Below are 72,089 nucleotides of genomic sequence, written 5' to 3'. Positions count from 1 at the left end.
TATTTAATTATTCTTTTTATATGACATATTATTTTTATATTTACTTATTGAATTATTCTTTTTATTGGATATATTATTTATTTACTGAATTATTCTTTTTATATGACATATTATTTTTTTATTTACTTATTTAATTATTCTTTTTATATGATATATTATTTTTTATTTATTTACTGAATTATTCTTTTTATATGATATATTATTTGTTTACTCCGGGTACATATACATCGCCATCGAGCTACGCAGCGCATCGCCTATATATTGTGCAGCCATATCAGTCCCCGCCCCCGAGGAGCGTACAATCTAAGGCCCCTAACCCACACACACATATTGGGGCCAGTTGAGACCGGAGACGATGATCCTACCAGCATGTCTGTTTTTTAGTGCGGGAGGAAAGCCGCTGAAGCACAGCAACAACATGCAAACTCCATGCAGATAGTGCCCTGGCCTGGATTCAGACCCCCGTGCTTCAAGGAAGGTGAACCCCAAATTAGACATAAAGTATAATAACATTTCTTCTTTCTGGGACACTCAGCAATCCCCTTCAATGTAAAATGAAATCCGATTTTGTTTTTCAAATCCTGGGAAAGACAAGATCCACGTGGAGTTTGCATGTTCTTCCTGGGAGCAACGCTGGGGTCCTTGGTTCAAATCCTGGGAAAGATCCGCGTGGAGTTTGCATGTTCTCCCTGGAAGAAGCGCTGGGGTCCTTGGTTTAAATCCTGGGACAGACAAGATCCACATGGAGTTTGCATGTTCTTCCTGGGAGCAGCACTGGGGTCCTTGGTTCAAATCCTGGGAAAAACAAGATCCGCATGTAGTTTGCATGTTCTTCCTGGAAGCAACATTGGGGTCCTTGCTTCCAATCCTGGGCAATACACAATCTGCATGGAGTTTGCATGTTTTCCCTGGAAGCAGAATTGGGGTCCTTGCTTCAAATCCTGGGCAAGACACGATCTGCATGGAGTTTGCATGCTCTCTGGAAGCAGCATTGTGGTCCTTGGTTCAAATCTCGGGAGAGACAATAACTGCATGGAGTTTGCTTGTTCTCCCTGGACGCAACACTGGGGTCCTTGGTTCAAATCCTGGGCAAGTGACGGAATACATGAAGTTTTCATTTTCTGATTAGAAGCAGCATGGGGATCCTTGGTTCAGTATCAGGGATGATGCAATGTGCATGGAGTTTGCATGCTCTTTCTGGAAATTACATTGGGGTCCCTGGTTCAAGCCTGAGCAAGACACAGTCTGCATGGAGTTTGCATGTTCTCCCTGGAAGCAGCATTGGAGTCCTTGGTTCAAATCCCGGGCAAGACACAATTCGCATGGAGTTTGTAAAGCAGCGTTGGGGTCCTTGGTTCAAATCCCAGGCAAGACAAGATCTGCATGGAGTTTGCAATTTCTCCCTGAAAGCAGCACCGAGGACCTTGGTTCAAATACCGGGCAAGACATGGTCGGCATGGAGTTTGCATGTTCCCTCCGGAAGCAGTATGGGGGTCCTTGGTGTAGGTCCAGGGCAAGTCGCGGTATACATGGAGTTTTCATTTTCCGATTAGGAGCAGCGCAGGGGACCTTGGTTCAATCCCACCTGGGACAAGATCTGCATGGAGTTTGCATTTTCCGATTAGGAGCAGTACAGGGGACCTTGGTTCAATCCCACCTGAGACAAGATCTGCATGGAGTTTGCATTTTCCGATTAGGAGCAGTACAGGGGACCTTGGTTCAATCCCACCTGAGACAAGATCTGCATGGAGTTTGCATTTTCTCCCCGTAAGCCGCATTGGACTCCTTGGTTCATATTAAAACAAGCTATGATCTGCATGGAGTTTGAAGAAATGCGTCGGCGTGCTCGGCGCGAAGATTGGAAGAAGTCTCTGACACCGCCGGAACGCGTGGATTGGTGGAAGGCCGCGGGGAACGCGGGGCGGGATTCTCCTCCCACCACCGATGATCAGATATCGCCGACAGAAATGTGACGGAACGCGTCGGGGAAGGAGAGAGAAGATTCGCAGAACGAAAACTCGCAATTGGGGTTCGCCGATCGCGGCCACACCCCTCCCCCCGGGAACGTTCCCATCGATCGATGCTTGGGGGGCGGAGCTTTCCTCGTCTTCCTTTTGGTGGGCGGATTGTAGGAAACGTTTAACGGTTGTTGCTGATGTCACTGCGTGCGGGGTGACTGGTCTTGTCTCCGCCCCCTCCTGTAGTTTTACTGCAGTGGGCGGAGCCTGATGTGTCCCACCCACAGCTCTGTCTCCTTGTGCGGGGTGACTGGTCTGGTCTCCGCCCCCTCCTGTAGGTTTGCTGCAGTGGGCGGAGCCTGATGGGCCCCGCCCACAACTCTGCTCTCTCTCCTTTGCAACCACCTACCATCTATATGCACCCCAGTGATGGCTCCGATGACATTTCTCAGGTTTCTTGATGGTGACAACAGTGGTCAATGTCTGTGTAATGTGTGATGAAACGGCCGCTTGTAGTCTGGACTGGAAACCTATGTGACAGGGTGACAACGCAGGAGAGCAATTGGGACAGAGTGTTGTCACCCTATAACAGGAAGTGCCTGAGGAAGGACCTTTATGGCGGGATCACCAGGCTGATGACTCCGGAGCCGCCCAATTGGGAGCCAGGGACAGAGCGTTGTCACCGTACAAAAGGAAGAGCCAGAAGAAAGACCTTTATGGCGGGATCACCAGGGTGACAACTCAGATCCCAATTGGGAGACAGGGACAGAGCGTTGTCACCCTACAACAGGAAGTGCCTGAGGAAGAACCTTTATGGTGGGATCACCAGGGTGACAGCTCAAGAGCCCAATTGGGAGCAAGGGACAGAGCGTTGTCACCCTATACCAGAGAGTGCCTGAACAACTCAGGAGCACAGTTGGGAGACAGGAACAGAGTGTTGTCACCCTATAACAGGAAGTTCCTTAGGAAGGACCTCCATGGCGGGATAACCAGGCTGATGACTCAAGAGCCCAATTGGGAGCCAGGGACAGAGTGTTGTCACTGTACAAAAGGAAGAGCCTGAACACAAATTTTCATGGTGGGATCACCAGGGTGACAACTCAGGAGCACAACTGGTAGCCAGGGACAGAGCGTTGTCACCCTATAACAGGAAGTGCCTCAGGAAGGACCTTTATGGCGGGATCACCAGGGTGACAACTCAGAAGCACAATTAGGAGCAAGGGACAGAGCGTTGTCACCGTACAAAAGAGCCTGAAGAAGGACCTTTATGGTGGGATCACCAAGGTGACAACTCAGGAGCCCAATTGGGAGCAAGGGACAGAGCGTTGTCACCCCATAACACGAAGTGCCTGAGCACAGATCTTCATGGCGGGATCACCAGGGACAGAGCGTTGTCACCCTCTAACAGGAAGTGCCTCAGGAAGGACCTTTATGGCGGGATCACCAGGGTGACAACTCCGGAGCCCAGTTGGGATCCAGGGACAGAGTGTTGTCACCCTATAACAGGAAGTGCCTCAGGAAGGACCTCCATGGCGGGATCACCAGGTAATGACAGATGCAGCGGCTCTCACATGTCACAACTTGTCTGAGATTTCGGGAATCGTCTTCTCATCGATGAAGGCGGGGATGACCACGCCCACTTCTATCTGCGCTCTGCAAACTATAGAAAATCTGACATTCCTGGACAACCTGCCGGAGGAGAGCGGCCAATGGGAGGCGAGCGTTCACTGCGGGAAGATTCCCGATCTCCCAATCATTTCTATATACTAGAAGAATACAACCAATCCGACCCGAGGGAACAGCGACAACCCGGATTGTCAGCCAATCGTTGTCTGCCATGTATCTGCCCGCCATTCCTCCATTGGTTGTAGAAGAGACTCCTCCTCCTCCTTCTACAAAGTTACAATGTACAGTCTGATCACTGGGGGAGGGGAGACTGAGGAAATGACTCCTCCTCCTTCTACAAAGTTACAATGTACAGTCTGATCACTGGGGGAGGAGACTGAGGAAATGACTCCTCCTCCTTCTACAAAGTTACAATGTACAGTCTGATCACTGGGGGAGGGGAGACTGAGAAAATGACTCCTCCTCCTTCTTCAAAGGTACAATGTACAGTCTGATCACTGGGGGAGGAGACTGAGGAAATGACTCCTCCTCCTTCTACAAAGTTACAATGTACAGTCTGATCACTGGGGGAGGAGACTGAGGAAATGACTCCTCCTCCTTCTACAAAGTTACAATGTACAGTCTGATCACTGGGGGAGGAGACTGAGGAAATGACTCCTCCTCCTTCTACAAAGTTACAATGTACAGTCTGATCACTGGGGGAGGAGACTGAGGAAACGCCTCCTCCTCCTTCTACAAAGTTACAATGTACAGTCTGATCACTGGGGGAGGAGACTGAGGAAATGCCTCCTCCTCCTTCTACAAAGTTACAATGTACAGTCTGATCACTGGGGAGGAGACTGAGGAAATGACTCCTCCTCCTTCTACAAAGTTACAATGTGCAGTCTGATCACTGGGGGAGGGGAGACTGAGGAAATGACTCCTCCTCCTTCTACAAAGTTACCATGTATGGTCTGATCACTGGGGGAGGAGACTGAGGAAATGACTCCTCCTCCTTCTACAAAGTTACAATGTACAGTCTGATTACTGGGGGAGGGGAGACTGAGGAAACGCCTCCTCCTCCTTCTACAAAGTTACAATGTACAGTCTGATCACTGGGGGAGGAGACTGAGGAAACGCCTCCTCCTCCTTCTACAAAGTTACAATGTACAGTCTGATCACTGGGGGAGGAGACTGAGGAAATGACTCCTCCTCCTTCTACAAAGTTACAATGTACAGTCTGATCACTGGGGGAGGAGAGACTGAGGAAATGACTCCTCCTCCTTCTACAAAGTTACAATGTACAGTCTGATCACTGGGGGAGGGGAGACTGAGGAAATGACTCCTCCTCCTTCTACAAAGTTACAATGTACAGTCTGATCACTGGGGGAGAAGACTGAGGAAATGACTCCTCCTCCTTCTACAAAGTTACAATGTACGGTCTGATCACTGGGGGAGGGGAGACTGAGGAAATGACTCCTCCTCCTTCTACAAAGTTACAATGTACAGTCTGATCACTGGGGGAGGAGACTGAGGAAATGACTCCTCTTGCCTGCAGTAGATCAGTGACACCATCTCAGCCCAGGCAGTGCAGGACAGGATTTGCCACATCGGGTCAGTAACTGGTTCTCGTTTGTGGAATGATCTCAGTGGCTCTACTCTTGGCTATACTCTCAGGGCTTGCACAGGGGGCAGGTGGGGGGCGGTAATTGACCGCTCATGAAGTTTTGTCTGCGACTTCCAAGGTAATTCCCCCAATTAGGCACCCAGAGTGGACATGGTGTCACACACCTGACCTTTCAGCCCATGGTGTCACATACCTGACCTTTGAGCCCGTGGTGTCACACACCTGACCTTTGAGCCCGTGGTGTCACACACCTGACCTTTGAGCCCGTGGTGTCACACACCTGACCTTTGAGCCCGTGGTGTCACACACCTGACCTTTGAGCCCGTGGTGTCACATACCTGACCTTTGAGCCCATGGTGTCACACACCTGACCTTTGAGCCCATGGTGTCACACACCTGACATTTTGAGCCCATGGTGTCACACACCTGACCTTTGAGCCCATGGTGTCACACACCTGACCTTTGAGCCCGTGGTGTCACACACCTGACCTTTGAGCCCATGGTGTCACACACCTGACCTTTGAGCCCGGACATGGTGTCACACACCTGACCTTTGAGCCCGTGGTGTCACACACCTGACCTTTGAGCCCGTGGTGTCACACATCTGACCTTTGAGCCCATGGTGTCACACGCCTGACCTTTCAGCCCATGGTGTCACACACCTGACCTTTGAGGCCGGACATGGTGTCACACACCTGACCTTTAAGCCCATGGTGTCACACACCTGACCTTTGAGCCCGTGGTATCACACACCTGACCTTTGAGCCCGTGGTGTCACACACCTGACCTTTGAGCCCGTGGTGTCACACACCTGACCTTTGAGCCCATGGTGTCACACACCTGACCTTTGAGCCCGGACATGGTGTCATACGCCTGACCTTTGAGCCCGGACATGGTGTCACACACCTGTCCTTTGAGCCCGTGGTGTCACACACCTGACCTTTGAGCCCGTGGTGTCACACACCTGACCTTTGAGCCGGTGCAGCCAGAATAATCCGGGAGTGTTTTCGTTTCCTAGAGGCTGCACACCGCGTCCTGCCCCGTGCCAAATCCGGCCCTTCAATTCCAGAGTTTAATGACTTCCAGCTGCCTGCAGACGCAACGTGAAATCAAACTGGGGCCAGAACCGCACGGGGATCGCAGGCAACTGCAATGAAAACAGGCAGTGTAACCCCTGCACCACTGGTGGGGGGGAAGAGGGAGGCCGGAGCCTCGCATGAGTCCTTGCAGCGCCCTGAATCACGAGTCGGGTGAAAAGTCCTTGAGACCCCCTTCACATGATGGAGTTTAGACGTCATAATGGAGCCTCACATGGATGCGCCCCATACTGACCAGGAGAACCTAATTATGAGCGCCTGGCTTCTGAGGTCACGCTGAATCTGAGGGCACATCAAAGCTCACGATGGATGTAGGAGGACATGGAAGTCCAACACTTGGACAATGTGGCATCACGCTAGCCTAGAAGGGTGAAAAATCCTTGAGACCCCCTTCAAATGATGGAGTTTAGGTGTCATAATGGAGGCTCATTGGAGGGATTCGAGTGTCCTGCTCAGAGCCCTCACCTCATCTCTAATGGCCATGGTTTTGGAATCGGATATTTGACCAGTTTGGTGCGGAGGGACTCGAGCATCCTGCTCAGAGCCCTGATCTTCATCTCTAATGGTCATGGTTTTGGAATTGGATATTTGACCACTTTGGTGTGGAGGGACTCGAGTGTCCTGCTCAGAGCCCTGAGTTCATCTCTAATGGTCATGGTTTTGGAATGGAATATTTGACCACTTTGGTGTGGAGGGACTCGAGCGTCCTGCGCAGAGCCCTGATCTTCATCTCTAATGGTCACGGTTTTGGAATTGGATATTTGACCACTTTGGTGTGGAGGGACTCGAGCGTCCTGCGCAGAGCCCTGATCTTCATCTCTAATGGTCACGGTTTTGGAATTGGATGTTTGACCAGTTTGGTGTGGAGGGACTCAAGCGTCCTGCTCAGAGCCTTGATCTTCATCTCTAATGGCCATGGTTTTGGAATTGGATATTTGACCACTTTGGTGTGGAGGGACTCGAGCGTCCTGCTCAGAGCCCTCACCTCATCTCTAATGGCCATGGTTTTGGAATTGGATATTTGGCCGCTTTGGTGTGGAGGGACTCGAGCGTCCTGCACAGAGCCCTGATCTTCATCTCTAATGGCCATGGTTTTGGAATTGGATATTTGGCCACTTTGGTGTGGAGGGACTCAAGCGTCCTGCTCAGAGCCTTGATCTTCATCTCTAATGGGATACCCAAAAAGGTCATAGGTGTGATCTGTAGAAGAGCCCTGACCTCAACCCTACTGAACACCTTTGGCCTTAATTGGAATGCCAGTTGTGAGCCAGGTCTTCTCATCCAACATCACCACCTAATGCTGCAAATGCTCTTTTGGCTGAAGAGCCACAAGTTTCCATGAACACACTCCAAAACCTTGTGGAAAGGCTTCCTAGAAGAGTGGAGGCTGGTGTAATCGTAGTGGATGCCAAGTCCATATTAACAGTTTGGTGTGGAGGAACTCGAGCGTCCTGCACAGAGCCCTGACCTCAACCCTACTGAACACCTTTTGGATCAATCAGAAGGCTGATTATGAGCCAGGTCTTCTCATCCAACATCAGTACCCGACCTCACAAATGGGCACAAATTCCCACAGACGCACCAACATCTTGTGGAAGGCTTTCCCAGAAGAGTGGAGTATGTTATAGCCACATCATACAAAGACATTGGAGACAATTCTCTTCCAACCTTGTGGCAACAGTTTGGTGAAGACCCTTTTCTGTTCCACCATGACTGTGCCCTGTGTACAAAGCCAGCTCCATAAAGACATGGTTTGACCAGTTTGGTTTGGAGGAACTCGAATGTCCTGCACAGAGCCCTGACCTCAATCCTCCAGAACGCCGTTGGGATGAATTGGGGTGCCAGTTGTAAGCTAGCTCCATAAAGACATGGTTTGACCAGTTTGGTTTGGAGGAACTCGAATGTCCTTCACAGAGCCCTGACCTCAAAAATGGGCCCTAGATACCCACAGACACCCTCCACAATTGTGTGGAAAGCCTTCCCAAAAGAGCGGAGGATGTTATCGCCACCATATTAATGGACATGGTTTGACCAGTTTGGTTTGGAGGAACTCGAACGTCCTGCACAGAGCCCTGACCTCAATCCTCCAGAACGCCGTTGGGATGAATTGGGGTGCCAGTTGTAAGCTAGCTCTATAAAGACATGGTGTCACGTACCTGATGGGAGACTGAATTGACGAGGTCGGCCTCACTTGTGTCACCAGCCCTGACCCCGCTGAAGTTGGAACAGAGGGAGTCTAGGGACCAGGGGGACAAGAGCGCCAGTGGTTGTTGTTTGCAGCTCTTGTAGATGAAGACCTTGGAAGGCTGATGATCCTCTGGTTTTGGCACAGGAGTAGCGGGCAGAGCAGGTTTTGTAGATTGCCAGGTGTGCAGAAGAGCAAGGCAGGTGGTGAGGACAAGAGACAGGAGCAGTGTCATGGGAATAGCCAGGGTCATCAACAGAATCAGAAGGAAAAGCCAAGGTCAGGAGCAGAGCCGAAGTCAGGAGCCAGTAACAGCAGAGCAATCAGAGTCAGGTGAGGAACAAGCCGGGTCAGTAATGGAGGAATCGCACAGGAACAAGCAGGACACGGGGGGAGCTGAAGACCAGTCAGCACTGAACACGAGCAGAGGCACTCCTTAAATAGGCCGTCTGGCGCCAACCTTCGCCGTGCGTGTGCGCGATTCCTGCGGGAACTCCTATGCGCATTTCCGATCGCGATTCTTCTTGCCGGAAATCCCTTACACACGGTTTGACCAGTTTGTTGTGGAGGAACTCAACTGTCAGAATGCCGACTGTAAGCCGGGTTTTTTTTTATGGTGCCCAACATGGGATCCAGGTCCCTCAACATCAGTACCTGACCTCACAAATGGGCACCAATTCCAACAGACCCACCAATATGTTGTGGAAAGCCTTCCCAGAAGAGTGGAGGCTGCTAAAGCCACAAATGGTGGCCAAGCCCGTATTATTGGCCGCTGAGGGGAGAAGGACAACTCCACAGTTGTGGAACAGGATGTCCAATGGGTTCAAATATGGTCGGATGTTCACAAACGTAACCTAGTATAGCTATGAACCCAATCGCTAACTCTTAGTAACGAGCTCACAGAAGTCTTTTTCATACTTTTTTTTTTTTTTAGTTTTTCAGCTTTTATTAAAATAATCCTTGATGATCCTGCCACTAAGGTCCTTGTCAGGAATGGACTGGTGGTGGGACTCACCTGCCGTGTGGGCTGCAGTACCAGGGCTGGCCAGCGGGTGCTCTCAGCAGCCAGAAGCTCACTCCTGCAATCAGCCAACACCTGAGGCTGATTGCAGGAGGTGTATTTAAGGAATGGCCTGCAGTCAGGGCCTTGGTGTATGTTTCCCATGAGCCCCTGTACCTGCATCCTGTGTTCCTGCCTAGTTGCTGACCCTGCTTTGATCCTGACCTCTGCTGACCGTCCCCTGTTGAACCCCTGGCTTGCCTGACCATCCTTCTGCCTGATCCTCGATACCGCGCTGCCCGTGAGTTACTGAACCCGGCTTGTGACCCTGACTATTCTCTGCCTGCTCCTCCGGTACCTCACTGCCCGCACGTTGCTGACCTGGCCTGCCTGACTACGCCTTACGCTACCCAGACGATCCATCCATCCCGCACGGATCCAGTCTGTCCAAACCTGCCAGTCCCTTCACATCAGGCTTTCCCCCGGTACATACCCTCGGCGGACCCCTCTACCACAGTTGGGTGCACTCAGGGGTCGCGACCTGGTCTCAGTCCTGCGCCAAGTCCATCCCCACCATCAGGGGCTCTGGTGAAAAGGCAGACTGGGGCTTAGACTCCGCGCCCTGGGGAATCCTGTTCTGTGGGTCACTAGAGATCCCGCCGGGCGGTGCCTGACAGTACCTTACGGCCCGCCTGACCATTCCACCTCTCCAGCCCTGACTACGCCTGTGTTCCTGAAGCCTGCTACTTCCCTGTGTCAGTCCACACATCTCTGGTCATACCCGGATCCCTGACAGTCCTTGTTGCAAAGTGAACTGTGCTCCTGCGTTGCCACTCACATGTGGCCATTTTAATGCGCCTTACACACAGGGGCGGACTGACCATTTGGAAACTCGGGCACTGCCCGAGGGCCCGGGGTCAGTAGGGGGCCCCATGAGGTGCCCCTGGTACCTTTTTCATAGGCATTTTTGAGTTTGGGCAAGGACACAGGGGCCACATGATCCCCTATTGCCTGGGGGTCCCATGAGTTGTCAGTCCACCCCTGGCTTTGAGTGTGAGCAAGGACACAGGGGCCCCATGATCCCCTATTGCCCGGGGGCCCCATGAGTTGTCAGTCCACCCCTTTTTACACATACACTCCAATGTACTGGTCACATACTGGTCCACTGTTGTCACCATCAGGGACGGTTTGACAACTCATGGGGCCCCCCGGGCAATAGGGGATCATGTGGCCCCTGTGTCCTTGCTCAAACTCAAAGCCAGGGGCGGACTGACAACTCATGGGGCCCCCGGGCAATAGGGGATCATGGGGACCCTGTGCCCTTGCTCACACTCAAAGCCAGGGGTGGACTGACAACTCATGGGGCCCCCGGGCAATAGGGGATCATGGGGACCCTGTGCCCTTGCTCACACTCAAAGCCAGGGGCGGACTGACAACTCATGGGGCCCCCGGGCAATAGGGGATCATGGGGACCCTATGTCCTTGCCCACACTCAAAGCCAGGGGCGGACTGACAACTCATGGGGCCCCCGGGCAATAGGGGATCATGGGGACCCTGTGTCCTTGTCCAAACTCAAAAAAGCCTATGAAAAAGGTACCAGGGGCATCTCATGGGGCCCCCTACTGACCCCGGGCCCTCGGGCAGTGCCTGAGTTTCCAAATGGTCAGTCCGCCCCTGCTCAAAGCACACCCAAAAAAAGCCTATAAAAAAGGTAACAGGGGCACCTGTGGAATGGCCAGTCCACCCCTGGTCACCATCGGGAAACCCAACCTGAGAAACACAACGTGGCTGAAGTGCAGGTGGAAGTCAGAAGTATCAGCAAGGCGTCTGCAGGAAATCAGCATGACAAATGTTAATGATACCCAGTACCCAGAGCAAACTAAACGTCCTTCAGGTTGGGTTTACATCTACTTTACCTTCCGCTTTGACCAGCTGCTGGCCAGGAGAACGTGTTTATGGCCGTCTTGTAAAGTCATGCTTTTTGGAAGGTTGCATCAAGGATCTTGACAGATGTGTGATGATATGAATATATTGCATGAGACGTAAACCCTGATTAGTAATCGCGTACTACGTGACAGCCAGACATCCTTTGTTCACTCGTCAAGAGATCATTTCACCACGAACCCCCCCCAAAAAATTCCATGTGCTTTGAGCCCCAGGGGAAAGATGAGACCGAGGAGAACAAGGGAAGGCAGCTCCTGGAAACCAATCAAGAACATTGAAGTCTGAGGAAGCCGGGTACTGCCGACTACTTCTCCCACACTCTTGTCATCCTTGCTTCGTCTTCCAACATCTCTCACCTCCTCTGATCACTCTGGAATAGAATCAGACAGATAAACCGATAGACAGGTGTGTGACTCAACACCGATTCGCTCCTGTCTTTGTTCAGCCTTCGCTTCGGTTTTTTTTTTTTTGATCCAAACTGCCGGATTTAGGAATGCGTAGGAATCTGGAGGCTTCTGTCTGTTAATGTCATCACGGAGACGTCAACCCATCACTGAAATCTCATATCGGCGATAACATGCTGATGTCATTTCAAAACTTTTTAAATCCGCAGCTTTTGTTACTGTAATCCCCCCCCGTGCACCGAGCCAGCTGGACGTGGTTTGACCAGTTGGATTTGGAGGAACTCGAGTTTCCCTACTGAAAACCTTTGGGGTTAATTGGAATGACGGTTGTGAGACAGATACTGGTGCACACGGTTGACATCATACAACGTGTTTCTGAGTAGGAGTCAGATCCCTGACCTTAACCCTACTGATCACTATTGGGAGCCAGGTCTTTTTTTTGGGTGTCCAATGTGGGGCCAGGTCTACTCATCCAAAATCAGTACCTGACCTCACAAATGGGCACAAATTTCCACAGACACCCTTCAATGTCTTGTGGAAAGCTTTCCCAGAAGAGTGGAGGCTGTTAAAGCCATGAAAGGGTGGAAATGCGATACTAAAGACCATGATTTTGGAATGGGATATCCAACAAGCTCCCAGCCTCAACCCTACTGAACACCTTTGAGATGAATCTAGATGAACACCATTTGTAAGCCAGGTCTTCTAGTCCAACATCAGCACCTGGCTTCAGAGATGGACACAAATTCCCACAGACGCCCTCCTAAAATTTATCTTACACCTTCCCAAAAACGTGGAGCCAGCCCTAAAGGACATGGTTTGACCATTTTGGCCTGAAGGAACTTGAGTGTCCTACACAGATCACTGACCTCAATCCTATTGACCACCATTGGGTTGAGTTGGAAAATCTTGTGGAAAGCCTTCCCAGAAGAACGGAGGCTGTTATAGCTGTGAAAGGGTGGAAACGCGATACTAAAGACCATGGTTTTGGAGTAGGATATCCAACAAGCTCCAAGCCTCAACCCTACTGAACACCTTTGGGATGAATTTAGATGAACACCAATTGTAAGCCAGGTCTTCTCATCCAACATCAGCACCTGGCTTCAGAGATGGACACAAATTCCCACAGACGCCCTCCTAAAATGTATCTTACATCTTCCCAAAAAAGTGGAGCCAGCTCTAAAGGACATGGTTTGACCATTTTGGCGTAAAGGAACTTGAGTGTCCTACACAGATCACTGACCTAAATCCTATTGACCACCATTGGGGTGAGTTGGAAAATCTTGTGGAAAGGCTTCCCAGAAGAGTGGAGGCTGTTATAGCCGTGAAGGGTGGAAACGCGATACTAAAGACCATGGTTTTGGAATGGGATATCCAACAAGCTCCCAGCCTCAACCCTACTGAACACCTTTGGGATGAATTTAGATGAACACCAATTGTAAGCCAGGTCTTCTCATCCAACATCAGCACCTGGCTTCAGAGATGGACACAAATTCCCACAGACGCCCTCCTAAAATGTATCTTACATCTTCCCCCAAAAAATCTCATATCAGCAATAACATGCTGATGTCATTTCAAAAGTCCTTTTCAAAACTTTTTAAATCCGCAGGTTTTGTTAATGTAATCCCCCCCCCCGTGCACCGAGCCAGCTGGACGCGGTTTGACCAGTTTGATTTGGAGGAACTCAAGTTTCTCTACTTAAAACCTTTGGGGTTAATTGGAATGATGGTTGTGAGACAGATACTGGTGCGCACAGTTGACATCATGCAATGTGTTTCTGAGTAGGAGTCAGATCCCTGACCTTGACCCTACTGATTGCTATTGGGAGCCAGGTCTTTTTTTTGGGTGTCCAATGTGGGGCCAGGTCTACTCATCCAAAATCAGTACCTGACCTCACAAATGGGCACAAATTTCCACAGACACCCTTCAATGTCTTGTGGAAAGCTTTCCCAGAAGAGTGGAGGCTGTTATAGCCGTGAAAGGGTGGAAACGCGATACTAAAGACCATGGTTTTGGAGTGGGATATCCAACAAGCTCCAAGCCTCAACCCTAATGAACACCTTTGGGATGAATTTAGATGAACACCATTTGTAAGCCAGGTCTTCTAGCCCAACATCAGCACCTGGCTTCAGAGATGGACACAAATTCCCACAGACGCCCTCCTAAAATTTATCTTACACCTTCCCAAAAACGTGGAGCCAGCCCTAAAGGACATGGTTTGACCATTTTGGCCTGAAGGAACTTGAGTGTCCTACACAGATCACTGACCTCAATCCTATTGACCACCATTGGGTTGAGTTGGAAAATCTTGTGGAAAGCCTTCCCAGAAGAACGGAGGCTGTTATAGCTGTGAAAGGGTGGAAACGCGATACTAAAGACCATGGTTTTGGAGTAGGATATCCAACAAGCTCCAAGCCTCAACCCTACTGAACACCTCTGGGATGAATTTAGATGAACACCAATTGTAAGCCAGGTCTTCCCATCCAACATCAGCACCTGGCTTCAGAGATGGACACAAATTCCCACAGACGCCCTCCTAAAATTTATCTTACACCTTCCCAAAAACGTGGAGCCAGCTCTAAAGGACATGGTTTGACCATTTTGGCCTGAAGGAACTTGAGTGTCCTACACAGATCACTGACCTCAATCCTATTGACCACCATTGGGGTGAGTTGGAAAATCTTGTGGAAAGGCTTCCCAGAAGAGTGGAGGCTGTTATAGCTGTGAAGGGTGGAAACGCGATACTAAAGACCATGGTTTTGGAATGGGATATCCAACAAGCTCCAAGCCTCAACCCTACTGAACACCTTGGGATGAATTTAGATGAACATTTAGATGATCTCCATGTATAATACATAAGGGGGGGATATGATCTCCATGTATAATACATAAGGGGGATATGATCTCCATGTATAATACATAAGGGGGATATGATCTCCATGTATAATACATAAGGGGGGATATGATTTCTGTGTATAATACATAAGGGGGGATATGATCTCCATGTATAATACATAAGGGGGATATGATCTCCATGTATAATACATAAGGGGGATATGATCTCCATGTATAATACATAAGGGGGATATGATCTCCATGTATAATACATAAGGGGGGATATGATCTCCATGTATAATACATAAGGGGGGATATGATCTCCATGTATAATACATAAGGGGGGATATGATCTCCATGTATAATACATAAGGGGGGATATGATCTCCATGTATAATACATAAGGGGGGATATGATCTCCATGTATAATACATAAGGGGGGGGATATGATCTCCATGTATAATACATAAGGGGGGGATATGATCACCATGTATAATACATAAGGGGGGGATATGATCTCCATGTATAATACATAAGGGGGATATGATCTCCATGTATAATACATAAGGGGGGGATATGATCTCCTTGTATAATACATAAGGGGGGATATGATCTCCATGTATAATACATAAGGGGGGATGTGATGTCCATGTATAATACATAAGGGGGATATGATCTCCATGTATAATACATAAGGGGGATATGATCTCCATGTATAATACATAAGGGGGGGATATGATCTCCGTGTATAATACATAAGGGGGGATATGATCTCCATGTATAATACATAAGGGGGGATATGATTTCTGTGTATAATACATAAGGGGGGATATGATCTCCATGTATAATACATAAGGGGGGATATGATTTCTGTGTATAATACATAAGGGGGGATGTGATGTCCATGTATAATACATAAGGGGGATATGATCTCCATGTATAATACATAAGGGGGATATGATCTCCATGTATAATACATAAGGGGGATATGATCTCCATGTATAATACATAAGGGGGATATGATCTCCATGTATAATACATAAGGGGGATATGATCTCCATGTATAATACATAAGGGGGATATGATCTCCATGTATAATACATAAGGGGGGGGATATGATCTCCATGTATAATACATAAGGGGGGGATATGATCACCATGTATAATACATAAGGGGGGGATATGATCTCCATGTATAATACATAAGGGGGATATGATCTCCATGTATAATACATAAGGGGGATATGATCTCCATGTATAATACATAAGGGGGGGATATGATCTCCATGTATAATACATAAGGGGGGATATGATCTCCATGTATAATACATAAGGGGGGATATGATCTCCATGTATAATACATAAGGGGGATATGATCTCCATGTATAATACATAAGGGGGGATATGATCTCCATGTATAATACATAAGGGGGGGATATGATCTCCATGTATAATACATAAGGGGGGACATGATCTCCATGTATAATACATAAGGGGGGATATGATCTCCATGTATAATACATAAGGGGGGGATATGATCTCCATGTATAATACATAAGGGGGATATGATCTCCATGTATAATACATAAGGGGGGATATGATCTCCTTGTATAATACATAAGGGGGATATGATCTCCATGTATAATACATAAGGGGGGATATGATCTCCATGTATAATACATAAGGGGGGGATATGATCTCCATGTATAATACATAAGGGGGGATATGATCTCCATGTATAATACATAAGGGGGGGATATGATCTCCATGTATAATACATAAGGGGGGACATGATCTCCATGTATAATACATAAGGGGGGACATGATCTCCATGTATAATACATAAGGGGGGGATATGATCACCATGTATAATACATAAGGGGGGGATATGATCTCCATGTATAATACATAAGGGGGGACATGATCTCCATGTATAATACATAAGGGGGGGGGATATGATCTCCATGTATAAATACATCAGTGGTTCATATAGTGAACTCGGTGTAGTCATTCCCCCTGAGGTCATCACAGAGGACAAGGGGGCGCTCTTTACGTCTGGAGCAAAAGAAATGTAATCTCCAACCACGGAAAGGTTTCTTCACAGTAAGAGCTGTGAGAATGTGGAATAGACTCCCTCCAGAGTTGGTTGTGTCCAGCTCAGTGGATTGCTGTAGGAAAGTCCTGGATTCTCTTAGATACACAGAATATAACTGGATATAACATTTATAGGTAAAGTTGATCCAGGGAATATCTGATTGCCTCTCGGGGGATCAGGAAGGAATTTTTTTTCCCTGTAGGAGCAAATTGGATCGTGCTTTGCTGGTTTTTTGCCTTCCTCTGGATCAACTGTGGGTGTAGGATTATAACTTTTTTTTTCTATGGTTGAACTGGATGGACTTTTGTCTTTTTTGGGGGGTGACCATGAGAACTTGTGGTTCTTTAGACAAAAGAGCATTTGTAGGGTCAGGTACTGATGTTGGGTGAGAAGACCTGGCTCACAATCAGCATTCCAATTCATCACAAAAGTGTTCAGTAGGGTTTAGGTCAGGGCTCTGTGCAGGACACTTGACTTCCTTTATGACTTCAAACCTACTGAAAACCCCTTGGGATGAGAAGACCCGATCTCCAAGGTTTTCCGTAGGGCTGAGGGCAGGTACTGATCTTGGATGATAAGACCTGATCCCAAAGGTCTTCCAAAAGTAGGATTAAGGGGGTAGAGGTAAGGGCTCTGTGCAGGACACTTGAGTTGCCCCTAATGTGGCTATAACATCCTCCACTCTTCTGGGAAACCTTCCACAAGATATTGGTGTGTCTGCGGGAATTTGTGCCTATTTGTGAAATCAGGTACTGATGGGTGAAAAGACCTGGCTCACAATCAGCGTTCCAATTCATCCCACAGGTGTTCAGTAGGGTTTAGGTCAGGGCTCTGTGCAGGACACTTGACTTCCTTTATGACTTCAAACCTACTGAAAACCCCTTGGGATGAGAAGACCTGATCTCCAAGGTTTTCCGTAGGGCTGAGGGCAGGTACTGATCTTGGATGATAAGACCTGATCCCAAAGGTCTTCCAAAAGTAGGATTAAGAGGTTAGAGGTAAGGGCTCTGTGCAGGACACTTCAGTTGTTCCTGATGTGGCTATAACATCCTCCACTCTTCTGGGAAAGCCTTCCACAAGATATTGGTGTGTCTGTGGGAATTTGTGCCTATTTGTGAGATCAGGTACTGATGTTGGATGAGAAGACCTGGCTCACAATCAGCGTTCCAATTCATCCCAAAGGTGTTCAGTAGGGTGTAGGTCAGGGCTCTGTGCAGGACACTTGACTTCCTTTATGACTTCAAACCTACTGAAAACCCCTTGGGATGAGAAGACCCAATCTCCAAGACCTGGCTCACATTCAGCATTCTGATTGATCTCAAAGCTGTTCAGTAGGATTGAGGTCAGGGCTCTGTGCAAGACACTTGACTTCCTTTATGACTTCAAACCTACTGAAAACCCCTTGGGATGAGAAGACCCAATCTCCAAGACCTGGCTCACATTCAGCATTCTGATTGATCTCAAAGGTGTTCAGTAGGGTTGAGGTCAAGACTCAGGGTTGAATTCCTCCACACCAACCTGGTCAACCTGGTCAGCCAGACTAACTATGTAAAATCTTATGGAAAGTTTTCTTGGAAGAGTGGAAAGTTTTAGAGCCGGGGGGCAACCCCATAATGATGGTCACGGGGATGGGGTGGCAACTCCATATGGCGAGGGGATGCAGGGCTACCCCATAGGAATAGCCATGGTGTGTGTACGGGAGGGCAGGGGAGTGTGGCAATGCCATATTAATGGCTGGGGGCAGGGGAGGACTCCATATTGGTAGCCATGGGTTCGGAATGGGATGTCACATAGATGTGAAGATCACGCAGAACCATACAACGTATTTTATTTATCCTGCTTGAGTATTACCCAGAAATCAGCTCATACGGCTTTGTCTTTTAGAGCCTGTCTATGCGGATGTCTGTGACAGGTTGCTGAAGTGAGTAGAGAAGCACCTACTCTTCTGCCTTAGGTAGTCCCCCCCTGCATGTACCTGCATGATTGCCGCTCATTTCGTGTCTGCGCTCCAAGAATGAGGGAGGATGCAGACAAAGGCAGAAATAAAGGTCAGTGATCCATAATCTCAGCAGAGGAACGTTTTGCTCGGTGGTTGGATATTACACGATCCTCCATGAACACAGGCCTCTGCTTGCAGAACAGACGGAAGGTCCTCTGTGTATCCGCATGGCACGACACCAACTTCAGTCAGCCTTTACTGCTCCAGAAGAGTTTTCTTTCAAACCATCATTGAGTTTCTCGACATTTTGGATTTATGTGAGGTGCATGAAGATACAAGGTCTGCTTGTTTTAGAACCCCCACCTCCCGATTAAACACACTAAAAGGGGGGGGGGGGGCTGGATTGTGGTCAGTGGGAGTAGAAAATGTCAAGGGTCCAGCATCAGTGAGAATAAACATGGCCTCAGGGTTGGTGGTCGCTAGGAGAAGGAGTAGTGCCCCTTCACTGGCATTAGTGGATGGAATAGTGCCTCATCATTGGTGTCAGTGGAAGAACTAGCATCCCACTTGTTGGTTGTTGGTGTCAGTGGGAGGAATAGTGCCTCATATAATTGGAAAAGTGCCCCAAGGGCAAGATAAAGAACTAGTGCCCCATTGGTGGTGTTAGTGGCCTATCACTGGCATTAGTGGAAGGAATAGTGCCCCATCATTGGTGTCATTGGAAGAACTTGCATCCCACTTGTTGGTTGTTGGTGTCAGTGGGAGGAATAGTCCCCCATCATTGGTGTCAGTGGAAGGAATAGTGCTCCATCATTGGTGTCAGTGGGAGGAATAGTGCCCCATCATTGGTGTCAGTGGGAGGAATAGTGCCCCATCATTGGTATCAGCAGAAGGAATAGTGCCCCATCACTGGCATTAGTGGAAGGAATAGTGCCCCATCATTGGTGTCAGTGGAAGGAATAGTGCTCCATCATTGGTATCAGTGGGAGGAATAGTGCCCCATCATTGGTGTCAGTGGAAGGAATAGTGCCCCATCATTGGTGTCAGTGGGAGGAATAGTGTCCCATCATTGGTGTCAGTGGGAGGAATAGTGCCCCATCATTGGTGTCAGTGGGAGGAATAGTGCCCCATAATTGGTATCAGTGGAAGGAATAGTGCCCCATCATTGGTGTCAGTGGGAGGAATAGTGCCCCATCATTGGTGTCAATGGGAGGAATAGTGTCCCATCATTGGTGTCAGTGGGAGGAATAGTGCCCCATCATTGGTGTCAGTGGGAGGAATAGTGCCCCATAATTGGTATCAGTGGAAGGAATAGTGCCCCATCATTGGTGTCAGTGGGAGGAATAGTGCCCCATCATTGGTGTCAATGGGAGGAATAGTGTCCCATCATTGGTGTCAGTGGGAGGAATAGTGCCCCATCATTGGTGTCAGTGGGAGGAATAGTGCCCCATAATTGGTATCAGTGGGAGGAATAGTGCCCCATCATTGGTGTCAGTGGGAGGAATAGTGTCCCATCATTGGTGTCAGTGGGAGGAATAGTGCCCCATCATTGGTATCAGTGGGAGGAATAGTGCCCCATAATTGGTATCAGTGGAAGGAATAGTGCCCTATCATTGGTGTCAGTGGGAGGAATAGTGTCCCATCATTGGTGTCAGTGGGAGGAATAGTGCCCCATAATTGGTATCAGTGGAAGGAATAGTGCCCTATCATTGGTGTCAGTGGGAGGAATAGTGTCCCATCATTGGTGTCAGTGGGGGGAATAGTGCCCCATCATTGGTGTTAGTGGAAAAACTAGTGCCCCATTGGTGGGGTTATTGGAAGGAATAGTGCCCCATCATTGGTGTCAGTGGAAGAACTAGTGCCCCATTGGTGGTGTTAGTGGGGGGAATAGTGCCCCATCATTGGTGTCAGTGGAAGAACTATTGCCCCATTGGTGGTGTCAGTGGGAGGAATAGTGCCTCATATAATTGGGAGAAAGAGTGCCCCAAGGGCAAGATAAAGAACTAGTGCCCCATTGGTGGTAGTGGGAAGAATCTCAACCCACTTAATCTCAAAGGTGTTCAGTAGGGTTGAGGTCAGGGCTCTGTGAAGGACACTCGAGTTCCTCCAAACTGGTCATCCATGTCTTTATGGATCTGGCTTTGCACACAGGGGACAGTCATGGTGAAACAGAAAAGGGTCTTCACCAAACTGCTGCCACAAGTTTGGAAGAGCGCAATTGTCTCCAATGTCTTTGTATGATGGAGTATTACCAGTACCCTTCACTGGAGACACCTGAACTCCATCATCGAGAGGGAATTCCTCATACTTTCAGTAAAATGTGTTTGAAGTGAAAATCGCCCGAGCGGTTTTTCTCTGAGTGACATCTTGCTGAGTGGGTTCCAGAAATGTTTGTTGATTTGTGGTTGCTCTGTGCCGAAGCTGCAGGAGTAAGCAAAGTAAGAGTTACAGCTTCTGGAAAGGTTCCCCAACTTCATGAATCTGGTCAGAATCTTGTGAGTCTGGCAGGATCTGATCCTTCTTTTTGCCTTAACCCTTAGCTATCCCGCAGTCTGTATTTCCTCCTTCTCTTTCCTGGGATCTGTTTACTTGTATCTATCAAGCTTCGTTTTTTTCTCTCTCCATGCTCTCCACGCCTATTTGTTTTTGTCTCTTTGCTAGAGGCTACTTGGGCTCCACCTGTACCAGTTGGTGCTGGTGCATTGACTGGGCTTCTTCTTACTCTTCTGTGGTATGCGTTTGTGTGTGCTGACCCGACCTACCAGCTCCTGTCTCTTCCTGCTTTTGCTCTTCACCCTTCTGACCTTCCGTGTTTCCTGATCTGACCTCCATTGGCCTTTGGTACCTGGTCCCTTTAAGGTTTCTGGACATGTTTGCTTTCACCTGTTCTGGTTTATTACTAGTTTTGTCCCAAACCCCTTGTCATAACCTGACTTTGCTTCTATTTCACGAGTCCTGTAGTCAACTCCACCTCTACCTCCCGGAGTGGTTATGACCTGGGGAGAACCTTCTGCCACCTGTAATATGGACCATGTCTACTTATCTGCAGTGATCCCAAGCCTAACCTTCAGTCTCTTTTGTTTGCACTGAATGTGGTACTCCAGTGCAACACCCTGGTCAATACTGGTCTTCATGGGTCCATGATCTCCACTTCAGTGCTGTTTCTTTAGGCCCTGGACCAAAGACACATGTTCCAGGCATGTCCTGGATATGCACTTGTCTGCTACCATCAAGGCCCTTTGGTTCAGGGGCTGTAATGTTCCCCTAACTGCATTGTATATCATGGTTTGTTGCAGGACGACTGGTAAATGAGCTGGGAATCTTTGATTTTTTGGAAAAACAGAAGGAGCCTGATCATGATTTTTTTTAATGTCACATTTGGGACCAAGTTTCAACACCCATACTTTACACGGCCACCATCCACCATGTTGTTGGGAGCTCTTTTAGCCTACAAGAAACTGTCCCTGCCAATGAAAAGGCCATTTGGTTCTCTTTGACATGGCCACCATACATTTGGTTCTCTTTGTCTCCAAGGCCATGTCATGACTATGGTTTTTTTTTTATGTCACAGTAGGGACCAAGCTTCAACGTCCATACTTTACATGGCCACCATCCACCATGACACACATTGTTGGGTGCTCTTCTAGCCTACAAGAAACTGTCCCTGCCAAGGAAAAGGCCATTTGGTTCTCTTTGTCATGGCCACCATCCACCATGACACACATTGTTGGGTGCTCTTCTAGCCTACAAGAAACTGTCCCTGCCAAGGAAAAAGGCCATTTGGTTCTCTTTGTCTCCAAGGCCATGTCATGATCATGTTTTTTTTTTAAATTTATGTCACAGTAGGGACCAAGCTTCAACACCCAAACTTTACATGGCCACCATCCACCATGACATACGTCGCTGGGTGCTCTTCTAGCCTACAAGAAACTGTCCCTGCCAAGGAAAAGGCCATTTTGTTCTCTTTGACATGGCCACCATCCACCATGACATACTTCGTTAGGTGCTCTTCTAGCCTACAAGAAACTGTCCCTGCCAATGAAAAGGCCATTTGGTTCTCTTTGCCTCTAAGGCCATGTCATGATTATGGGTTTTTTTTATGTCACAGTAGGGACCAAGCTTCAACGTCCATACTTTACATGGCCACCATCCACCATGACACACATCGTTAGGTGCTCTTCTAGCCTACAAGAAACTGTCCCTGCCAAGGAAAAGGCCATTTGGTTCTCTTTGACATGGCCACCATCCACCATGACATACTTCGTTGGGTGCTCTTCTAGCCTACAAGAAACTGTCCCTGCCAATGAAAAGGCCATTTGGTTCTCTTTGTCTCCAAGGCCATGTCGTGGGGTTTTTTTATGTCACAGTGGGGACCAAGCTTCAACGTCCATACTTTACATGGCCACCATCCACCATGACATACATCGTTGGGTGCTCTTTTAGCCGACAAGAAACTGTCCCTGCCAATGAAAAGTCTGTTTGGTTCTCTTTGACATGGCCACCATCCACCATGACATTCGTCGTTGGGTGCTCTTCTAGGCTACAAGAAACTGTCCCTGCCAATAAAAAGGCCATTTGGTTCTCTTTGTCTCCAAGGCCATGTCATGATTATGGGTTTTTTTTTTATGTCACAGTAGGGACCAAGCTTCAACGTCCATACTTTACGTGGCCACCATCCACCATGACATACATCGTTGGGTGCTCTTTTAGCCTACAAGAAACTGTCCCTGCCAAGGAAAAGGCCATTTGGTTCTCTTTGTCTCCAAGGCCATGTCGTGGGTTTTTGTTATGTCACAGTGGGGTCCAAGCTTCAACGTCCATACTTTACATGGCCACCATCCACCATGACATACATCGTTGGGTGCTCTTTTAGCCTACAAGAAACTGTCCCTGCCAATAAAAAAGACCATTTGGTTCTCTTTGACATGGCCACCATCCACCATGACATACGTTGTTGGGTGCTCTTCTAGCCTACAAGAAACTTTCCCTGCCAATGAAAAGGCCATTTGGTTCTCTTTGTCTCCAAGGCCATGTCATGGGTTTTTTTTAATGTCACAGTGGGGACCAAGCTTCAACGTCCATACTTTACATGGCCACCATCCACCATGACATACTTCGTTGGGTGCTCTTCTAGCCTACAAGAAACTGTCCCTGCCAAGGAAAAGTCTGTTTGGTTCTCTTTGACATGGCCACCTTTCACCATGACATACATCATTGGGTGCTCTTCTAGCCTACAAAAAACTGTCCCTGCCAAGGAAAAAGACCATTTGGTTCTCTTTGACATGGCCACCATCCACCATGACATTCGTCGTTGGGTGCTCTTCTAGCCTACAAGAAACTTTCCCTGCCAATGAAAAGGCCATTTGGTTCTCTTTGTCTCCAAGGCCATGTCATGGGGTTTTTTTAATGTCACAGTGGGCACCAAGCTTCAACGTCCATACTTTACATGGCCACCATCCACCATGACATATTAGTTGGGTGCTCTTCTAGCCTACAAGAAACTGTCCCTGCCAATGAAAAGTCTGTTTGGTTCTCTTTGACATGGCCACCCTTCACCATGACATACATCATTGGGTGCTCTTCTAGCCTACAAAAAACTGTCCCTGCCAATGAAAAGGCCATTTGGTTCTCTTTGTCTCCGAGGCCATGTCATGATTATGGGTTTTTTTTTATGTCACAGTAGGGACCAAGCTTGAAGAACTATGCACAGGAGACACCTGGGAAGATGGTTGCTCCAACAGTAACAAATCGTTTCAACTTCCACAAAGAGCAGGTCAGTGAGCTAGAGCAACGTCCACCCTATGACTGGCACCAAGGCTCAGCTTCGTATTTGGTTTCCAAACCCTCGTAACGAAGCTGGTCTGAGGACCTGGACCACAGACTTGGACCCGGCTTTTCTTCTACTAAAGCTGTCCAAAAGAAAATCGAACCACGCGCCTTCGATTCCTATCCAGCAGACGCAGGAAGGAAACGGGAAGCTACTCTACGAGGCAGCAACACAAATTCCGCATCGTCTGCTATTAAGATAGGTGCGTCGGGATGGTCCTTGGACCTTGTCCTGCGTTGTGTCGTAGATATTATACCTTCATTACACGCGTGTGCTTCGCTGTTTGAGAAAAGATGAAAGCAAACGATGTTCAACGACGCAACGAGACTTCACACTCCCTGCCGAGCCATTACCGGAGAAGGGACAAGCGGCGGTTCCCTTCGTAATCGCACCATGCGAGACGCTCCAATTAGGGGTCCAGGACGTGGACACCATCGCTGAATGCCACACCGTATTCAAAGCAAAAATCTGCTGCCTCACCGCAGGATTCCTATAACCCGCAGGATTCCTATAACCCGCAGGATTCCTATAACCCGCAGGATTCCTATAAACCGCAGGATTCCTATAAACCGCAGGATTCCTATAACCCGCAGGATTCCTATAACCCGCAGGATTCCTATAACCCGCAGGATTCCTATAATCCGCTGGATTCCTACAAATTGCAGGATTCCTATAACCGGCAGGATTCCTATAACCGGCAGGATTCCTATAACCCGCAGGATTCCTATAAACCGCAGGATTCCTATAACCCGCAGGATTCCTATAACCCGCAGGATTCCTATACCCGCAGGATTCCTAAAACCCGCAGGATTCCTATAAACCGCAGGATTCCTATAACCCGCAGGATTCCTATAACCCGCAGGATTCCTATAACCAGCAGGATTCCTATAACCCGCAGGATTCCTATAATCCGCAGGATTCCTATAAACCGCAGGATTCCTATAACCCGCAGGATTCCTATAACCGGCAGGATTCCTATAACCCGCAGGATTCCTATAACCGGCAGGATTCCTATAACCCGCAGGATTCCTATAAACCGCAGGATTCTTTTAAACCGCAGGATTCTTATAAACCGCAGGATTCCTATAACCCGCAGGATTCCTATAACCCGCAGGATTCCTACAAATTGCAAGATTCCTATAACTGGCAGGATTCCTATAACCCGCAGGATTCTTATAAACCGCAGGATTCCTATAACCCGCAGGATTCCTATAACCCGCAGGATTCCTATAACCCGCAGGATTCCTATAAACCTCAGCATTCTTATAAACCGCAGGATTCCTATAACCCGCAGGATTCCTATAAACCGCAGGATTCTTATAAACCGAAGGAATCCTATAACCCGCAGGATTCCTATAACCCGCAGCATTCCTATAACCCGCAGGATTCCTATAATCCGCAGGATTCCTATAAACCGCAGGATTCCTATAACCCGCAGGATTCCTATAAACCTCAGGATTCTTATAAACCGCAGGATTCCTATAACCCGCAGGATTCCTATAAACCGCAGGATTCCTATAACCCGCAGGATTCCTACAAATTGCAGGATTCCTATAAACCGCAGGATTCCTATAAACCGCAGGATCCTTATAAACCGTAGGATTCTTATAAACCGCAGGATTCCTATAACCCGCAGGATTCCTATAACCCGCAGGATTCCTATAACCCGCAGGATTCCTACAAATTGCAGGATTCTTATAAACCGCAGGATTCCTATAACCGGCAGGATTCCTATAACCCGCAGGATTCCTATAACCCGCAGGATTCCTATAAACCGCAGGATTCCTATAACCGGCAGGATTCCTATAACCCGCAGGATTCCTATAAACCGCAGGATTCCTATAACCCGCAGGATTCCTATAACCGGCAGGATTCCTATAACCCGCAGGATTCCTATAACCCGCAGGATTCCTATAAACCGCAGGATTCCTATAACCCGCAGGATTCCTATAACCCGCAGGATTCCTATAACCGGCAGGATTCCTATAACCCGCAGGATTCCTATAAACCGCAGGATTCCTATAACCCGCAGGATTCCTATAACCGGCAGGATTCCTATAACCTGCAGGATTCCTATAAACCTCAGGATTCTTATAAACCGCAGGATTCCTATAACCCGCAGGATTCCTATAACCCGCAGGATTCCAATAAACCGCAGGATTCTTATAAACCGAAGGATTCCTATAACCCGCAGGATTCCTATAACCCGCAGGATTCCTATAAACCGCAGGATTCCTATAACCCGCAGGATTCCTACAAATTGCAGGATTCCTATAAACCGCAGGATTCCTATAAACCGCAGGATTCTTATAAACCGTAGGATTCTTATAAACCGCAGGATTCCTATAACCCGCAGGATTCCTATAACCAGCAGGATTCCTATAACCCGCAGGATTCCTACAAATTGCAGGATTCCTACAAACCGCAGGATTCCTATAAACCGCAGGATTCTTATAAACCGTAGGATTCTTATAAACCGCAGGATTCCTATAACCCGCAGGATTCCTATAACCAGCAGGATTCCTATAACCCGCAGGATTCCTACAAATTGCAGGATTCTTATAAACCGCAGGATTCCTACAAATTGCAGGATTCCTATAACCGGCAGGATTCCTATAAACGGCAGGATTCCTATAACCCGCAGGATTCCTATAACCCGCAGGATTCCTATAACCCGCAGGATTCCTATACCCGCAGGATTCCTATAAACCGCAGGATTCCTATAACCCGCAGGATTCCTATAACCCGCAGGATTCCTATAACCCGCAGGATTCCTATAAACCGCAGGATTCCTATAACCCGCAGGATTCCTATAACCCGCAGGATTCCTATAAACCTCAGGATTCTTATAAACCGCAGGATTCCTATAACCCGCAGGATTCCTATAACCCGCAGGATTCTTATAAACCGAAGGATTCCTATAACCCGCAGGATTCCTATAACCCGCAGGATTCCTACAAATTGCAGGATTCCTATAAACCGCAGGATTCCTATAAACCGCAGGATTCTTATAACCCGCAGGATTCCTATAACCCGCAGGATTCCTACAAATTGCAGGATTCCTATAAACCGCAGGATTCCTATAAACCGCAGGATTCTTATAACCCGCAGGATTCCTATAAACCGCAGGATTCCTATAACCCGCAGGATTCCTATAACCAGCAGGATTCCTATAACCCGCAGGATTCCTACAAATTGCAGGATTCTTATAAACCGCAGGATTCCTACAAATTGCAGGATTCCTATAACCGGCAGGATTCCTATAACCGGCAAGATTCCTATAACCGGCAGGATTCCTATAACCGGCAGGATTCCTATAACCGGCAGGATTCCTATAACCCGCAGGATTCCTATAACCCGCAGGATTCCTATAACCCGCAGGATTCCTATAAACTGCAGGATTCCTATAACCCGCAGGATTCCTATAACCCGCAGGATTCCTATAATCCGCAGGATTCCTATAAACCGCAGGATTCCTATAACCCGCAGGATTCCTATAACCAGCAGGATTCCTATAACCCGCAGGATTCCTATAACCCGCAGGATTCCTATACCCGCAGGATTCCTATAAACCGCAGGATTCCTATAACCCGCAGGATTCCTATAACCCGCAGGATTCCTATAACCCGCAGGATTCCTATAAACCGCAGGATTCCTATAACCCGCAGGATTCCTATAACCCGCAGGATTCCTATAAACCTCAGGATTCTTATAAACCGCAGGATTCCTATAACCCGCAGGATTCCTATAACCCGCAGGATTCTTATAAACCGAAGGATTCCTATAACCCGCAGGATTCCTATAACCCGCAGGATTCCTACAAATTGCAGGATTCCTATAAACCGCAGGATTCCTATAAACCGCAGGATTCTTATAACCCGCAGGATTCCTATAAACCGCAGGATTCCTATAACCCGCAGGATTCCTATAACCAGCAGGATTCCTATAACCCGCAGGATTCCTATAACCCGCAGGATTCCTATAACCCGCAGGATTCCTATAACCCGCAGGATTCCTATAAACTGCAGGATTCCTATAACCCGCAGGATTCCTATAACCCGCAGGATTCCTATAATCCGCAGGATTCCTATAAACCGCAGGATTCCTATAATCCGCAGGATTCCTATAACCAGCAGGATTCCTATAACCCGCAGGATTCCTACAAATTGCAGGATTCTTATAAACCGCAGGATTCCTACAAATTGCAGGATTCCTATAACCGGCAGGATTCCTATAACCGGCAGGATTCCTATAACCCGCAGGATTCCTATAAACCGCAGGATTCCTATAACCCGCAGGATTCCTATAACCGGCAGGATTCCTATAACCCGCAGGATTCCTATAACCGGCAGGATTCCTATAACCCGCAGGATTCCTATAACCCGCAGGATTCCTATAAACTGCAGGATTCCTATAACCCGCAGGATTCCTATAACCCGCAGGATTCCTATAAACCGCAGGATTCCTATAACCCGCAGGATTCCTATAACCGGCAGGATTCCTATAACCCGCAGGATTCCTATAAACCTCAGGATTCTTATAAACCGCAGGATTCCTATAACCCGCAGGATTCCTATAAACCGCAGGATTCTTATAAACCGAAGGATTCCTATAACCCGCAGGATTCCTATAACCCGCAGCATTCCTATAACCCGCAGGATTCCTATAATCCGCAGGATTCCTATAAACCGCAGGATTCCTATAACCCGCAGGATTCCTATAACCGGCAGGATTCCTATAACCCGCAGGATTCCTATAAACCGCAGGATTCCTATAACCCGCAGGATTCCTATAACCCGCAGGATTCCTATAATCCGCAGGATTCCTATAAACCGCAGGATTCCTATAACCCGCAGGATTCCTATAAACCGCAGGATTCTTATAAACCGCAAGATTCTTATAAACCGCAGGATTCCTATAACCCGCAGGATTCCTACAAATTGCAGGATTCCTATAACCCGCAGGATTCCTACAAATTGCAGGATTCTTATAAACCGCAGGATTCCTACAAATTGCAGGATTCCTATAACCGGCAGGATTCCTATAACCGGCAGGATTCCTATAACCGGCAGGATTCCTATAACCCGCAGGATTCCTATAACCCGCAGGATTCCTATAACCCGCAGGATTCCTATACCCGCAGGATTCCTATAAACCGCAGGATTCCTATAACCCGCAGGATTCCTATAACCCGCATGATTCCTATAAACCGCAGGATTCCTATAACCCGCAGGATTCCTATAACCCGCAGGATTCCTATAAACCTCAGGATTCTTATAAACCGCAGGATTCCTATAACCCGCAGGATTCCTATAACCCGCAGGATTCTTATAAACCGAAGGATTCCTATAACCCGCAGGATTCCTATAACCCGCAGGATTCCTACAAATTGCAGGATTCCTATAAACCGCAGGATTCCTATAAACCGCAGGATTCTTATAACCCGCAGGATTCCTATAAACCGCAGGATTCCTATAACCCGCAGGATTCCTATAACCAGCAGGATTCCTATAACCCGCAGGATTCCTACACATTGCAGGATTCTTATAAACCGCAGGATTCCTACAAATTGCAGGATTCCTATAACCGGCAGGATTCCTATAACCGGCAGGATTCCTATAACCCGCAGGATTCCTATAAACCGCAGGATTCCTATAACCCGCAGGATTCCTATAACCGGCAGGATTCCTATAACCCGCAGGATTCCTATAAACTGCAGGATTCCTATAACCCGCAGGATTCCTATAACCCGCAGGATTCCTATAATCCGCAGGATTCCTATAAACCGCAGGATTCCTATAACCCGCAGGATTCCTATAACCGGCAGGATTCCTATAACCCGCAGGATTCCTATAAACCTCAGGATTCTTATAAACCGCAGGATTCCTAAAGCCCGCAGGATTCCTATAAACCGCAGGATTCTTATAAACCGAAGGATTCCTATAACCCGCAGGATTCCTATAACCCGCAGCATTCCTATAACCCGCAGGATTCCTATAATCCGCAGGATTCCTATAACCGGCAGGATTCCTATAACCCGCAGGATTCCTATAACCGGCAGGATTCCTATAACCCGCAGGATTCCTATAACCCGCAGGATTCCTATAAACTGCAGGATTCCTATAACCCGCAGGATTCCTATAACCCGCAGGATTCCTATAAACCGTAGGATTCCTATAACCCGCAGGATTCCTATAAACCGCAGGATTCTTATAAACCGCAGGATTCTTATAAACCGCAGGATTCCTATAACCCGCAGGATTCCTACAAATTGCAGGATTCCTATAACCCGCAGGATTCCTACAAATTGCAGGATTCTTATAAACCGCAGGATTCCTACAAATTGCAGGATTCCTATAACCGGCAGAATTCCTATAACCGGCAGGATTCCTATAACCCGCAGGATTCCTATAACCCGCAGGATTCCTATAAACCGCAGGATTCCTATAACCCGCAGGATTCCTATAACCTGCAGGATTCCTATAAACCTCAGGATTCTTATAAACCGCAGGATTCCTATAACCCGCAGGATTCCTATAACCCGCAGGATTCCAATAAACCGCAGGATTCTTATAAACCGAAGGATTCCTATAACCCGCAGGATTCCTATAACCCGCAGGATTCCAATAAACCGCAGGATTCCTATAACCCGCAGGATTCCTACAAATTGCAGGATTCCTATAAACCGCAGGATTCCTATAAACCGCAGGATTCTTATAAACCGTAGGATTCTTATAAACCGCAGGATTCCTATAACCCGCAGGATTCCTATAACCAGCAGGATTCCTATAACCCGCAGGATTCCTACAAATTGCAGGATTCTTATAAACCGCAGGATTCCTACAAATTGCAGGATTCCTATAACCGGCAGGATTCCTATAACCGGCAGGATTCCTATAACCCGCAGGATTCCTATAACCCGCAGGATTCCTATAACCCGCAGAATTCCTATAACCCGCAGGATTCCTATACCCGCAGGATTCCTATAAACCGCAGGATTCCTATAACCCGCAGGATTCCTATAACCCGCATGATTCCTATAAACCGCAGGATTCCTATAACCCGCAGGATTCCTATAACCCGCAGGATTCCTATAAACCTCAGGATTCTTATAAACCGCAGGATTCCTATAACCCGCAGGATTCCTATAACCCGCAGGATTCTTATAAACCGAAGGATTCCTATAACCCGCAGGATTCCTATAACCCGCAGGATTCCTACAAATTGCAGGATTCCTATAAACCGCAGGATTCCTATAAACCGCAGGATTCTTATAACCCGCAGGATTCCTATAAACCGCAGGATTCCTATAACCCGCAGGATTCCAATAACCAGCAGGATTCCTATAACCCGCAGGATTCCTACAAATTGCAGGATTCTTATAAACCGCAGGATTCCTACAAATTGCAGGATTCCTATAACCGGCAGGATTCCTATAACCGGCAGGATTCCTATAAGCCGCAGGATTCCTATAAACCGCAGGATTCCTATAACCCGCAGGATTCCTATAACCGGCAGGATTCCTATAACCCGCAGGATTCCTATAACCGGCAGGATTCCTATAACCCGCAGGATTCCTATAAACTGCAGGATTCCTATAACCCGCAGGATTCCTATAACCCGCAGGATTCCTATAATCCGCAGGATTCCTGTAAACCGCAGGATTCCTATAACCCGCAGGATTCCTATAACCGGCAGGATTCCTATAACCCGCAGGATTCCTATAAACCTCAGGATTCTTATAAACCGCAGGATTCCTAAAGCCCGCAGGATTCCTATAAACCGCAGGATTCTTATAAACCGAAGGATTCCTATAACCCGCAGGATTCCTATAACCCGCAGCATTCCTATAACCCGCAGGATTCCTATAATCCGCAGGATTCCTATAAACCGCAGGATTCCTATAACCCGCAGGATTCCTATAACCGGCAGGATTCCTATAACCGGCAGGATTCCTATAACCCGCAGGATTCCTATAAACCGCAGGATTCCTATAACCCGCAGGATTCCTATAACCGGCAGGATTCCTATAACCTGCAGGATTCCTATAAACCTCAGGATTCTTATAAACCGCAGGATTCCTATAACCCGCAGGATTCCTATAACCCGCAGGATTCCAATAAACCGCAGTATTCTTATAAACCGAAGGATTCCTATAACCCGCAGGATTCCTATAACCCGCAGGATTCCTATAAACCGCAGGATTCCTATAACCCGCATGATTCCTACAAATTGCAGGATTCCTATAAACCGCAGGATTCCTATAAACCGCAGTATTCTTATAAACCGTAGGATTCTTATAAACCGCAGGATTCCTATAACCCGCAGGATTCCTATAACCAGCAGGATTCCTACAAATTGCAGGATTCCTATAACCGGCAGGATTCCTATAACCGGCAGGATTCCTATAACCGGCAGGATTCCTATAAACCGCAGGATTCCTATAACCCGCAGGATTCCTATAACCCGCAGGATTCCTATAAACCGCAGGATTCCTATAACCCGCAGGATTCCTATAACCCGCAGGATTCCTATAACCCGCAGGATTCCTATAAACCGCAGGATTCCTATAACCCGCAGGATTCCTATAACCCGCAGGATTCCTATAATCCGCAGGATTCCTATAAACCGCAGGATTCCTATAACCCGCAGGATTCCTATAACCCGCAGGATTCCTATAAACCGCAGGATTCCTATAACCCGCAGGATTCCTATAACCCGCAGGATTCCTATAACCCGCAGGATTCCTATAAACCGCAGGATTCTTATAAACCGAAGGATTCCTATAACCCGCAGGATTCCTATAACCCTCAGGATTCCTATAAACCGCAGGATTCCTATAACCCGCAGTATTCTTATAAACCGTAGGATTCTTATAAACCGCAGGATTCCTATAACCCGCAGGATTCCTATAACCAGCAGGATTCCTACAAATTGCAGGATTCTTATAAACCGCAGGATTCCTACAAACTGCAGGATTCCTATAACCGGCAGGATTCCTATAACCGGCAGGATTCCTATAAACCGCAGGATTCCTATAACCCGCAGGATTCCTATAACCCGCAGGATTCCTATAAACCGCAGGATTCCTATAACCCGCAGGATTCCTATAACCCGCAGGATTCCTATAAACCGCAGGATTCTTATAAACCGAAGGATTCCTATAACCCGCAGGATTCCTATAACCCTCAGGATTCCTATAAACCGCAGGATTCCTATAACCCGCATGATTCCTACAAATTGCAGGATTCCTATAAACCGCAGGATTCCTATAAACCGCAGTATTCTTATAAACCGTAGGATTCTTATAAACCGCAGGATTCCTATAACCCGCAGGATTCCTATAACCAGCAGGATTCCTACAAATTGCAGGATTCTTATAAACCGCAGGATTCCTACAAATTGCAGGATTCCTATAACCGGCAGGATTCCTATAACCGGCAGGATTCCTATAAACCGCAGGATTCCTATAACCCGCAGCATTCCTATAACCCGCAGGATTCCTATAAACCGCAGGATTCCTATAACCCGCAGGATTCCTATAACCCGCAGGATTCCTATAACCCGCAGGATTCCTATAAACCGCAGGATTCCTATAACCCGCAGGATTCCTATAACCCGCAGGATTCCTATAATCCGCAGGATTCCTATAAACCGCAGGATTCCTATAACCCGCAGGATTCCTATAACCCGCAGGATTCCTATAAACCGCAGGATTCCTATAACCCGCAGGATTCCTATAACCCGCAGGATTCCTATAAACCGCAGGATTCTTATAAACCGAAGGATTCCTATAACCCGCAAGATTCCTACAAATTGCAGGATTCTTATAAACCGCAGGATTCCTATAAGCCGCAGGATTCCTACAAATTGCAGGATTCCTATAAACCGCAGGATTCCTATAAACCGCAGGATTCTTATAAACCGCAGGATTCCTATAAACCGCAGGATTCCTATAACCCGCAGGATTCCTATAACCAGCAGGATTCCTATAAACCTCAGGATTCTTATAAACCGCAGGATTCCTATAACCAGCAGGATTCCTATAACCCGCAGGATTCCTACAAATTGCAGGATTCTTATAAACCGCAGGATTCCTACAAATTGCAGGATTCCTATAACTGGCAGGATTCCTATAACCGGCAGGATTCCTATAACCCGCAGGATTCCTATAAACCGCAGGATTCCTATAACCCGCAGGATTCCTATAACCGGCAGGATTCCTATAACCCGCAGGATTCCTATAAACTGCAGGATTCCTATAACCCGCAGGATTCCTATAACCCGCAGGATTCCTATAAACCGCAGGATTCCTATAACCGGCAGGATTCCTATAACCCGCAGGATTCCTATAAACCTCAGGATTCCTATAACCCGCAGGATTCCTATAACCCGCAGGATTCCTATAACCCGCAGGATTCCTATAAACTGCAGGATTCTTATAAACCGCACGATTCCTATAATCAGCAGGATTCCTATAACCCGCAGGATTCCTATAACCCGCAGGATTCCTATAACCAGCAGGATTCCTACAAATTGCAGGATTCTTATAAACCGCAGGATTCCTACAAATTGCAGGATTCCTATAACCGGCAGGATTCCTATAACCGGCAGGATTCCTATAAACCGCAGGATTCCTATAACCCGCAGCATTCCTATAACCCGCAGGATTCCTATAAACCGCAGGATTCCTATAACCCGCAGGATTCCTATAACCCGCAGGATTCCTATAACCCGCAGGATTCCTATAAACCGCAGGATTCCTATAACCCGCAGGATTCCTATAACCCGCAGGATTCCTATAATCCGCAGGATTCCTATAAACCGCAGGATTCCTATAACCCGCAGGATTCCTATAACCCGCAGGATTCCTATAAACCGCAGGATTCCTATAACCCGCAGGATTCCTATAACCCGCAGGATTCCTATAAACCGCAGGATTCTTATAAACCGAAGGATTCCTATAACCCGCAAGATTCCTACAAATTGCAGGATTCTTATAAACCGCAGGATTCCTATAAGCCGCAGGATTCCTACAAATTGCAGGATTCCTATAAACCGCAGGATTCCTATAACCCGCAGGATTCCTATAACCCGCAGGATTCCTATAACCCGCAGAATTCCTATAACCCGCAGGATTCCTATACCCGCAGGATTCCTATAAACCGCAGGATTCCTATAACCCGCAGGATTCCTATAACCCGCATGATTCCTATAAACCGCAGGATTCCTATAACCCGCAGGATTCCTATAACCCGCAGGATTCCTATAAACCTCAGGATTCTTATAAACCGCAGGATTCCTATAACCCGCAGGATTCCTATAACCCGCAGGATTCTTATAAACCGAAGGATTCCTATAACCCGCAGGATTCCTATAACCCGCAGGATTCCTACAAATTGCAGGATTCCTATAAACCGCAGGATTCCTATAAACCGCAGGATTCTTATAACCCGCAGGATTCCTATAAACCGCAGGATTCCTATAACCCGCAGGATTCCAATAACCAGCAGGATTCCTATAACCCGCAGGATTCCTACAAATTGCAGGATTCTTATAAACCGCAGGATTCCTACAAATTGCAGGATTCCTATAACCGGCAGGATTCCTATAACCGGCAGGATTCCTATAAGCCGCAGGATTCCTATAAACCGCAGGATTCCTATAACCCGCAGGATTCCTATAACCGGCAGGATTCCTATAACCCGCAGGATTCCTATAACCGGCAGGATTCCTATAACCCGCAGGATTCCTATAAACTGCAGGATTCCTATAACCCGCAGGATTCCTATAACCCGCAGGATTCCTATAATCCGCAGGATTCCTGTAAACCGCAGGATTCCTATAACCCGCAGGATTCCTATAACCGGCAGGATTCCTATAACCCGCAGGATTCCTATAAACCTCAGGATTCTTATAAACCGCAGGATTCCTAAAGCCCGCAGGATTCCTATAAACCGCAGGATTCTTATAAACCGAAGGATTCCTATAACCCGCAGGATTCCTATAACCCGCAGCATTCCTATAACCCGCAGGATTCCTATAATCCGCAGGATTCCTATAAACCGCAGGATTCCTATAACCCGCAGGATTCCTATAACCGGCAGGATTCCTATAACCGGCAGGATTCCTATAACCCGCAGGATTCCTATAAACCGCAGGATTCCTATAACCCGCAGGATTCCTATAACCGGCAGGATTCCTATAACCTGCAGGATTCCTATAAACCTCAGGATTCTTATAAACCGCAGGATTCCTATAACCCGCAGGATTCCTATAACCCGCAGGATTCCAATAAACCGCAGGATTCTTATAAACCGAAGGATTCCTATAACCCGCAGGATTCCTATAACCCGCAGGATTCCTATAAACCGCAGGATTCCTATAACCCGCATGATTCCTACAAATTGCAGGATTCCTATAAACCGCAGGATTCCTATAAACCGCAGTATTCTTATAAACCGTAGGATTCTTATAAACCGCAGGATTCCTATAACCCGCAGGATTCCTATAACCAGCAGGATTCCTACAAATTGCAGGATTCCTATAACCGGCAGGATTCCTATAACCGGCAGGATTCCTATAACCGGCAGGATTCCTATAAACCGCAGGATTCCTATAACCCGCAGGATTCCTATAACCCGCAGGATTCCTATAAACCGCAGGATTCCTATAACCCGCAGGATTCCTATAACCCGCAGGATTCCTATAACCCGCAGGATTCCTATAAACCGCAGGATTCCTATAACCCGCAGGATTCCTATAACCCGCAGGATTCCTATAATCCGCAGGATTCCTATAAACCGCAGGATTCCTATAACCCGCAGGATTCCTATAACCCGCAGGATTCCTATAAACCGCAGGATTCCTATAACCCGCAGGATTCCTATAACCCGCAGGATTCCTATAACCCGCAGGATTCCTATAAACCGCAGGATTCTTATAAACCGAAGGATTCCTATAACCCGCAGGATTCCTATAACCCTCAGGATTCCTATAAACCGCAGGATTCCTATAACCCGCAGTATTCTTATAAACCGTAGGATTCTTATAAACCGCAGGATTCCTATAACCCGCAGGATTCCTATAACCAGCAGGATTCCTACAAATTGCAGGATTCTTATAAACCGCAGGATTCCTACAAACTGCAGGATTCCTATAACCGGCAGGATTCCTATAACCGGCAGGATTCCTATAAACCGCAGGATTCCTATAACCCGCAGGATTCCTATAACCCGCAGGATTCCTATAAACCGCAGGATTCCTATAACCCGCAGGATTCCTATAACCCGCAGGATTCCTATAAACCGCAGGATTCTTATAAACCGAAGGATTCCTATAACCCGCAGGATTCCTATAACCCTCAGGATTCCTATAAACCGCAGGATTCCTATAACCCGCATGATTCCTACAAATTGCAGGATTCCTATAAACCGCAGGATTCCTATAAACCGCAGTATTCTTATAAACCGTAGGATTCTTATAAACCGCAGGATTCCTATAACCCGCAGGATTCCTATAACCAGCAGGATTCCTACAAATTGCAGGATTCTTATAAACCGCAGGATTCCTACAAATTGCAGGATTCCTATAACCGGCAGGATTCCTATAACCGGCAGGATTCCTATAAACCGCAGGATTCCTATAACCCGCAGCATTCCTATAACCCGCAGGATTCCTATAAACCGCAGGATTCCTATAACCCGCAGGATTCCTATAACCCGCAGGATTCCTATAACCCGCAGGATTCCTATAAACCGCAGGATTCCTATAACCCGCAGGATTCCTATAACCCGCAGGATTCCTATAATCCGCAGGATTCCTATAAACCGCAGGATTCCTATAACCCGCAGGATTCCTATAACCCGCAGGATTCCTATAAACCGCAGGATTCCTATAACCCGCAGGATTCCTATAACCCGCAGGATTCCTATAAACCGCAGGATTCTTATAAACCGAAGGATTCCTATAACCCGCAAGATTCCTACAAATTGCAGGATTCTTATAAACCGCAGGATTCCTATAAGCCGCAGGATTCCTACAAATTGCAGGATTCCTATAAACCGCAGGATTCCTATAAACCGCAGGATTCTTATAAACCGCAGGATTCCTATAAACCGCAGGATTCCTATAACCCGCAGGATTCCTATAACCAGCAGGATTCCTATAAACCTCAGGATTCTTATAAACCGCAGGATTCCTATAACCAGCAGGATTCCTATAACCCGCAGGATTCCTACAAATTGCAGGATTCTTATAAACCGCAGGATTCCTACAAATTGCAGGATTCCTATAACTGGCAGGATTCCTATAACCGGCAGGATTCCTATAACCCGCAGGATTCCTATAAACCGCAGGATTCCTATAACCCGCAGGATTCCTATAACCGGCAGGATTCCTATAACCCGCAGGATTCCTATAAACTGCAGGATTCCTATAACCCGCAGGATTCCTATAACCCGCAGGATTCCTATAAACCGCAGGATTCCTATAACCGGCAGGATTCCTATAACCCGCAGGATTCCTATAAACCTCAGGATTCCTATAACCCGCAGGATTCCTATAACCCGCAGGATTCCTATAACCCGCAGGATTCCTATAAACTGCAGGATTCTTATAAACCGCACGATTCCTATAATCAGCAGGATTCCTATAACCCGCAGGATTCCTATAACCCGCAGGATTCCTATAACCAGCAGGATTCCTACAAATTGCAGGATTCTTATAAACCGCAGGATTCCTACAAATTGCAGGATTCCTATAACCGGCAGGATTCCTATAACCGGCAGGATTCCTATAAACCGCAGGATTCCTATAACCCGCAGCATTCCTATAACCCGCAGGATTCCTATAAACCGCAGGATTCCTATAACCCGCAGGATTCCTATAACCCGCAGGATTCCTATAACCCGCAGGATTCCTATAAACCGCAGGATTCCTATAACCCGCAGGATTCCTATAACCCGCAGGATTCCTATAATCCGCAGGATTCCTATAAACCGCAGGATTCCTATAACCCGCAGGATTCCTATAACCCGCAGGATTCCTATAAACCGCAGGATTCCTATAACCCGCAGGATTCCTATAACCCGCAGGATTCCTATAAACCGCAGGATTCTTATAAACCGCAGGATTCCTATAAACCGCAGGATTCCTATAACCCGCAGGATTCCTATAACCAGCAGGATTCCTATAAACCTCAGGATTCTTATAAACCGCAGGATTCCTATAACCAGCAGGATTCCTATAACCCGCAGGATTCCTACAAATTGCAGGATTCTTATAAACCGCAGGATTCCTACAAATTGCAGGATTCCTATAACTGGCAGGATTCCTATAACCGGCAGGATTCCTATAACCCGCAGGATTCCTATAAACCGCAGGATTCCTATAACCCGCAGGATTCCTATAACCGGCAGGATTCCTATAACCCGCAGGATTCCTATAAACTGCAGGATTCCTATAACCCGCAGGATTCCTATAACCCGCAGGATTCCTATAAACCGCAGGATTCCTATAACCGGCAGGATTCCTATAACCCGCAGGATTCCTATAAACCTCAGGATTCCTATAACCCGCAGGATTCCTATAACCCGCAGGATTCCTATAACCCGCAGGATTCCTATAAACTGCAGGATTCTTATAAACCGCACGATTCCTATAATCAGCAGGATTCCTATAACCCGCAGGATTCCTATAACCCGCAGGATTCCTATAACCAGCAGGATTCCTACAAATTGCAGGATTCTTATAAACCGCAGGATTCCTACAAATTGCAGGATTCCTATAACCGGCAGGATTCCTATAACCGGCAGGATTCCTATAAACCGCAGGATTCCTATAACCCGCAGCATTCCTATAACCCGCAGGATTCCTATAAACCGCAGGATTCCTATAACCCGCAGGATTCCTATAACCCGCAGGATTCCTATAACCCGCAGGATTCCTATAAACCGCAGGATTCCTATAACCCGCAGGATTCCTATAACCCGCAGGATTCCTATAATCCGCAGGATTCCTATAAACCGCAGGATTCCTATAACCCGCAGGATTCCTATAACCCGCAGGATTCCTATAAACCGCAGGATTCCTATAACCCGCAGGATTCCTATAACCCGCAGGATTCCTATAAACCGCAGGATTCTTATAAACCGAAGGATTCCTATAACCCGCAAGATTCCTACAAATTGCAGGATTCTTATAAACCGCAGGATTCCTATAAGCCGCAGGATTCCTACAAATTGCAGGATTCCTATAAACCGCAGGATTCCTATAACCCGCAGGATTCCTATAACCCGCAGGATTCCTATAACCCGCAGAATTCCTATAACCCGCAGGATTCCTATACCCGCAGGATTCCTATAAACCGCAGGATTCCTATAACCCGCAGGATTCCTATAACCCGCATGATTCCTATAAACCGCAGGATTCCTATAACCCGCAGGATTCCTATAACCCGCAGGATTCCTATAAACCTCAGGATTCTTATAAACCGCAGGATTCCTATAACCCGCAGGATTCCTATAACCCGCAGGATTCTTATAAACCGAAGGATTCCTATAACCCGCAGGATTCCTATAACCCGCAGGATTCCTACAAATTGCAGGATTCCTATAAACCGCAGGATTCCTATAAACCGCAGGATTCTTATAACCCGCAGGATTCCTATAAACCGCAGGATTCCTATAACCCGCAGGATTCCAATAACCAGCAGGATTCCTATAACCCGCAGGATTCCTACAAATTGCAGGATTCTTATAAACCGCAGGATTCCTACAAATTGCAGGATTCCTATAACCGGCAGGATTCCTATAACCGGCAGGATTCCTATAAGCCGCAGGATTCCTATAAACCGCAGGATTCCTATAACCCGCAGGATTCCTATAACCGGCAGGATTCCTATAACCCGCAGGATTCCTATAACCGGCAGGATTCCTATAACCCGCAGGATTCCTATAAACTGCAGGATTCCTATAACCCGCAGGATTCCTATAACCCGCAGGATTCCTATAATCCGCAGGATTCCTGTAAACCGCAGGATTCCTATAACCCGCAGGATTCCTATAACCGGCAGGATTCCTATAACCCGCAGGATTCCTATAAACCTCAGGATTCTTATAAACCGCAGGATTCCTAAAGCCCGCAGGATTCCTATAAACCGCAGGATTCTTATAAACCGAAGGATTCCTATAACCCGCAGGATTCCTATAACCCGCAGCATTCCTATAACCCGCAGGATTCCTATAATCCGCAGGATTCCTATAAACCGCAGGATTCCTATAACCCGCAGGATTCCTATAACCGGCAGGATTCCTATAACCGGCAGGATTCCTATAACCCGCAGGATTCCTATAAACCGCAGGATTCCTATAACCCGCAGGATTCCTATAACCGGCAGGATTCCTATAACCTGCAGGATTCCTATAAACCTCAGGATTCTTATAAACCGCAGGATTCCTATAACCCGCAGGATTCCTATAACCCGCAGGATTCCAATAAACCGCAGGATTCTTATAAACCGAAGGATTCCTATAACCCGCAGGATTCCTATAACCCGCAGGATTCCTATAAACCGCAGGATTCCTATAACCCGCATGATTCCTACAAATTGCAGGATTCCTATAAACCGCAGGATTCCTATAAACCGCAGTATTCTTATAAACCGTAGGATTCTTATAAACCGCAGGATTCCTATAACCCGCAGGATTCCTATAACCAGCAGGATTCCTACAAATTGCAGGATTCCTATAACCGGCAGGATTCCTATAACCGGCAGGATTCCTATAACCGGCAGGATTCCTATAAACCGCAGGATTCCTATAACCCGCAGGATTCCTATAACCCGCAGGATTCCTATAAACCGCAGGATTCCTATAACCCGCAGGATTCCTATAACCCGCAGGATTCCTATAACCCGCAGGATTCCTATAAACCGCAGGATTCCTATAACCCGCAGGATTCCTATAACCCGCAGGATTCCTATAATCCGCAGGATTCCTATAAACCGCAGGATTCCTATAACCCGCAGGATTCCTATAACCCGCAGGATTCCTATAAACCGCAGGATTCCTATAACCCGCAGGATTCCTATAACCCGCAGGATTCCTATAACCCGCAGGATTCCTATAAACCGCAGGATTCTTATAAACCGAAGGATTCCTATAACCCGCAGGATTCCTATAACCCTCAGGATTCCTATAAACCGCAGGATTCCTATAACCCGCAGTATTCTTATAAACCGTAGGATTCTTATAAACCGCAGGATTCCTATAACCCGCAGGATTCCTATAACCAGCAGGATTCCTACAAATTGCAGGATTCTTATAAACCGCAGGATTCCTACAAACTGCAGGATTCCTATAACCGGCAGGATTCCTATAACCGGCAGGATTCCTATAAACCGCAGGATTCCTATAACCCGCAGGATTCCTATAACCCGCAGGATTCCTATAAACCGCAGGATTCCTATAACCCGCAGGATTCCTATAACCCGCAGGATTCCTATAAACCGCAGGATTCTTATAAACCGAAGGATTCCTATAACCCGCAGGATTCCTATAACCCTCAGGATTCCTATAAACCGCAGGATTCCTATAACCCGCATGATTCCTACAAATTGCAGGATTCCTATAAACCGCAGGATTCCTATAAACCGCAGTATTCTTATAAACCGTAGGATTCTTATAAACCGCAGGATTCCTATAACCCGCAGGATTCCTATAACCAGCAGGATTCCTACAAATTGCAGGATTCTTATAAACCGCAGGATTCCTACAAATTGCAGGATTCCTATAACCGGCAGGATTCCTATAACCGGCAGGATTCCTATAAACCGCAGGATTCCTATAACCCGCAGCATTCCTATAACCCGCAGGATTCCTATAAACCGCAGGATTCCTATAACCCGCAGGATTCCTATAACCCGCAGGATTCCTATAACCCGCAGGATTCCTATAAACCGCAGGATTCCTATAACCCGCAGGATTCCTATAACCCGCAGGATTCCTATAATCCGCAGGATTCCTATAAACCGCAGGATTCCTATAACCCGCAGGATTCCTATAACCCGCAGGATTCCTATAAACCGCAGGATTCCTATAACCCGCAGGATTCCTATAACCCGCAGGATTCCTATAAACCGCAGGATTCTTATAAACCGAAGGATTCCTATAACCCGCAAGATTCCTACAAATTGCAGGATTCTTATAAACCGCAGGATTCCTATAAGCCGCAGGATTCCTACAAATTGCAGGATTCCTATAAACCGCAGGATTCCTATAAACCGCAGGATTCTTATAAACCGCAGGATTCCTATAAACCGCAGGATTCCTATAACCCGCAGGATTCCTATAACCAGCAGGATTCCTATAAACCTCAGGATTCTTATAAACCGCAGGATTCCTATAACCAGCAGGATTCCTATAACCCGCAGGATTCCTACAAATTGCAGGATTCTTATAAACCGCAGGATTCCTACAAATTGCAGGATTCCTATAACTGGCAGGATTCCTATAACCGGCAGGATTCCTATAACCCGCAGGATTCCTATAAACCGCAGGATTCCTATAACCCGCAGGATTCCTATAACCGGCAGGATTCCTATAACCCGCAGGATTCCTATAAACTGCAGGATTCCTATAACCCGCAGGATTCCTATAACCCGCAGGATTCCTATAAACCGCAGGATTCCTATAACCGGCAGGATTCCTATAACCCGCAGGATTCCTATAAACCTCAGGATTCCTATAACCCGCAGGATTCCTATAACCCGCAGGATTCCTATAACCCGCAGGATTCCTATAAACTGCAGGATTCTTATAAACCGCACGATTCCTATAATCAGCAGGATTCCTATAACCCGCAGGATTCCTATAACCCGCAGGATTCCTATAACCAGCAGGATTCCTACAAATTGCAGGATTCTTATAAACCGCAGGATTCCTACAAATTGCAGGATTCCTATAACCGGCAGGATTCCTATAACCGGCAGGATTCCTATAAACCGCAGGATTCCTATAACCCGCAGCATTCCTATAACCCGCAGGATTCCTATAAACCGCAGGATTCCTATAACCCGCAGGATTCCTATAACCCGCAGGATTCCTATAACCCGCAGGATTCCTATAAACCGCAGGATTCCTATAACCCGCAGGATTCCTATAACCCGCAGGATTCCTATAATCCGCAGGATTCCTATAAACCGCAGGATTCCTATAACCCGCAGGATTCCTATAACCCGCAGGATTCCTATAAACCGCAGGATTCCTATAACCCGCAGGATTCCTATAACCCGCAGGATTCCTATAAACCGCAGGATTCTTATAAACCGAAGGATTCCTATAACCCGCAAGATTCCTACAAATTGCAGGATTCTTATAAACCGCAGGATTCCTATAAGCCGCAGGATTCCTACAAATTGCAGGATTCCTATAAACCGCAGGATTCCTATAAACGGCAGGATTCTTATAAACCGCAGGATTCCTATAAACCGCAGGATTCCTATAACCCGCAGGATTCCTATAACCAGCAGGATTCCTATAAACCTCAGGATTCTTATAAACCGCAGGATTCCTATAACCAGCAGGATTCCTATAACCCGCAGGATTCCTACAAATTGCAGGATTCTTATAAACCGCAGGATTCCTACAAATTGCAGGATTCCTATAACTGGCAGGATTCCTATAACCGGCAGGATTCCTATAACCCGCAGGATTCCTATAAACCGCAGGATTCCTATAACCCGCAGGATTCCTATAACCGGCAGGATTCCTATAACCCGCAGGATTCCTATAAACTGCAGGATTCCTATAACCCGCAGGATTCCTATAACCCGCAGGATTCCTATAAACCGCAGGATTCCTATAACCGGCAGGATTCCTATAACCCGCAGGATTCCTATAAACCTCAGGATTCCTATAACCCGCAGGATTCCTATAACCCGCAGGATTCCTATAACCCGCAGGATTCCTATAAACTGCAGGATTCTTATAAACCGCACGATTCCTATAACCAGCAGGATTCCTATAACCCGCAGGATTCCTATAAACCGCAGGATTCCTATAACCCGCAGGATTCCTACAAATTGCAGGATTCTTATAAACCGCAGGATTCCTATAACCCGCAGGATTCCTACAAATTGCAGGATTCCTATAAACCGCAGGATTCCTATAAACCGCAGGATTCTTATAAACCGCAGGATTCTTATAAACCGCAGGATTCCTATAACCTGCAGGATTCCTATAACCAGCAGGATTCCTATAACCCGCAGGATTCCTGTAAACTGCAGGATTCCTATAACCCGCAGGATTCCTATAACCCGCAGGATTCCTATAATCCGCAGGATTCCTATAAACCGCAGGATTCCTATAACCCGCAGGATTCCTATAACCGGCAGGATTCCTATAACCCGCAGGATTCCTATAAACCTCAGGATTCTTATAAACCGCAGGATTCCTAAAGCCCGCAGGATTCCTATAAACCGCAGGATTCTTATAAACCAAAGGATTCCTATAACCCGCAGGATTCCTATAACCCGCAGCATTCCTATAACCCGCAGGATTCCTATAATCCGCAGGATTCCTATAAACCGCAGGATTCCTATAACCCGCAGGATTCCTATATCCGGCAGGATTCCTATAACCGGCAGGATTCCTATAACCCGCAGGATTCCTATAAACCGCAGGATTCCTATAACCCGCAGGATTCCTATAACCGGCAGGATTCCTATAACCTGCAGGATTCCTATAAACCTCAGGATTCTTATAAACCGCAGGATTCCTATAACCCGCAGGATTCCTATAACCCGCAGGATTCCAATAAACCGCAGGATTCTTATAAACCGAAGGATTCCTATAACCCGCAGGATTCCTATAACCCGCAGGATTCCTATAAACCGCAGGATTCCTATAACCCGCATGATTCCTACAAATTGCAGGATTCCTATAAACCGCAGGATTCCTATAAACCGCAGTATTCTTATAAACCGTAGGATTCTTATAAACCGCAGGATTCCTATAACCCGCAGGATTCCTATAACCAGCAGGATTCCTACAAATTGCAGGATTCCTATAACCGGCAGGATTCCTATAACCGGCAGGATTCCTATAACCGGCAGGATTCCTATAAACCGCAGGATTCCTATAACCCGCAGGATTCCTATAACCCGCAGGATTCCTATAAACCGCAGGATTCCTATAACCCGCAGGATTCCTATAACCCGCAGGATTCCTATAACCCGCAGGATTCCTATAAACCGCAGGATTCCTATAACCCGCAGGATTCCTATAACCCGCAGGATTCCTATAATCCGCAGGATTCCTATAAACCGCAGGATTCCTATAACCCGCAGGATTCCTATAACCCGCAGGATTCCTATAAACCGCAGGATTCCTATAAACCGCAGGATTCCTATAAACCGCAGGATTCCTATAACCAGCAGGATTCCTACAAATTGCAGGATTCCTATAACCGGCAGGATTCCTATAACCGGCAGGATTCCTATAACCGGCAGGATTCCTATAAACCGCAGGATTCCTATAACCCGCAGGATTCCTATAACCCGCAGGATTCCTAAAAACCGCAGGATTCCTATAACCCGCAGGATTCCTATAACCCGCAGGATTCCTATAACCCGCAGGATTCCTATAAACCGCAGGATTCCTATAACCCGCAGGATTCCTATAACCCGCAGGATTCCTATAATCCGCAGGATTCCTATAAACCGCAGGATTCCTATAACCCGCAGGATTCCTATAACCCGCAGGATTCCTATAAACCGCAGGATTCCTATAACCCGCAGGATTCCTATAACCCGCAGGATTCCTATAACCCGCAGGATTCCTATAAACCGCAGGATTCTTATAAACCGAAGGATTCCTATAACCCGCAGGATTCCTATAACCCTCAGGATTCCTATAAACCGCAGGATTCCTATAACCCGCAGTATTCTTATAAACCGTAGGATTCTTATAAACCGCAGGATTCCTATAACCCGCAGGATTCCTATAACCAGCAGGATTCCTACAAATTGCAGGATTCTTATAAACCGCAGGATTCCTACAAACTGCAGGATTCCTATAACCGGCAGGATTCCTATAACCGGCAGGATTCCTATAAACCGCAGGATTCCTATAACCCGCAGGATTCCTATAACCCGCAGGATTCCTATAAACCGCAGGATTCCTATAACCCGCAGGATTCCTATAACCCGCAGGATTCCTATAAACCGCAGGATTCTTATAAACCGAAGGATTCCTATAACCCGCAGGATTCCTATAACCCTCAGGATTCCTATAAACCGCAGGATTCCTATAACCCGCATGATTCCTACAAATTGCAGGATTCCTATAAACCGCAGGATTCCTATAAACCGCAGTATTCTTATAAACCGTAGGATTCTTATAAACCGCAGGATTCCTATAACCCGCAGGATTCCTATAACCAGCAGGATTCCTACAAATTGCAGGATTCTTATAAACCGCAGGATTCCTACAAATTGCAGGATTCCTATAACCGGCAGGATTCCTATAACCGGCAGGATTCCTATAAACCGCAGGATTCCTATAACCCGCAGCATTCCTATAACCCGCAGGATTCCTATAAACCGCAGGATTCCTATAACCCGCAGGATTCCTATAACCCGCAGGATTCCTATAACCCGCAGGATTCCTATAAACCGCAGGATTCCTATAACCCGCAGGATTCCTATAACCCGCAGGATTCCTATAATCCGCAGGATTCCTATAAACCGCAGGATTCCTATAACCCGCAGGATTCCTATAACCCGCAGGATTCCTATAAACCGCAGGATTCCTATAACCCGCAGGATTCCTATAACCCGCAGGATTCCTATAAACCGCAGGATTCTTATAAACCGAAGGATTCCTATAACCCGCAAGATTCCTACAAATTGCAGGATTCTTATAAACCGCAGGATTCCTATAAGCCGCAGGATTCCTACAAATTGCAGGATTCCTATAAACCGCAGGATTCCTATAAACCGCAGGATTCTTATAAACCGCAGGATTCCTATAAACCGCAGGATTCCTATAACCCGCAGGATTCCTATAACCAGCAGGATTCCTATAAACCTCAGGATTCTTATAAACCGCAGGATTCCTATAACCAGCAGGATTCCTATAACCCGCAGGATTCCTACAAATTGCAGGATTCTTATAAACCGCAGGATTCCTACAAATTGCAGGATTCCTATAACTGGCAGGATTCCTATAACCGGCAGGATTCCTATAACCCGCAGGATTCCTATAAACCGCAGGATTCCTATAACCCGCAGGATTCCTATAACCGGCAGGATTCCTATAACCCGCAGGATTCCTATAAACTGCAGGATTCCTATAACCCGCAGGATTCCTATAACCCGCAGGATTCCTATAAACCGCAGGATTCCTATAACCGGCAGGATTCCTATAACCCGCAGGATTCCTATAAACCTCAGGATTCCTATAACCCGCAGGATTCCTATAACCCGCAGGATTCCTATAACCCGCAGGATTCCTATAAACTGCAGGATTCTTATAAACCGCACGATTCCTATAACCAGCAGGATTCCTATAACCCGCAGGATTCCTATAAACCGCAGGATTCCTATAACCCGCAGGATTCCTACAAATTGCAGGATTCTTATAAACCGCAGGATTCCTATAACCCGCAGGATTCCTACAAATTGCAGGATTCCTATAAACCGCAGGATTCCTATAAACCGCAGGATTCTTATAAACCGCAGGATTCTTATAAACCGCAGGATTCCTATAACCTGCAGGATTCCTATAACCAGCAGGATTCCTATAACCCGCAGGATTCCTGTAAACTGCAGGATTCCTATAACCCGCAGGATTCCTATAACCCGCAGGATTCCTATAATCCGCAGGATTCCTATAAACCGCAGGATTCCTATAACCCGCAGGATTCCTATAACCGGCAGGATTCCTATAACCCGCAGGATTCCTATAAACCTCAGGATTCTTATAAACCGCAGGATTCCTAAAGCCCGCAGGATTCCTATAAACCGCAGGATTCTTATAAACCAAAGGATTCCTATAACCCGCAGGATTCCTATAACCCGCAGCATTCCTATAACCCGCAGGATTCCTATAATCCGCAGGATTCCTATAAACCGCAGGATTCCTATAACCCGCAGGATTCCTATATCCGGCAGGATTCCTATAACCGGCAGGATTCCTATAACCCGCAGGATTCCTATAAACCGCAGGATTCCTATAACCCGCAGGATTCCTATAACCGGCAGGATTCCTATAACCTGCAGGATTCCTATAAACCTCAGGATTCTTATAAACCGCAGGATTCCTATAACCCGCAGGATTCCTATAACCCGCAGGATTCCAATAAACCGCAGGATTCTTATAAACCGAAGGATTCCTATAACCCGCAGGATTCCTATAACCCGCAGGATTCCTATAAACCGCAGGATTCCTATAACCCGCATGATTCCTACAAATTGCAGGATTCCTATAAACCGCAGGATTCCTATAAACTGCAGTATTCTTATAAACCGCAGGATTCCTATAACCCGCAGGATTCCTATAACCAGCAGGATTCCTATAACCCGCAGGATTCCTACAAATTGCAGGATTCTTATAAACCGCAGGATTCCTACAAATTGCAGGATTCCTATAACCGGCAGGATTCCTATAACCGGCAAGATTCCTATAACCGGCAGGATTCCTATAACCGGCAGGATTCCTATAACCGGCAGGATTCCTATAACCCGCAGGATTCCTATAACCCGCAGGATTCCTATAACCCGCAGGATTCCTATAAACTGCAGGATTCCTATAACCCGCAGGATTCCTATAACCCGCAGGATTCCTATAATCCGCAGGATTCCTATAAACCGCAGGATTCCTATAACCCGCAGGATTCCTATAACCAGCAGGATTCCTATAACCCGCAGGATTCCTATAACCCGCAGGATTCCTATACCCGCAGGATTCCTATAAACCGCAGGATTCCTATAACCCGCAGGATTCCTATAACCCGCAGGATTCCTATAACCCGCAGGATTCCTATAAACCGCAGGATTCCTATAACCCGCAGGATTCCTATAACCCGCAGGATTCCTATAAACCTCAGGATTCTTATAAACCGCAGGATTCCTATAACCCGCAGGATTCCTATAACCCGCAGGATTCTTATAAACCGAAGGATTCCTATAACCCGCAGGATTCCTATAACCCGCAGGATTCCTACAAATTGCAGGATTCCTATAAACCGCAGGATTCCTATAAACCGCAGGATTCTTATAACCCGCAGGATTCCTATAAACCGCAGGATTCCTATAACCCGCAGGATTCCTATAACCAGCAGGATTCCTATAACCCGCAGGATTCCTATAACCCGCAGGATTCCTATATCCCGCAGGATTCCTATAACCCGCAGGATTCCTATAAACTGCAGGATTCCTATAACCCGCAGGATTCCTATAACCCGCAGGATTCCTATAATCCGCAGGATTCCTATAAACCGCAGGATTCCTATAATCCGCAGGATTCCTATAACCAGCAGGATTCCTATAACCCGCAGGATTCCTACAAATTGCAGGATTCTTATAAACCGCAGGATTCCTACAAATTGCAGGATTCCTATAACCGGCAGGATTCCTATAACCGGCAGGATTCCTATAACCCGCAGGATTCCTATAAACCGCAGGATTCCTATAACCCGCAGGATTCCTATAACCGGCAGGATTCCTATAACCCGCAGGATTCCTATAACCGGCAGGATTCCTATAACCCGCAGGATTCCTATAACCCGCAGGATTCCTATAAACTGCAGGATTCCTATAACCCGCAGGATTCCTATAACCCGCAGGATTCCTATAAACCGCAGGATTCCTATAACCCGCAGGATTCCTATAACCGGCAGGATTCCTATAACCCGCAGGATTCCTATAAACCTCAGGATTCTTATAAACCGCAGGATTCCTATAACCCGCAGGATTCCTATAACCAGCAGGATTCCTACAAATTGCAGGATTCTTATAAACCGCAGGATTCCTACAAATTGCAGGATTCCTATAACCGGCAGGATTCCTATAACCGGCAGGATTCCTATAACCGGCAGGATTCCTATAAACCGCAGGATTCCTATAACCCGCAGGATTCCTATAACCCGCAGGATTCCTATAAACCGCAGGATTCCTATAACCCGCAGGATTCCTATAACCCGCAGGATTCCTATAACCCGCAGGATTCCTATAAACCGCAGGATTCCTATAACCTGCAGGATTCCTATAACCCGCAGGATTCCTATAATCCGCAGGATTCCTATAAACCGCAGGATTCCTATAACCCGCAGGATTCCTACAACCCGCAGGATTCCTATAAACCGCAGGATTCCTATAACCCGCAGGATTCCTATAACCCGCAGGATTCCTATAAACCGCAGGATTCTTATAAACCGAAGGATTCCTATAACCCGCAGGATTCCTATAACCCGCAGGATTCCTATAAACCGCAGGATTCCTATAACCCGCATGATTCCTACAAATTGCAGGATTCCTATAAACCGCAGGATTCCTATAAACCGCAGTATTCTTATAAACCGTAGGATTCTTATAAACCGCAGGATTCCTATAACCCGCAGGATTCCTATAACCAGCAGGATTCCTACAAATTGCAGGATTCTTATAAACCGCAGGATTCCTATAACCCGCAGGATTCCTATAACCCGCAGGATTCCTATAATCCGCAGGATTCCTATAAACCGCAGGATTCCTATAACCCGCAGGATTCCTATAACCCGCAGGATTCCTATAAACCGCAGGATTCCTATAACCCGCAGGATTCCTATAACCCGCAGGATTCCTATAAACCGCAGGATTCTTATAAACCGAAGGATTCCTATAACCCGCAAGATTCCTACAAATTGCAGGATTCTTATAAACCGCAGGATTCCTATAACCCGCAGGATTCCTACAAATTGCAGGATTCCTATAAACCGCAGGATTCTTATAAACCGCAGGATTCCTATAACCTGCAGGATTCCTATAACCCGCAGGATTCCTACAAATTGCAGGATTCTTATAAACCGCAGGATTCCTACAAATTGCAGGATTCCTATAACTGGCAGGATTCCTATAACCGGCAGGATTCCTATAACCCGCAGGATTCCTATAAACCGCAGGATTCCTATAACCCGCAGGATTCCTATAAACCGCAGGATTCCTATAACCCGCAGGATTCCTATAAACCTCAGGATTCCTATAACCCGCAGGATTCCTATAACCCGCAGGATTCCTATAACCCGCAGGATTCCTATAACCCGCGGGATTCCTATAAACCTCAGGATTCTTATAAACCGCAGGATTCCTATAACCAGCAGGATTCCTATAACCCGCAGGATTCCTATAAACCGCAGGATTCCTATAACCCGCAGGATTCCTACAAATTGCAGGATTCTTATAAACCGCAGGATTCCTATAACCCGCAGGATTCCTACAAATTGCAGGATTCCTATAAACCGCAGGATTCTTATAAACCGCAGGATTCTTATAAACCGCAGGATTCCTATAACCCGCAGGATTCCTATAATCCGCAGGATTCCTATAACCCGCAGGATTCCTATAACCTGCAGGATTCCTATAATCCGCAGGATTCCTATAAACCGCAGGATTCCTATAACCCGCAGGATTCCTATAACCCGCAGGATTCCTATAAACCGCAGGATTCCTATAACCCGCAGGATTCCTATAACCCGCAGGATTCCTATAAACCGCAGGATTCCTATAACCCGCAGGATTCCTATAACCCGCAGGATTCCTATAACCCGCAGGATTCCTATAACCCGCAGGATTCCTATAACCCGCATTATTCCTATAACCCGCAGGATTCCTATAAACCGCAGGATTCCTATAACCCGCAGGATTCCTATAACCCGCAGGATTCCTATAACCCGCAGGATTCCTATAACCCGCAGGATTCCTATAACCCGCAGGATTCCTATAACCCGCAGGATTCCTATAACCCGCAGGATTCCTATAACCCGCAGGATTCCTATAAACCGCAGGATTCCTATAACCCGCAGGATTCCTATAACCCGGAGGATTCCTATAACCCGCAGGATTCCTATAACCCGCAGGATTCCTATAACCCGCAGGATTCCTATAACCCGCATTATTCCTATAACCCGCAGGAGATCGCTGAAGGAACAATAAAATAAGGGAGAGGTACAAGCGTAACTTACACTGCAGGAGCGAGGAGATGCCAGACGGTGGGAGAGTCTGTACCCGCATGGAAGAGAAATAGATTTGAAATATATTTAAAAAAAATTTTTTCCTAAATATATTGCCATAGATTTGAAATTTTACAACTTTGGCCGCATTCAATATAATTCAAAATATATTTCAATAAATAAATAAATACATATAAAGAAAAAAATAAATAAATATATATATCAGGGGTGGACTGACAACTCATGGGGCCCCTGGGCAATAGGGGATCATGGGGCCCCTGTGTCCTTGCCCAAACTCAAAAGAGCCTATGAAAAAGGTACCAGGGGCATCTCATGGGGCCCCCTACTGACCCCGGGCCCTCGGGCAGTGCCTGAGTTTCCAAATGATCAGTCCACCCCTGATATATATATCTATATCTATCTATATATATTTATTTATTTATTGAAATATATGTTGAAATATATAAATTTCAACATGCAGTATATATATTGAAATGCGATTTTTATGTATTACAAAATATATGAAAAATATTTTTTAAAAATCTATATTTTTTTCAAAAAATATTCTTCCTAAATATATTGCTATATATTTGAAATATTACAACTTTGGCTATATTCAATATAATTCAAAATATATTTCAATAAATAAATAAATACATATAAAATATATATATATATATAAAAAAAAAAAAAAAAAAATATATATATATATAAATAATATATATATATTATCTATCTATCTATATATTTATAGAAATATATGTTCAAATATATAAAAAAAAAAGCATTTCAACATGCAGTATATATATTTAAATGCAACTTTTATATATTACAAAATATGTGAAAAATATTTTTAAAAAAAAATATATTTTTAAAAAAAATATTCTTTCTAAATATATTGCTATATATTTGAAATATTACAACTTTGGCTATATTCAATATAATTCAAAATATATTTCAATAAATAAATAAATACATACATATAAAATATATATATATAATATATATATCTATGTCTATCTGTCTATATCTACATATATATATATTGAAAGATATAAAAAAAAGCATTTCAACATGCAGTATATATATTTAAATGCAACTTTTATATTTTACAAAATATATGAAAAATATTTTTTAAAATATATATATTTTTTAAAAAAATATTCTTCCTAAATATATTGCCATATATTTGAAATACAACTTTGTCCATATTCAATATAATTAAAAAAAATAAATAAATAAAATATATATATATATTTATTGAAATAAAAAAAGCATTTCAACATGCAGTATATATATTTAAATGCAACTTTTATATATTACAAAATATGTGAAAAATATTTTAAAAAAAAAAAAAATATTTTTTAAAAAAATGTTCTTCCTAAATATATTGCCATATATTTGAAATACAACTTTGTCCATATTCAATATAATTAAAAAAAAATAAAAATAAAAAATATATATATATTTATTGAAATAAAAAAAGCATTTCAACATGCAGTATATATATTTAAATGCAACTTTTATATATTACAAAATATGTGAAAAATATTTTTAAAAAAAAAAAAATATTTTTAAAAAAAATATTCTTTCTAAATATATTGCTATATATTTGAAATATTACAACTTTGGCTATATTCAATATAATTCAAAATATATTTCAATAAATAAATAAATAAATACATACATATAAAATATATATATATAATATATATATCTATGTCTATCTGTCTATATCTACATATATATATATTGAAAGATATAAAAAAAAGCATTTCAACATGCAGTATATATATTTAAATGCAACTTTTATATTTTACAAAATATATGAAAAATATTTTTTAAAATATATATATTTTTTAAAAAAATATTCTTCCTAAATATATTGCCATATATTTGAAATACAACTTTGGCTATATTCAATATAATTAAAAAAAATAAATAAATAAAATATATATATATATTTATTGAAATAAAAAAAGCATTTCAACATGCAGTATATATATTTAAATGCAACTTTTATATATTACAAAATATGTGAAAAATATTTTTAAAAAAAAAAAAATATTTTTAAAAAAAATGTTCTTCCTAAATATATTGCCATATATTTGAAATACAACTTTGTCCATATTCAATATAATTTAAAAAAAAAATAAATAAAAAATATATATATATTTATTGAAATAAAAAAAGCATTTCAACATGCAGTATAAATATATTGAAATGCGATGTTTATATATTACAAAATATCTAAAAAATATTTAAAAAATAAAATATATATATATATATTAAAATATATTCTTCAGATTTTGTTTTAACATATAAGAAAAGTAATTTTAACATATTTTTACATATATTAGTAAATGTATTCCAAAAATGTAGATTTGTATTTTTAAAGACATACAATATATTTTGTAATGAAAATGCATTCCAACACGCAGTATATATATATATTTATTTATTGAAATATATTGAATACGGCCAAAATTGTAGCATTTCACATGTATGTCAATATATTTGGGAAGAATATTTTTAAAATGTTTTTCAAATATATTTTTCTTCCATGTGGGTTACTTCACAGTGCACCCCTCCCCCCTTACCTTGTGCTGCTTCCAGAAAGAAGAACCTGGGGGGCAGAGCTGGGGAGGAGACACGGTAGAAACTGCAGGGTCTGGAGGAGGACCAGAGGAGGACTGAACTCAGCTGCTGGAGTCTGCTAAATGCTAAGACCAGGGCAGGTGGAGATGAGAGGGTGCTGCAGCTGCACAGAGAGTTTCAGGGTCTGTAGGAGGAGTTCTGACCTCCTTTCTGCTGACGACCGTTGAGACAAGGCGGGGGCTGAGATGAGGGGGTGCTGCAGCTGCACAGAGAGTTTCAGGGTCTGTAGGAGGAGTTCTGACCTCCTCTCTGCTGACGATTGTTGAGACAAGGCGGGGGCTGAGATGAGGGGGTGCTGCAGCTGCACAGAGAGTTTCAGGGTCTGTAGGAGGAGTTCTGACCTCCTCTCTGCTGACGACTGCTGATACAAGGCGAGGGCTGAGATGAGGGGGTGCTGCAGCTGCACAGAGAGTTTCAGGGTCTGTAGGAGGAGTTCTGACCTCCCCTCTGCTGACGATTGTTGAGACAAGGCGGGGGCTGAGATGAGGGGGTGCTGCAGCTGCACAGAGAGCTGCAGTGTCTGTAGGAGGAGTTCTGACCTCCTCTCTGCTGACGACTGCTGATACAAGGCAGGGGCTGAGATGATGGGGGTGCAGCAACTGCACATACAGTTGCAGGATCTGTAGGAGAATTTCTGACCTCCTCTCTGCTGACGACCGTTGAGACAAGGCGGGGGCTGAGATGAGGGAGGTGCTTCAGCTGCACAGAGAGTTTCAGGGTCTGTAGGAGGAGTTCTGACCTCCTCTCTGCTGACGACCGTTGAGACAAGGCGGGGGGCTGAGATGAGGGAGGTGCCGCAGGTGCAGGGGATGTACGAGGGCCACGTGAAATGGCCTGCAGGCTGGATCCGACCCAGGGACCTGGTGTTTAGAGGACATTCGATATATCCGAAACTAGAATATGTAGCAATACTCGGATTCCATTGCAATCTCTCTCCCGTTGGATTATGATTAGATTGCATTTCAATGATGTCACCTTTGTCGAAATCTCATCAAGATTAGTGTCCGGTGTCACCGCGCGGTGCTGGTCAGGCAACAGTTGGTTGAAAAAAAAAAAAAGCACTTACCTGTGAGAGAACCTACCCGAGGCCTGTGACTCCCCTCCCCTCCAAGCTGCAGCAAAATTTGTGGGAAAATGACAATATTGCAATTGTTACAATAGGTGGGCAACAAACGGGCAATCAGTAAAATATGCGGGCAACTAATGGGCGGCTGTTACAGCAAGTGGGCAACAAATGGACGATTGTTACAATACACAAGTAAAACACTCACAATAAATGGTCAATGCAGGCAGCAAACGGGCAATCGTGACAATATGCGGGCAACAAACGGGCAATCGTTTCAATATTCAGGCAACAAACGGGCAATCGTTTCAATATGCAGGCAGCAAACAGGCAATAGTTTCAATATTCAGGCAACAAACGGGCAATCGTTTCAATATGCAGGCAACAAACGGGCAATCGTTTCAATATGCGGGCAACAAACGGGCAATCGTTTCAATATGCAGGCAGCAAACAGGCAATAGTTTCAATATTCAGGCAGCAAACGGGCAATCGTTTCAATATGCAGGCAACAAACGGGCAATCGTTTCAATATGCAGGCAACAAACGGGCAATCGTTTCAATATGCAGGCAAGAAGCAGGTAATCGTTTCAATATGCAGGCAACGAACGGGCAATCGTTTCAATATGCAGGCAACAAACGGGCAATCGTTTCAATATTCAGGCAACAAACGGGCAATTGTTTCAATATGCGGGCAACAAACGGGCAATCGTTTCAATATGCAGGCAGCAAACAGGCAATAGTTTCAATATTCAGGCAGCAAACGGGCAATCGTTTCAATATGCAGGCAACAAACGGGCAATCGTTTCAATATGCAGGCAACAAACGGGCAATCGTTTCAATATGCAGGCAAGAAGCAGGTAATCGTTTCAATATGCAGGCAACGAACGGGCAATCGTTTCAATATGCAGGCAACAAACGGGCAATCGTTTCAATATGCGGGCAACGAACGGGCAATCGTTTCAATATGCAGGCAACAAACGGGCAATCGTTTCAATATTCAGGCAACAAACGGGCAATTGTTTCAATATGCAGGCAGCAAACAGGTAATCACAATTTGTTCCGCGCGCGTTCTGGGTCTGATCCGGTCCTTAAAGTCCATTGCAACCTGGAGAACCACCAAAACCCCCGTTAATTCCACCGTCCTCATTGACCCCAATGCATTTAGCTGAAACGTTGAACTTGGTCAAAAATTTTCAATTTTTTGGACAAAATTTTCAATTGTTTTTGGCCAATATTTTCCAGTTATTACCCAACATTTTCCAATTTTTGGCCAACATTTTGCAATTATTTGCCAACATTTTGCAATTATTGGCCAAAATTTTCTGATTTTTTTTGGCCATCATTTTCCAATTTTTTAGACAACATTTTTCAATGTTTTTGGCCAACTTTTTTCAACTTTTGCCAACATTTTCCAATTATTGGCCAACATTTTCCAATTTTTTAGCCAAAATTTTCCAATTATTGAGCAAAAGTTTCAGATTTTTTGGCCAACATTTTCCAATTTTTTGGCCAACATTTTCCAATTTTTTTGGCCAACTTTTTCCATCTTTTTGCCAACATTTTCCAATTATTGGCCACCATTTTCCAATTTTTTAGACAAAATTTTCCATTTTTTTTTGCCAACATTTTCCAATTATTGGCCAACATTTTCCAATTTTTTAGCATAAAAATTTTCCAATTATTGGGCAAAAGTTTCAGATTTTTTTGGCCAACATTTTCCAATTTTTTTGGTCGTTTTCACTCTTTCCCAACGCCGGCGTGAAATGTTTGTGTACGGCGCCGGCTATGCTCCTTTCAAGGTCAAAGCAACCCTTACGGTCGATCAATAGGCAAGGCGATCTCGCAGCGAAGGTAATACAAGAACCCCCTCGGGGGGGGGGGAGCAGATTTTATTGGTTGGCGTACATACACAATTGCAATTCCGTTAAGGGATTTGCGGTTTTAGAGGGCGCCCACCCCGGCTACGGCGTGCCACCGCCCCGCGCCAATTGTTCTTTCACAAGTTGCTTCTATTAAAGTGGAAGCCCTTTAGTTCCATAGAAGGTTAGTCTCCCACCCCACCCCAACCCCGTCGTGTTTCACACCTTTACAAGTCAAAGGAACTCTGGGGAAGTCGCGGCGAAACAACGTCGCGTTTACGTGCCGAGGCTTTTCGGCGCGGCGGCGAAGCGGTTAAGTCCATCTGGGAGCTCCTGGATTAAATTGCACACAATCAGCTCATGTTCTCCACAAAGCTTCTTACAGCTCCACGGCAGAAAACACAAACATGGAAACGACGGACAAAAGATTCAATTTCCACCGCCGCCGTCTCCCCGCCGGCAGCGACTTCACGAAGAAACACCGGGGCCGCGCTCGCCGGGCGGGCGGAGAGTCACAGAAAGCTTGGATTCTGCATTTCAAACACGACTTTTTTTGCATTAGGAGTCGAAGAAAAAAAAAAAAAGAGAGAGAGAAAGCCGAAATAAATATTTTTTTGCCGTCGCCGGCACATTTTCGTACAGTCTGCAGAACGCGAAATGGAACCGCGACTTGCGCGCCGATTTGCATATTCCTAATGTGAGCGCCGTAAATTACAGCCGGTGCAAACGGTGAAAGATGTTACCCATCGAACCGCGGAGCGGAGGATGGAACCGTACAAGTCATCTGCTGACTCCCGGCTAAATCAAGAAATGTTTGTGTTTTTTTAACGAAGTAGTAAAAATGCTCATTTATGTTCCTAGGGAGGATCGGGCGCACCAATCGGCACACGCCTTGTAGGGGAGGACTTGGTGGACACCTGACTGTCGCATCCACATGGGCTTGTTGGACCTTCCATTTCAGAACCAGAAGGATGCTGGTGGCCTTATTCCCAACACGCCTTCTTCTCTGGGTCATCGCTATAGACTTTGCCAACACGGGGGTCCTACAGATAGCTACAAGTTTGTGGACACCTGACCACCACCCTCCCGTGACCACGGCCTAAGGAAGGAGTACGCATGCTCCGAACACGCGCCTTCCACAAGCTGCTTGTGGACACCTGACCATCACCCCCACATGGGGTTGTTGGACATCTCATTCCAAAACCAGAAGGAAGCTGCTGGCCCTTTTCCCAACATGCCTTCTTCTCTGGGTCATCACTAGAGACTTTGCCAACACGGGGGTCCTACAGATAGCTACAAGGTTGTGGACACCTGACCACCACCCTCCCGTGACCACGGCCTAAGGAAGGAGCACGCATGCTCCGAACACGCACCTCCCACAAGCTGCCTGTGGACACCTGACCATCACCCCTACATGGGCTTGTTGGACATCTCATTCCAAAACCAGAAGGAAGCTGGTGGCCTTACTCCCAACATGCTTTCTTCTCTAGGTCATTGCCAAATACCTTCACAATATGGTGGCCCTACAGATAGCGATGCTACATGGCTAAAAGGTTGTGGATACCTGACCATCACCCTCCTGTGACCACGGCCTAAGGAAGGAGCACGCATGCTCTGAACACGCGTCTTCCACAAGCTGCTTGTGGACACCTGACCATCACCCCCACATGGGCTTGTTGGACATCCCATTTCAGAACCAGAAGGAGACTGCTGGCCTTATTCCCAACACGCCTTCTTCTCTGGGTCATCACTGGAGACTTTGCCAAGTATGGAGGTCCTACAGAAAGCTATGCTATATGGCTACAAGGTTGTGGACACCTGACCACCACCCTATCGTGACCACGGCCTAAAGAAGGAGCACGCATGCTCCGAGCACACGCGTCTTCCACAAGCTGCTTGTGGACACCTGACCATCACCCCCACATGGGCTTGTTGGACATCCCATTTCAGAACCAGAAGGAGGCTACTGGCCTTATTCCCAATATGTCTTCTTCTCTGGGTCATCACTAGAGACTTTGCCAACACGGGGGTCCTACAGATAGCTATGCTACATGGCTACAAGTTTGTGGACACCTGAACATCACCCCCAAATGGGCTTGTTGGACATCCCATTTCAGAACCAGAAGGAGGCTGGTGGCCTTATTCCCAACACGCCTTCTCTGGGTCATCACTAGAGACTTTGCCAACAGGGGGGCCCTACAGATAGATACGCTATAACTTCGAAATCTTTAAATGTTATTATGGAATGTCCTTCAACAAAATGAATAAAAAAAAATATATATATATAAATAAATAAAATAAAATAAGTAATAAAAAATAAAATAAAACAGTTAATAAATAAAATAATAAATAAATAAATTAAACAGTAAAATAAATAATGCAATTAAATAATAAAATAAACAATTAAATAAAATAATTAAATAAAATAAATAATAAAATAAAGTAAAATAAATAATAAAATAAAATAATAAAATAAAGTAAAACAAACAATAAAATAATAAAATAAAATAATAAAATAAAGTAAAACAAATAATAAAATAAAATAAATAATAAAATAAAATAATAAAATAAAATAAATAAAATAAAGTAAAATAAACAATAAAATAATAAAATAAAATAAATAAAATAAAGTAAAATAAATAATAAAATAAAATAAATAATAAAATAAAATAAATAATGAAATAAAATAAAAAATAAAATAATAAAGTAAAATAAATAAAATAAAATAAATAACAAGTAAAATATTGTAACAGAACATAAGCCAGGATGCCAGTAAGACGAGCGTCCTTTCCTTTTTCTTTTTCTTTTCGTCTGTAGCGATGTGTCCTGAAGGGTTCCATCCTTCCACATAGACTATGTTCACAATTATTTTTCATTTTCAGAGAATAGTTCACACTTCCTTTTTCCTCACCTTCGCTCTTCCCCCCCCCCGAGGGCGTCTGTCACCGCCGTTCTTGCCACCTGCTTCACTCAGGTGTGAGGGGGGGTTTCCATGGTAACGCTCCTCAACTTGCAGAAGGTTCGAAGGATGCCTAACGCTTCCCATCAACCTCCACCCGCCCCCCCACCGGTCTCCCGTCATTAACCACTTTCTGTCTTGGAGGCATCTCCACGGTTAAAAATTGACACGTAACTCAAGAATGTGAAGAGCCCAAGGCTCAAAAAGACCTGTGACCCGGTATAATCTGCTCGTTTCATCTGCAGACCTTCAAAGGCCCACACCGAGAATCGACGGTTTATGTTTTCTGATGCATGGTGGCCCTTTTTTCCATTTTAAAAAATTTTTTTTTTCGGTTGCCTTGGCTACCAGCAAGGAGTTTCAGGTGGGCATCAGCAGATCGGAGGACGGGTTTGCGGCTCCTCCACCGATTGGGTTGGGTTCGCGGTTCCTCCACTGATTGGGTTGGGTTCGCGGCTCCTCCACCGATTGGGTTGGGTTTGCGGTTCCTCCACCGATTGAGTTGGGTTCGCGGTTGGTTGGGTTCGCGGTTCCTCCACCGATTGGGTTGGGTTCGCGGCTCCTCCACCGATTGAGTTGGGTTCGCGGTTGGTTGGGTTCGCGGTTCCTCCACCGATTGGGTTGAGTTCGCCACCAGCAAGGAGTTTCAGGCGGGCATCAGCAGATCGGAGGATGGGTTCGTGGTTCCTCCACCAGTCGGGTTGGGTTCGTGATGAAGAATGTCCCAGTGATGAGGATTGTCCCGGTGATGAGGATTGTCCCACTGATGAGGAATGTCCCACTGAGGAGGATTGTCCCGGTGATGAGGATTGTCCCGGTGAGGAGGATTGTCCCGTTGAGGAGGATTGTCCCGGTGAGGAGGATTGTCCCGGTGAGGAGGATGGTCCCGGTGATGAGAAATGTCCCGGTGAGGAGGATTGTCCCGTTGAGGAGGATTGTCCCGGTGAGGAGGATTGTCCCGGTGAGGAGGATGGTCCCGGTGATGAGAAATGTCCCGGTGAGGATTGTCCCAGTGATGAGGATTGTCCTGGTGATGAGGATTGTCCCGGTGAGGAGGATTGTCCCGGTGATGAGGATTGTCCCGGTGAGGAGGAATGTCCCGGTGAGGATTGTCCCGGTGAGGAGGATTGTCCCGGTGAGGAGGATGGTCCCGGTGATGAGGAATGTCCCGGTGATGAGGAATGTCCCGGTGAGGATTGTCCCAGTGATGAGGATTGTCCCGGTGAGGAGGATTGTCCCGGTGATGAGGATTGTCCCACTGATGAGGAATGTCCCGGTGATGAGGAATGTCCCGGTGAGGAGGATTGTCCCGGTGATGAGGATTGTCCCGGTGATGAGGATTGTCCCGGTGAGGAGGAATGTCCCGGTGATGAGGATTGTCCCGGTGAGGAGGATTGTCCCGGTGATGAGGAATGTCCCGGTGAGGAGGATTGTCCCGGTGAGGAGGATTGTCCCGGTGAGGAGGATTGTCCCGGTGAGGAGGATTGTCCCGGTGAGGAGGAATGTCCCGGTGATGAGGATTGTCCCGGTGAGGAGGATTGTCCCGGTGATGAGGAATGTCCCGGTGAGGAGGAATGTCCCGGTGATGAGGAATGTCCCGGTGATGAGGAATGTCCCGGTGATGAGGAATGTCCCGGTGATGAGGATTGTCCCGGTGAGGAGGATTGTCCCGGTGAGGAGGATTGTGCCGGTGAGGAGGAATGTCCCGGTGATGAGGATTGTCCCGGTGATGAGGAATGTCCCGGTGAGGATTGTCCCGGTGAGGAGGATTGTCCCGGTGAGGAGGATTGTCCCGGTGATGAGGAATGTCCCGGTGAGGAGGATTGTCCCGGTGAGGAGGATTGTCCCGGTGAGGAGGATTGTCCCGGTGAGGAGGATTGTCCCGGTGAGGAGGAATGTCCCGGTGATGAGGATTGTCCCGGTGAGGAGGATTGTCCCGGTGATGAGGAATGTCCCGGTGAGGAGGAATGTCCCGGTGATGAGGAATGTCCCGGTGATGAGGAATGTCCCGGTGATGAGGAATGTCCCGGTGATGAGGATTGTCCCGGTGAGGAGGATTGTCCCGGTGAGGAGGATTGTGCCGGTGAGGAGGAATGTCCCGGTGATGAGGATTGTCCCGGTGATGAGGAATGTCCCGGTGAGGAGGATTGTGCCGGTGAGGAGGAATGTCCCGGTGATGAGGAATGTCCCGGTGAGGAGGAATGTCCCGGTGATGAGGATTGTCCCGGTGAGGAGGATTGTCCCGGTGATGAGGATTGTCCCGGTGAGGAGGATTGTCCCGGTGAGGAGGATTGTCCCGGTGAGGAGGAATGTCCCGGTGAGGAGGATTGTCCCGGTGAGGAGGATTGTCCCGGTGAGGAGGAATGTCCCGGTGAGGAGGAATGTCCCGGTGATGAGGATTGTCCCGGTGAGGAGGAATGTCCCGGTGAGGATTGTCCCGGTGAGGAGGATTGTCCCGGTGAGGAGGATGGTCCCGGTGATGAGGAATGTCCCGGTGATGAGGAATGTCCCGGTGAGGATTGTCCCAGTGATGAGGATTGTCCCGGTGAGGAGGATTGTCCCGGTGATGAGGATTGTCCCACTGATGAGGAATGTCCCGGTGATGAGGAATGTCCCGGTGAGGAGGATTGTCCCGGTGATGAGGATTGTCCCGGTGATGAGGATTGTCCCGGTGAGGAGGAATGTCCCGGTGATGAGGATTGTCCCGGTGAGGAGGATTGTCCCGGTGATGAGGAATGTCCCGGTGAGGAGGATTGTCCCGGTGAGGAGGATTGTCCCGGTGAGGAGGATTGTCCCGGTGAGGAGGAATGTCCCGGTGATGAGGATTGTCCCGGTGAGGAGGATTGTCCCGGTGATGAGGAATGTCCCGGTGAGGAGGAATGTCCCGGTGATGAGGAATGTCCCGGTGATGAGGAATGTCCCGGTGATGAGGATTGTCCCGGTGAGGAGGATTGTCCCGGTGAGGAGGATTGTGCCGGTGAGGAGGAATGTCCCGGTGATGAGGATTGTCCCGGTGATGAGGAATGTCCCGGTGAGGATTGTCCCGGTGAGGAGGATTGTCCCGGTGAGGAGGATTGTCCCGGTGATGAGGAATGTCCCGGTGAGGAGGATTGTCCCGGTGAGGAGGATTGTCCCGGTGAGGAGGATTGTCCCGGTGAGGAGGATTGTCCCGGTGAGGAGGAATGTCCCGGTGATGAGGATTGTCCCGGTGAGGAGGATTGTCCCGGTGATGAGGAATGTCCCGGTGAGGAGGAATGTCCCGGTGATGAGGAATGTCCCGGTGATGAGGAATGTCCCGGTGATGAGGAATGTCCCGGTGATGAGGATTGTCCCGGTGAGGAGGATTGTCCCGGTGAGGAGGATTGTGCCGGTGAGGAGGAATGTCCCGGTGATGAGGATTGTCCCGGTGATGAGGAATGTCCCGGTGAGGAGGATTGTGCCGGTGAGGAGGAATGTCCCGGTGATGAGGAATGTCCCGGTGAGGAGGAATGTCCCGGTGATGAGGATTGTCCCGGTGAGGAGGATTGTCCCGGTGATGAGGATTGTCCCGGTGAGGAGGATTGTCCCGGTGAGGAGGATTGTCCCGGTGAGGAGGAATGTCCCGGTGAGGAGGATTGTCCCGGTGAGGAGGATTGTCCCGGTGAGGAGGAATGTCCCGGTGAGGAGGAATGTCCCGGTGATGAGGATTGTCCCGGTGAGGAGGAATGTCCCGGTGAGGATTGTCCCGGTGAGGAGGATTGTCCCGGTGAGGAGGATGGTCCCGGTGATGAGGAATGTCCCGGTGATGAGGAATGTCCCGGTGAGGATTGTCCCAGTGATGAGGATTGTCCCGGTGAGGAGGATTGTCCCGGTGATGAGGATTGTCCCACTGATGAGGAATGTCCCGGTGATGAGGAATGTCCCGGTGAGGAGGATTGTCCCGGTGATGAGGATTGTCCCGGTGATGAGGATTGTCCCGGTGAGGAGGAATGTCCCGGTGATGAGGATTGTCCCGGTGAGGAGGATTGTCCCGGTGATGAGGAATGTCCCGGTGAGGAGGATTGTCCCGGTGAGGAGGATTGTCCCGGTGAGGAGGATTGTCCCGGTGAGGAGGAATGTCCCGGTGATGAGGATTGTCCCGGTGAGGAGGATTGTCCCGGTGATGAGGATTGTCCCGGTGATGAGGAATGTCCCGGTGATGAGGAATGTCCCGGTGATGAGGATTGTCCCGGTGAGGAGGATTGTCCCGGTGAGGAGGATTGTGCCGGTGAGGAGGAATGTCCCGGTGATGAGGATTGTCCCGGTGATGAGGAATGTCCCGGTGAGGATTGTCCCGGTGAGGAGGATTGTCCCGGTGAGGAGGATTGTCCCGGTGATGAGGAATGTCCCGGTGAGGAGGATTGTCCCGGTGAGGAGGATTGTCCCGGTGAGGAGGAATGTCCCGGTGATGAGGATTGTCCCGGTGAGGAGGATTGTCCCGGTGATGAGGAATGTCCCGGTGAGGAGGAATGTCCCGGTGATGAGGAATGTCCCGGTGATGAGGAATGTCCCGGTGATGAGGAATGTCCCGGTGATGAGGATTGTCCCGGTGAGGAGGATTGTCCCGGTGAGGAGGATTGTGCCGGTGAGGAGGAATGTCCCGGTGATGAGGATTGTCCCGGTGATGAGGAATGTCCCGGTGAGGAGGATTGTGCCGGTGAGGAGGAATGTCCCGGTGATGAGGAATGTCCCGGTGAGGAGGAATGTCCCGGTGATGAGGATTGTCCCGGTGAGGAGGATTGTCCCGGTGATGAGGATTGTCCCGGTGAGGAGGATTGTCCCGGTGAGGAGGATTGTGCCGGTGAGGAGGAATGTCCCGGTGATGAGGAATGTCCCGGTGAGGAGGAATGTCCCGGTGAGGAGGATTGTCCCGGTGAGGAGGATTGTCCCGGTGAGGAGGATTGTCCCGGTGAGGAGGATTGTCCCGGTGAGGAGGAATGTCCCGGTGATGAGGATTGTCCCGGTGAGGAGGATTGTCCCGGTGATGAGGAATGTCCCGGTGAGGAGGAATGTCCCGGTGATGAGGAATGTCCCGGTGATGAGGAATGTCCCGGTGATGAGGAATGTCCCGGTGATGAGGATTGTCCCGGTGAGGAGGATTGTCCCGGTGAGGAGGATTGTGCCGGTGAGGAGGAATGTCCCGGTGATGAGGATTGTCCCGGTGAGGAGGATTGTCCCGGTGAGGATTGTCCCAGTGAGGAGGATTGTCCCGGTGAGGAGGAATGTCCCGGTGATGAGGATTGTCCCGGTGAGGAGGATTGTGCCGGTGAGGAGGATTGTCCCGGTGAGGAGGATTGTCCCGGCTCTCCCACCACCATCCCCTCCCAGCTCCTCAGCTGTTGATAACCAATCATTGATCAGAAGACGGTGAGAGCCCCTCCTCCATTCTCCACCTAATTTCCTATCAGAGTGATCTTCATGAAATGTTACGGGTCGGCTGAGCCCCATCGATTGGACAGCGTGGGGATCGTTCAATCTGGGAGCGGAGATACAAATCGTCATCTTGTGGGACGAGTGAAACGATCGACAACTCCCTTCCCTTGACCCGCAATGGGTGGGATTTCCATGGACACCACCAGGAACCGCGAGGGCCTTCTACAGTTCACTGGCAGGTCCACTCTCATATCCGTTTACATCCGCTTTTCATCCGTTTTCATCTGTTTACATTCGTTCTAATCCATCCACATTCATTTTTCAATCGTTTACATACATTTTAATCCGTTTACATTCGTTTACATCTGTTTTTCATCCGGTCCATGTTTTTTTTAACGGAAGAAAACTTAGGTATTCTTCCGCTCCAAAAAAACGATGTTAACAGATGTGGACATTTACATTCGTTTTTCAACCGTTTTTCATCCATTTTCATCCGTTTACATCCGTTTTCATCTGTTTTTCATCTGTTTACGTATTTTTTTCATCCATTTTCATCCGTTTACATTCGTTTTAATCCACGCACATTCGTTTTTCAACCGTTTACATCCGTTTTAATCCGCCTACATTCGTTTTTCAGCCGTTTACATTAGTTTTTCATCCATTTTCATCCGTTTACATCCGTTTTCATCTGTTTTTCATCTGTTTACATATTTTTTTCATCCATTTTCATCTGTTTACATGTTTTTCATCCGGTCCATTTTTTTTTTTACAGAAGAAAACTTGGGTATTCTTCCTTTCCAAAAAACGATGTTAACGGATCTGGGCATTTACATTCTTTTTTCATCCGTTTACATCTGTTTTTCATCTACTTTTCATCTGTTTACATTCGTTTTTCATCCATTTCCCTCCGTTTACATTCGTTTTAATCCGTCTACATTCGTTTTTCAAACGTTTACATCTGTTTTAATCAGCTTACATTCGTTTTTCATCCATTTTCATCCGTTTACATTCGTTTTAATCCGTCTACATTTGTTTTTCAATCGTTTACATCCATTTAATATTCGTTTTCATATGTTTTTCATCCGATCCATTTTTTTTTACGGAAGAAATCTTGGGTTTTCTTCCGCTCCCAAAAAAACTATGTTAACGGATGCGGACATTTACGTTCTTTTTTCAGCCGTTTACATTCGTTTTTCATCCATTTTTATCCGTTTACATCCGTTTTAATCCGTGTACATTCGTTTTTCAATCGTTTACATCCATTTTAATCCGCTTACATTCGTTTTTCATCTGTTTACATTCATTTTAATCCGTTTATATTCGTTTACATCCGTTTTCATCTGTTTACATATGTTTTTCATCCATTTTCATCTGTTTACATCCATTTTACATCCAATCTGTTCATTTACAGAAGAAAACTCGGGTTTTCATCCACTCAAAAAAAAGATGGTAAAGGATGCGGACATTACTGGATGTAAACAGATGATCATCCGTTTACATCCACTATTCATCCGTTTTTCATCTACTTTCATCTGTTTACATTAGTTTACATCTGTTTTAATCCATCTACATTCGTTTTTCATCCGTTTACATCTGTTTTAATCTGTTTTTCATCTGTTTACATATTATTTTTATCAATTTTCATCCGTTTACATCTGTTTTTCATCCGGTCCATTTTTATTTTTTACGTAAGAAAACCCCCCAAAAAATGATGTTAACGGATGCGGACATTTACATTCTTTTTTCATCCGTTTACATCTGTCTTTCATCTACTTTTCATCCGTTTACATTAGTTTTTCATCCATTTTCCTCCGTTTACAGTCGTTTTAATCCGTCTACATTCGTTTTTCAACCGTTTACATCCGTTTTAATCTGCTTACATTAGTTTTTCATCCATTCTATCCGTTTACATGTTTTTCATCCGCTCCATTTTTTTTACAGAAGAAAACTTGGGTATTCTTCCGCTCCAAAAACGATGTTAACGGATGCGGAAATTTACATTCTTTCATCCGTTTACATCTGCTTTTCATCTGTTTACATTCGTTTTTCATCCATTTTCATCTGTTTACATTCGTTTTTCAATCGTTTACATCCGTTTTAATCCTCTTACATTAGTTTTTCATCCATTTTCATCCATTTACATCTGTTTTTCATCTACTTTTCATCCGTTTACATTTGTTTTTCATTCGTTTTAATCCGTCTACATTCGTTTTTCAAACGTTTACATCCGTTTTAATCCGCTTACATCAGTTTTTCACCCATTTTCATCCGTTTACATGTTTTTCATCCGCTCCATTTTTTTTTTACAGAAGAAAACTTGGGTTTTCTTCCGCTCCAAAAAACGATGTTAACGGATGCAGAAATTTACATTCTCTTTTCATCCGTTTACATGTTTTTCATCCATTTACATCTGTTTTTCATCTACTTTTCATCCGTTTACATTCGTTTTCATTCGTTTTAATCCGTCTACATTCGTTTTTCAATCGTTTACATCCATTTTCATCCGTTTACATGTTTTTCATCCGCTCCATTTTTTTTTACAGAAGAAAACTTGGGTATTCTTTTGCTCCAAAAAAACGATGTTAACGGATGCAGACATTTACATTCTTTTTTCATCCATTTACATCTGTTGTTCATCTACTTTTCATCCGTTTACATTCGTTTTTCATCCACTTTAATCCATTTACATTCGTTTTTCATCCATTTTAATCCATTTACATTCGTTTTAATCCGTCTACATTCGTTTTCCAATCGTTTACATCCGTTTTAATCCGCTTACATTCGTTTTTCATCCATTTTCATCCGTTTACATCTGTTTTTTAATCTACTTTTCATCTGTTTACATTCGTTTTTCATTCGTTTTAATCCGTCTACATTCGTTTTTCAATCGTTTACATCCGTTTAATCTGTTGTTCATCTACTTTTCATCCGTTTACATTCGTTTATCATCCACTTTAATCCATTTACATTCGTTTTTCATCCATTTTAATCCATTTACATTCGTTTTAATCCATCTACATTCGTTTTTCAATCGTTTACATCCGTTTTAATCCGCTTACATTCGTTTTTCATCCATTTTCATCCGTTTACATCTGTTTTTTAATCTACTTTTCATCCGTTTACATTCGTTTTTCATCCACTTTAATCCATTTACATTTGTTTTTCATCCATTTTAATCCATTTACATTCGTTTTAATCCATCTACATTCGTTTTTCAATTGTTTACATCCGTTTTAATCCGCTTACATTAGTTTTTCATCCATTTTCATCCGTTTACATCTGTTTTTTAATCTACTTTTCATCCGTTTACATTCGTTTTTCATCCACTTTAATCCATTTACATTAGTTTTTCATCCATTTTAATCCATTTACATTCGTTTTAATCCGTCTACATTCGTTTTTCAATCGTTTACATCCGTTTTAATCCGCTTACATTCGTTTTTCATCCATTTTCATCCGTTTACATCTGTTTTTTAATCTACTTTTCACCTGTTTACATTCGTTTTTCATTCGTTTTAATCCGTCTACATTCGTTTTTGAACCGTTTACAGCCATTTAATATTCGTTTTCATCTGTTTTTCATCCGTTTACATATGAAAAATATTTTTTAAAAAAAAAATATTTTTTTTTTAAATACATTTCTTTCAGTTTTTTTTAACATATAAAAAAGTCATTTTAACATATATTTCTACATATATTTGTCAAGGCGTTCCAAAAATGAAGATTAAATATATTTTTAAAGACATACAATATATTTGAAAATGTATTTTTTTAAAATGTCTTCATATATTTTGTAATATATAAAAAAATGCATTTCAATATACAGTATATATATATAAATCAATCGAAAGATCTGAGATCCAATAAATGAAAGGGGCGGGGCCACTGACGGTTAGGGCGGGGAGGAAAGGGCTAGATGATGCCGGACGCCCCGGCCAGGAGATCTAGCTTTATGTTCCCACCTTGATCTACCTCTCTCTGCGGTGTCAGTGGGATTTCTTTCATGTGTTACTTTGTTAAACCGAATTGATGAACCCGAGGTCCGTCTGCCGATGTGCGCGGGAGGAATATTTTACGGCGGTGACATTTCGAGGTAATAATAGAGACGTCCAATGCGGACGGGACGGAGGACACCTTGGAAGTAAATGACGAAGCACAAAGTCACCTTCACGGTTAGCTGAAAGAAAAAAAATGAAAGTAAATGGAAACATCGAAACGTTCGACCTTCCGTGATTTACGGATGTAAGTTGGAGGAATCTTCCGGAATCTCGACTATCCCTGAATGTATGTGTGGTGACATTGCAGAGTACAGCCCATCGATTCCCCTGATCAATAATTGGCCAGTCGTCTGAAAGGTGTCCAGAACCGGGAAGAAGTGATCATTGATCAGACTTTGAAAGATACGTCATCTGATGGACCTTCAGAACATCCTCCGGGGC

This window comes from Staurois parvus, unplaced genomic scaffold, assembly GCF_062004578.1.
Source record: "Staurois parvus isolate SC_StPar_1 unplaced genomic scaffold, SC_StPar_1.0 ptg000880l, whole genome shotgun sequence".
Classification (NCBI taxonomy): domain Eukaryota; kingdom Metazoa; phylum Chordata; class Amphibia; order Anura; family Ranidae; genus Staurois; species Staurois parvus.
The sequence above is the reverse complement of the archived record's forward strand: the minus strand, read 5'-3'. Positions refer to the sequence as shown.